Here is a 72,089-nt window from a genome sequence, read left to right as displayed (position 1 = left end):
GCCCGTTTAATTACAAGGTCTACTACCCATGACCTTGTTTGTGCTCAATTTTAAACGAGTTTTGAGCTAAGTTAATATATGGTGGACTAATCTAGTTAAAAATTATGAATTTGATTTTCTTTAGTTGTGTAAATACATTTACATATACTCCTAACAATTATCGAGTCTATTTGGATATTGAATGCTCGAATCAATTAGAGCAAATCATAGTTAGGTTTGGAAAGAGTCAGTTTTTGACAACTCTACCTTCCCTCCCTTTAAAGGACAAGTGTGTATCAATGCCGGAACACAAAGGCGCGTAGCAATACGTGAACACTACCTTGGAAATTGAAATAGCCGGGAATACAATTCATATGAATTTCTCTTTCTTTCTCCACTTTATGTTCTTCCCTACAACATAAACCAAAGTGAAGCATAGCGCAGTCAAATCTTATTATCTGCATGTCATTCATTTCATATACAAACATCAAAATATAAAAACATTGGTTATTTTTATTTCATTTCATTCTTAATCAAATTATTGAATTCAGAGTTCATCAGATTCTCAGAAAAAACTACTTTTCGGCTGCACAAAAACTACTCAGAGTGTGTGTGAGTTGTTGCAGACATTAAACAATGGAAATAAACCCCCCCCCCCCCACCAAAAAAAAAAAAAAAAAAAAATTAAAAACAAAAAATTGACCTCCTCTTCACAAAGGCACATGGCTCCTCTTTAGCTCTGATTTTATAATTACTTATATTTTCTCTCTCTTACTTACAGATTGGACTTAGTACTACTACATACATTCATAATTTATAATATATGTTATTAAAATGTTTTATTATTATTATTATTATTATTATTATTATTATCTTTGTTAATCCTATTATAGTTTTTTCTCTGGTTAATTGACTGATGATTTCAAGACATGTTTATGACAAACTCTCAGATCTAATACACCCCCCCTTATTCATATTCATATTCCTATTAAAAGTCTCTTCCTTTTCTTCTTCTTCTTCTTCCATTATTTCACCTGCCAACAATATTATTAATTCTGTTTTTATTTTATTATTACTCCGTATTATTGTTTTTATTATTGCTCTTCCTAAATTCATAAACTTTCTCAGATTTTATTTTGTGTCATCATTTATCCCAATTCCCAGGTTAGTTTTTTCTTACTTTTTCTCATCTTATTTAATTCCTAAATTTTTGGTCTTAATTTTTATTTTGGGGTGGTTCGGTACTGATCAATGTCCAACATTTTTGGTGGGCAATCTTCATACATATATATACATATATATATATATATATATTTTTTTTTTTGTTTTAAATTATAGGATTATTTCATGATTCTAGATTTATCTTTAAATTTTTGCAATTTTTTAGTATTAATCTTGTAATATTTGTAAAAATTTCAACTTTTTTCCATTGCTCAATCAATTTTCCAATATTTATATCAAATTATTTGATTAAAATTCAAATAATGGTGGGTTTAAGTTATGCAGCATTTATATGGATTAAACAGTCTGTTTCAATTACTTTGTTGTTTCAGTTTAAGTGGGGTACTTTCATCCCAATTTCCCTTTTTCATTCTTTTTCCAAAAAGGGGAGTATATTAAAGCATATAATAAAATTATAAATATTTACCTGAGTTGATGATTATTTTTTTTTCTTAAAGAATGTTTACTATATTGATTGTTATAATACTGCAAGTAGTTTAATTTAATTTGATGAAATTATGTTGTTGTTTGATGTGTTGTGACAGCAGAATTCTGGTTGTTTTGTGCTTATAATTGGATCTTGGTGGATTGAAAAACCCTTTTCTAGGAAAACAATGAAGAAAGACTGTATGTTGTTGTAAGAACAGTAATACATTAAATTGAAACAAGGGTTTATAGAATTGTAAAGTAATAGTAGGGATTATTGTTATTATGGAGGATCAAATAATAGTGGATGACCATATGGATGTTGAGGAGGCCCTTAATCCGATGTGGCCGGATAATGTAAATGAAGCCGGGAGTCAATTCAATGTGGATTGGCCGAAGGAGGATCAAGATATGTTGAAAGAAGTAGCAGTTAACGCGGGGGGGCCTCAAAAAATTGATTTGGAGCTTCTCCATGACATGATAGTAGACACTGATAAGGGTGGCTCTCAACTGGCCAATCTTATGAAGCAATGGGAGTATAAGCAACAGAATGCTGCTCGCCTTCTCAGAGAAGAGCTTGATCGCCTCAGCAAGCAAAGAGAGGAGGTTGAGCTTAAGAGATTGGAGATTTTAGAGGAGCATCGTTTTGAGGAAGAACGAGTTGGGGCCGACAGATATTCTGTTTCTGTATTGGAGGAGCTCTATGGTTCCTACAAGGTTGTTCCTAAGAAGAAATGTGATTCACCTGTTGAAAGTCATAAAGGACTCGAAATAGATGCTGAGTATGACACCATAGTGTATTGGAAACAAAGGGCTGCGATCCTCGAGAATTTGTTGAAGGAAAGCAGGCAGAGGGAGCAGATTCTCTTGGAAAAGCTGGACGAAAGCATCAAGAATATGGAGCAACAATCCACGCCAGTGGAAGAATTGTCACAGATGCTTAAAAGAGCAGATAACTTTATACAAATCATTCTTCAAAATGCACCTATTGTTCTTGGTCATATGGTAAGGCTGGAAATGATATGCTATATCCCATTCATTCACTTCTCTAGGACTGCCCTTTCTATGTCTGGGTGAGCAATTGCATTGATGCTTTCATCATGTGCATTTGTTTCAGGATAAAGAGCTGCGGTACCGTTTTATCTACAATCCCTACCCAAGTTTTAAAGAGGAGGTAAGACTTTGGTGTGCTTGTAAAAATTAGTGCCTTAAAGCTAGCTTCGTCCTCAATAATTCTGCAAACGAGGACTGTGTAATTCTATCTTCCCTTTTTTTCAAAGCATCTTTTCATTGGAAAACGATATGGCATTCCTCAACTTACCTGATTTTTTCAGGATATTATAGGAAAAACGGATACGGAGATCTTTACTGGTGCTGGAGTAAAGGAGTCTCTAGACTTCAAGCGAGAAATCTTAGAACGTGGACTACCCGGAAAGAGAGAAATAACATTTGAAACTGAACTTTTTGGGTCAAAAACCTTTTTGATATATGTGGAGCCTGTGCCTAATAAGGCAGGAGAGACCATTGGTGTCAATTACATTGGAATGGATATTACAGATCAGGTCAGGTCTTATTTCAATATTATGCCTCTAAATTTTGATGGATACAAGGCTCAAAAGGCTATTACAAGTAATGTCTGAATAGCGGTATCCCAAATTGTGCCTTATAGGGTGTCCAATTTTTCAACAGGTCAGAAAAAGAGAGAAGATGGCAAAGCTTCGAGAGACGATAGCTGTACAGATAGCCATGGAGACTGAGCTGAATAAGACGATACATATTACAGGTTTGGTTGGAGTTTAAGTGATTCATGAGTTATAGCTTCTCTTTGGCACATGGAGTTTACTAAAAGATGCTTTCTGTCATTTCTTAGAGGAAACTATGCGGGCAAAGCAAATGCTTGCCACTATGTCTCATGAGATACGGTCACCATTATCTGGCGTTGTTAGCATGGCCGAGGTTCTAGCCACCACTAGACTGGACAAGGAACAACGACAATTGTTAGATGTCATGATTTCTTCAGGGGATTTGGTCCTTCAGCTCATCAATGACATCCTTGATCTCTCCAAGGTTGAGTCAGGTTTGATATTGTTGACCTTGATGTTAATCAGAATTCTACGAGGGCTGGTTTAAGCTTTTAATTTTATTGACTGTTTATCTGAATACCAAAAATTTTCATTCTTCTGATATTTATAATCGGGTTTCAGGTGTTATGAGGTTGGAAGCTACCAAGTTCCGACCAAGAGAAGTTGTAAGGCATGTACTCCAGACAGCTGCAGCCTCTTTGAAGAAAATGCTGACGTTGGAAGGATATATAGCAGAAGATGTTCCTATAGAGGTGAGATCATTTTCTTACCATCGAATAAAAAAATCAGCTTGTATTCTGCACTTGACATGCATTTCAATTCTATGTGCTTATCTAAGTAAAGTTCATCTCAAGAGTGATAGGATTTTCAGTCTTCACACTGATAAACCATCCCTGCAGTTTATGGGTCTGGATCAGATCATTTGTAGATTTGTACCAATCTTCTCCAATAGTTTCCTGGCTTCAACTCAATAATACAATATAGGAAAGATTTTAGATTCATAACTTTGGGCCCTGCAGTGCTTTAATTTTACCATGCTATTTCAGTCCAGGTTTCCTGATGTCAGAGGTTGCATCAATCAATTCAAATATACAACAATAAACACCAAGTGGTGTATATAAGCTGCTTACATAGTTACATATGATGCCCACCAACCCCGTCACCCTTTCCTAAGCTGTTGCCTATGTAGAGGCATCTGGTTAATATTATTGTTAAACCTGCTGATGCGGAAACTTTAGGCTATTGTCAAAACTATAGAAACAACCTCATATATTTGCATGCAAACCATCTGACAATACTTTCTTACTGTATCTCTTTTAGGTGATTGGAGATGTTCTTAGAATTCGACAAATTCTCACTAATCTAGTCAGGTATATAAAGAGCGCACCTTGCACTATCTGTCATTTTTTCTCTGTTCAGCATACAGCTTCTCTGGTAGATTAGGAAATCGTGTCAAGTTTAAAATTTGACCTTTTATGGCTCAAAAGATACATATTTCTAATTTTAATTTGTAATTCTACTGCAGCAATGCCATTAAATTTACGCATGAAGGTAAAGTTGGCATAAGACTTTATATAGTACCAGCGCCTTATTCTGCTGAAGAAGATCACCATCCTGTTGAAAGACTCGAAACCTATACTGCCACCGATGAAAAAGGTGATTCTGATCATCCATATGGAGATGATCCTTCTGAAGCTCATAAAACTTCGGATGAGTCTGGAATGCCATTCAAGAGAGGAGAATCACAATCAAAAGATGAAGATAGGCATCCCATTATATTTCCAACAACAGTATGGATACGCTGTGATGTATATGACACTGGAATAGGAATTCCAGGTTTGATTATTAATTCTTTTCGTAACCACTTAATGTCAATTTTCAGTTCCAGCAGTCATAGCTAAGGGTGTATCATTAATTCATTATATGTAATATTGACTAGAGCTAAAGTTGTATAATAATTTTTTTTCTCATTTGATCTCGTGGTTGACAGAGCACGCTTTGCCCACTTTATTCAAAAAATATATGCAAGCCAGTGCTGATCATGCTCGTAAGTATGGTGGAACTGGACTAGGCTTAGCCATATGCAAACAACTGGTAAATTCTGATTCTACAATACATTATATAATTATCTTTCCTTTTAAAGTAGTATTGATATTTCCCTGAATCAATCTCAAGCTCTTTAATAATTTGGGGAAGCCCTGAAACTGTTACTTTAATCCCACTCCCAGTAGTTATATTACTTAATAACAACTGCAGAACTTCAGTCACGCTATTGGTATCAACTCTGATAATTTGCAGATGCCCAGAAAAATGTTGATTTGCTTTCTGTGCACAGGTTGAGCTAATGGGTGGTCATATGACGGTATCCAGCAAAGAGCATTGTGGATCAACATTCACATTTGTACTCCCATACAGGGTATCTCCTGAATCCGACGACCAGTCTGATGATCCTGATGAGCTTCCAGATGCTTCTACTCATCATGATGCAACAGCCACTAATGATCATACTGATGGATTTTTCCAATTCCAGCCTCGGACATTGAGTTCTTCTATGTTATCTCTCAGTGGAGAAAGCAGAGGCCAAAATATATTACAAAATAATTATGGATATAGTATGATGCCTGACATCAACCCAGTGTCAGAAAATTTAGCTTCATTGTCTCCTACTCATGCTACTCCAAAGGAGTTGAAAACTGAGCAGGGATCACATGAAAGTTCTTCGAGGAACAGTGGTGATAATGCCGCTGCTGAAATAAGTGGTAGAAATGATCAGTATGTTGGAGATGAAAGGAATATTGGTGAAAACCTAAGATCATTGGATATGGAAGCTGGATCTAGTGTAATTGGGGGCCAAGTGGAAAAGACGTTACACGACCCTCAAGATGAACAACGGATGATGCAGAATCGTGATACAAGTCTGCAGAGTACTGCAAGCAGCGTGCCTGACGTAAATAGAGCTGAGGAAAAGCCTAAAATTCTCCTTGTAGAAGACAATAAGATCAATGTGGTGGTGACAACATCCATGATGAAACGATTGGGTCACAGCATAGACGTTGTTAATAATGGAATTGAGGCCATTCGTGCTGTTCAAAATCATACTTATGACCTTGTTTTGATGGTAATGTAACTCTGACTTCTTCTATTTGCGTCTCCTCTTGTAATAGCATTATGAAGATTGCTTTGTCGTACTTTCTTTTTCTTTGTTACCCTAATAAAGTAGGATATGTTACTCTAAGGATAGTTCACATAAAAAAATTGCACTATTCCTGATCGCCAAATGGTAGGTAAGGGAAGAAAAAGAACAAGGGCAGAATAAAGAAGAAAATCCCAAAAGGAAATATGTATTCCCATTCAATCAATAGAAGTATACAAGGAAACATACATCTAACAGTATGTTGATCATATCAAATAGATTTATCTTCAGTATTCTGTTCATTTTAGCATAAGTCATTCTTCTTAAGAAATATATTATTGTAATACAGTTAGAGAGTAAGCCAATAATTGCAAAGCATAAGTTTGGTTTGATTGACACAAGCAATATCTGCAGGATGTGTGCATGCCAGTGATGGATGGACTTCAAGCTACAAGGATCATTCGTTCTTACGAAGAGTCTGGCAGTTGGGATGCTGCTATGGAGGCAGGAATTGATCAACCTATGCATTTTCAGAATTCACCATTAAATTTTCATGATTCATCAAAGAGAATTCCAATTATTGCGGTAAGCATTAGTAATTTCAACTTTTCAAGGTCCTTGAGATTGCAATTTAGTATGTTCTGTAGAGTTTAGACTACATTGCACAATTGCTTGTAGATCATTGTTGTTAAAAATGAACCCTGTATCTTGATTTGCAATAATAGACCAAACTTTTTATTGTAAAGATTTTCTAATGTAAAAAGCTCCTGGTAGGCTCATAGCCTCATACCTTTTCACCAAAAACAAATAGATTGACTTAAATATACTGAGAAATGTCGAGAGTATGCACGATACTTAAAGGGTTTTAATGAGTCTATTCTGTTAAAAAGCTACTCAAGCTCAGGCCATTCAGAATTCAGTCAAAGCTCAGCTCTAAACTCAACTGAATTCATCTGATCGAGCAGAGTTTGAAATGCTAGCATGCAAAGTGCAGGTTTAAATGTATTTGTCAAATGAAAATTAAAAAAGTGACTTGTGAGTAAATAATACTAGGTATATATTATAGGTCAGAAATATGGATGATATCATAGGTGGAATTTTTTCTGAGTCACGAGCCAGCCCAAGTCTGAAGTTTTCTGAACTAAAAAATGGATTTGACTTGGTTTGAGTCGAGCAAGCTACCCAAATCTCTAGCTCAGTTTGGATCATTATCTCTCTTATGCAGGACTTGAACCATGCAGTTTAGAGATGAAATCACATATTAGTGTTTCTTGTTATATTTAGTTGTATTGCAGATAATTATAGCCTGCATACGATATAAATTTTTATTTTTTTATTTTTTTTATTTGATTTGATGAGTGCAGATGACAGCAAATGCATTATCAGAGAGTGCAGATGAGTGCTTTGCGAATGGTATGGATTCGTTTGTGTCAAAGCCTGTTACATTCCAAAAGTTAAAAGAGTGCCTTCAGCAGTATTTGCCGTGATATCTTCTTGTATATTCATTCATCTGTACAGAAGTAAAATGTCTTTCTTTTTAGGAAATTTTTGTAACCAAATGTATCATGTTTTTAGGAATGAGCATCTTCTGTAAATTTTTTTGCCAATTCTTTTACTGGTGGGAAAGAAATAAAAGTTTGCAGCTAAGCTGAATGGGTTGGAAATTGCGTCAAAGCGGTTTTATGAGTTTTAGCTCTGAATAGTCACATACATTATTACATTTAGGACTAATATAAGAACCTTTAGGAATTCCTACAAGCCAAATAATGTTTGTGAGGTAATGAACATCTGATGTAGTGATATTCATTCTAAGCCCTGTTCTCTTAAACTTTAAACTGCTTTACAGTGTTTGGTAAAATTCGATTTAAATTAGTTGTAATATCCAATACTTATCTGTAAACCCTGTGCTCAACTCATCAATTCAGAAAACATCATTTTTAACCAATAAGCATCAGATTTTATTAGTGAAAACCAGTTATAATCTGTGCAAATCAGTTTTGATAAGTTCAATCAGTAGATATGTTTTAGTTTAGTCTTTTAATAATAAAAAGGCAATAAAACACAGAGCCTTAATGGATTAAATGTACGTATTTTAAAGGAAGGACTTACGAATCCAAAGCATTTTGCGTTTTAAATAGGTTGAAGCATTAGATATTTTGAGGAAAATTTTGTAAGGAAAAGCTTCAGATAGGGGGTTTCATCGAAAACAGCAGCGATGCCCCAATTTGTGCTACCATTTGATAAAAGGTTGCCTAAATGCTCTAATTTGTTGTAGGAAACGAGTTTTGATTCATGAAAACCCTTCTGTTTTAAGAGTCCCTGAACTCTTGAAACCCAACATAAGCCCCTTTGCTTATTAGCTTATGTAAGTCTGTAAGACTAGGCTACAACTGTTGAACAGTTAACATAAAAGTCAAAATGGCAGTGTAGCTTTGAGTCAATATAAACACTACAAAGTTCCAAATGATCACAACAAATCTATCCAAGCTAATACATCACTCCTGCTAACAAGAAGGGACAACAACCTTTAACATTAATACTAAATAACTCACATTTTCATTTGTGTAACAATTAAAATTAGAGATGTGAAGTGCATACTAACTTGCATTTACCTTTCTGTAGTACAAGCCTGCAAAAATACAATAATGGACTACTCTTGATCTAGAAGATTAGACAAGGACTAGTGATCAATTTTCGACGACTATGACCTTTTTAGCATATTTACTGAGGTCCTCTTAAGCTGTCCATACAGTCATTAGAACAGAAGTACTAAACCAAGTTGAGACGTAATACTGTTTGACTTTTGATTCAAATGTGTTTACGTTCCAACTATAGGACAATAACTATGGAAGAGGTTTGATTTTTATCTGTTATTAGTCAAATGCTTTGATTCTTCCCTGGTACCAAATCCAACTCATTATAAATCTTTCTTCTCGTTGAAAGCGAAAACTGAAACTATGCAGCTGAAATTGATAGGAATACGCAAACCAAAATACAAACAATATGTAATTCTGTGTGTAACCAAATTGCTACTTTCAAGCAAAAAGAATGGACATAAATTCAAAATTAGCTTAACTGATTAACCCTTCATTTTTTACCCCCTTAGTGCTATCTCAATACTTAAGCATCAAAGATTTTTATTTTTTCTGTGCTTCTGGTCCCATGTTTTTGCTTTTTTTAAAGGGGTAGAATCATTTTAGATTAAATTGGTAAACTCAGCATATTTCGAAAGAAAAAGTTGCATGAATCAGGAAGAAGGCAACTGCACAATTCTTGATAATAGTGTGAGAAGAGTAATCTGTTTGAACTTTGAAGTTCTAATTAGTTAACTTTTACGGTCACATAGGAACAGGAGCAATGGCAGTAAAACATTAAAGAGGACTTTAACAGATAGCGTCCAAACAGAACCATTTTAATCCTTCAATTTAAAATAAAAATAAAAATATAGTGATTAAGTTGCTTATATTATTTCATATAAACCAGCGGAAAGTTGTACAAAATCAATAGCTTACATATATGTTAGACATAATTTTATGTCATATTGCCTAAGCATAAAATCAAGTTTTCGGAGGTCTTTTTCTTCTCAAAGGATAACATGTTTACTGATAAGGCAGGTCATGTACAAAGTCTAAGAATCATATTTACATTAAATCAGTCGGTCGTACTTTACAAGTTTACATGATCTCTCCACACAAACCTGAATGACCTATATCAGTCTATTACCTTCACAAAAGTTTTATTCTGGCAACATGCCTTTATCTATGTTTATAGGTTTGTTTATTTCTAACTCAACTTGAGCATGTTCGTTAGCTGTAACCTTTACATTTTCCGAGTTAATGTCTGTTTTCTCTGACAGGAGTTGGTTGTCCTTCATAATTATCTAAACCTCTTTCTGAATTATTACAATACCTTGATGGACTATTTGATGGTGTACCGAGAAAATTTTGATCTTGTGGTGGAGTTTTTCTGAAAGTATGGGAGCTGAGGTTCTTTTGGTCGTAAACCCTCATCAATGTTTTAACTCTAGTCCAAACTGAGGCACTACTATCAGTCCATACATTTCTATGTTCTTTAAGGAAGCCTGCCAAGGATATGATGAGAGCAAACAACGCTGCAGCCAGTGCGATTGTAAATAAGCCCCAAAAGCTGTCAAGACCAAGGCTAGTTGAAGACAATGATGCACTCAAATCTTGGCAATCTGTATCCTTAAACCACTTCTTCTCCAATGTTGTCATATCTTTTCCCTCTGTTATAGCTAGCACTCCGCGGGAGACATCTGATCCAAGAGGAGAACCTTTGGGAAAAACCTGCAGGCAAGGAGCGAGCATCAAAATTAACGTTCAAGCTAGTGAAAAAGAGACATACAGATCAGACAGAGAAGGCGTGTGCAGGCTTACAAATCCAAAGCCATCGGTCTTATATGTTGGCGGAACCATGGTATATCTAGAGCCATATTCTGCAAGAAAAATCTTTACATATGGAAGTTCATCAAATGCTGCTGCAATGCCTCCTTTATGTTTCCCCTTTTCTAAAAGTTCATGCAACTGCTCTGTCGTATTATAGGGCTTTAGGTTTGAGGGACTAAAGTTCATGTCTTTTAGAGAATCCTTAACAAAGGAACCTTCTTGAAACCCTGCCTTTTCTCCTCCTTTTATCAGCTCCTTAACGTCTGTAATCGTGGGTTGAAGCTGTTCCACTGTCAGCAATGAAGCCAAGTTGGCGGTGTAGCTTTGTATAAGGATGAGCACCACAAAAACCCAAATAATCACCACAAACCTTGTCAGGTTGCTGAACACATTAAAACCTGTAAAATTGCAGAAGAAGCAGACTTCAGTTCCTGAAAACTTATTTAGATGATTTGTAAAGAATATAGATTTGTGATGTGAAACATGGGAAGATATACTGACTGTGTGAGAAAACCAATGTTGAGAAGGAGTAATATAGACTTGTTCCAGCCTGATGCCCTGGTGGTCCTCTGAAATCTTCGTTTATTCGATGTTCAAGCACCCAAACTACAAATGCAATGAAGATAAAGGAACAGAAGGTTACAACCCATAAATCCCTTGTCAGGGGTTTAAGAAAGAGCCAAGCCCGTATTTTGTGATTGCTTTTCATAGGTACTACCATTACGACACCAGAATCAGTATAGGGCAAAGTAAAATCAACTTGCAACGACCTTTTTGCTCGGATTGTTACATCTCCTACCACTGCATCAAAGTTCTGTAAACAGAGAAAATACATCATATATATATTAGCAAATTATGGTTGCATATTACTTTACCAAATGAAAAAAATGATGAGTCCCAATGATGAGTCATATATTTTTCAGAACCATACGAAAGTTGTACATTACCTTAAGGTAGACTTGAGAAACCAGTTTATCATAGCTAGTAGTAGGTATGCCTTCTTTATTTGTGTAAGGGACGTAGTCATATGCTACATAGTATGGCAGTGTTTTCATTACTGCATCAAAAACATCGATGCAGTACCCTGTAACTTTTGTTTCATTGGTGGCAGGATTTTGACTGACATTCACAAATTGAGTGAAGCCAATCTTAATGGGAACACCAATTTTTAACCTTTTGCCATTTGGTGAAACTACCCAACCTTTGGGAGCAGACTTAGAGCCCCCAGGCCATACGATGGACTCAAGATCAGCCTTATTAAGGGCATGTTTACTGCTGCTTTCTGAAGTCCATAAACTAATTTCCTTCTCTCGACTGCCCCCTACATTTATAAGCTGATAAGTTGGACATTTTAGCTGCCCTTTGTCTAGATCAAAACTTCCTACAAGTCCCCTAAACCTCAACCTCAATATCGATTGGAGTAATTCAGGACCAAACAACGAAACTCTTATATCAGAGATATCAGTTGATGAATTGGCAGCATTACTGTCAGCTCTCTGAAATGTAAAGTTAGAAGTACCAACTTCTTCCACAGCTTTTGCAAGGGCAATAGTTGCATCATAAGCCCGAAGTCCATCAATGCTCATTCCTACATTTTTAAGGACAAGATTTTCTTGCTGAAATTTCATTTTCCATCTATTAGTAAAATTTTCCAGCTCTTTTGTTCTAGTTACATAAGTTTTCACTCCCAGTACACCCTGCATTGACTGAATTACTAAAGGGTCTAAAGATTCCAAGACATCGGCCACTACATTTGTGATGATCCATACATAGTCTTTGCTCATCATACCAAGCTTTTCTGCTTTCAAAAACAGCCGAGATGCCAGAGAAGCTTCCATATGAACTACAAAGACGCGAGGAGACATAGATTTCAGCTTGTACAGCTCTAATTCTATTCGATCATCGGTGGCAGAAGATGGAACGACACTCCTATAAGGAATGTTAGTCCCAATCTCTTGCAGTTTATCAGCCAAGAAAGGTATGATCCCACCACCAAATTCATTAGCAACATAGACAGGTACAACTTCTCTCCATCCAAAAGCTTGGATAAGGTCACTAATGGGTTGTACTTGGCAGGAGTCATCCTGTGTTGCTCGAATGAAATACGGGTTTTGCGTGGGAGAAAGTGAAGGGCTCGTAGCTGAGTAGGAAACAATTGGAACTCGAGCTTTCTCCCCAAGATTGACAACAAATTGAGCCTCAGGAGATGTTTCTGGACCTATGATTGCTGCCACTTGGTCATTCTTCAGTAAATCCAAAACTGCATTCTCAAAACAGGACTATTGGTATTAAAACATAAGCTTTGGCATCTAAACAATGGCTAATGTTACTTGTAAGTTCATTCATTCATGCCATATTAACTATGATAGGATATCACATACTTTGTATTATACATACTACACATGTATGTCACACTATCATGTATCACTAAGTTATGTGTTCAAAGAAAAATTACGAGTAGAATAAACTAGCTTTCATAAAATATGAAGTACCCAACTGATGAAGAGGAAATAATACCCATATAATTTTGGAAACAATGGTATGCAATGCAAACAACAAGCTAAGGTTGCAGGAATTCTCGGTACACAAAAGTTAATTAGAGAGCTACTTGTTCGTATGTTTCTACTGTACTAAGGATGACTTTATAAAATTGCTTTAACATATTAAGAGAAAACTTCAGTGCTCTTGAGAGAAAATTATCCTAATTGAGATTTTTTTTTCCTTCAAAAAATGTAAACGAAAAAGAAGCTAGATAGACTATCACTTAATCAACTCTACCAGGTCTTTTTTTTTTTTTTTTTTTTTTTTTTGGCTTTTATTTATCTCTTACGAGTATTATTTTCTTAAATCACGAGTGCTCTATATATCTCTAGATTTACTAAGGTAACGTAGTCTAAGAACTCTTTGTTGAGGGAGCGTGTAATAGACGAGATTAAGCGCCTATACCTATACGACAAGAGTTAAAATTCGGGACAATTTCTTTAATATGTTATATGTTGTAATTGAAAGCTAATAAAAAAAACATATTTTATATGAGACGATCTCACACTTAGCTATCAAAGACTTAAATCTAATTAAATAATCCATATCTTACGCTAGATATAAAATTAGTGTTAAATGGTCTCACCTAGAACTAGCTTGAGAAATTCCACATTTGTTTCAAGTATATATAAAGCTATAGTTGATAGTTTTTCTAGAAGTTGCAAATCACCTTAACTACTAAGATAGGTTATTGTACTGTAAGACTACCAACGCCAAACTTGAATTTTGTACTTGAATTAATTTTGTTTGTTTCGTCAACAAAATTAGACCAAATGGCATGAAATTCTACCTTTAATATGTGGTTCAACACTCATTCAAGACTTTTCTTCTAGTCAATTTCTAAGGTACTACGTATATTGTATGTATCTACACATCAATACATCGAAATGCGTGATTGCTAAATGTCGAAAACACATCCTTTGGCTCTATACACCTCGTCAATTCATAGTATATAATACTCTATCACACATTATTGGAAGTTGGCAAGTATGATATTGTCAACTCTTTCATTTAAAAAAATAAATAAAAATAAAAAAATGGAAAATCGAGTCAACTCTATTAAACATTGTTAGATTGTTCTTCTTCCACCCATTATTGAATGTTAAGTTATTGAAACAAGGAGATAATCCTAGATAGATTTCTTTTTAATTTTTTAATTTTTAATTTTTATTTTTTATTGTGACAAGTGCCTAGATAGATTAATGGAAAAATAAAAAGAAAATGATGTACAAAATCATAATGGCGGTATTTAATAAACTTATAGTTTTTCCATACAATCCTATTTAACGCTAATTTAAAATCTATATCTATATCTATATCTATACTAATAATATTTAAAAACACAAATCATCAAGGCATCAACGACATTTATCTCATCCTCTTTTGATCTTCCACCCCTCTCTTTTTTAAAGCAATCCTGCTATATGTATCAAACTCTTTATATGAAAGTAATGATGTTTAATTTTTTTTTTTATTTTTTATTTTTTATTATTTTTTTTTTTCTATCTCTCTCTTCACATTCTCCATGATTTAGTTTAACATTCATTTCTATTATTCCTCTTTAACTTTTCATTTCCTATTTAATTAATAAAGTATATGAAGAAAAAAATATTCAGTATATAGTTTTTATCCCAATTTTATTTTCAACCGCCGTGCATCGTCTGGATCTAAAGACTAGTTAGTATTAATTGCTCATATATACATAGTCCTGAGAGTTGCGTGTATCATTTCTATAATATATATATAAGATTTATTTATATTATACTTTGTAGATGTGTAATATACCCATATATAATATTACATAGTTAGTTTTGTTAGGATTCTTGAAACTAAGCCAGGAGCTAGATTAGATAGCACTCCCTAGCTTGCTAATCAATTACTTATAAAACACTAATAAAGTATAAATCATGAACTTAAAAGACCAACCACAGAAAGCTAGTTAATTGAATATAGAAATGATGGATTAATTAATTTAATCAACAACAATATAGTATTATTATTGCATACGTACCAGCAGACGCGGCCATAACAATATCATGATCTTTGGAGTCTCTAACATGAAGAACAATCCTGGTCTTGAACTCAGGATGAGCAGCATAGAAATCCGAAATTGCGGTGTTTATGCAGCTCAACCCTATCTTGCCTTCCATGCTTTCGTTATCTAACACAACTCCTACCTTCACTGGCATTGTTTGGGCCGCAGCAAATACTGGCCATTGTGAATTCAAGCTGAGATTGAGTAGATATAAATATGTTATTATTGTAGGTAATACTGTTTGAGTTAACTTAATTACGGTCATGATGATTTGCCAAACTTGGATTTTGAATATTATTTGTTTTAGATTATGTTACGAAATTTGGGATTTGGTTATATTTATAGTGGCTACGTATGTACTGCCAAATGGGTGCAAAGAAATTGTCAAACCAATCATTTATACAAGTATCTTATACTCCGTATTTTTATATTACTAATAATTTTGTGTTAAGTTGTAGTGGTATACACTTACTCTTAACTTGTATATTCCGTTGATATACTAGTCCTATACTCATATGTACTAGAAATTGGAAACTAGCTAGGAATCCTAGGAGTAGCCGTAGAGGTCACAAATTGGTTTCGGAATGGGTTTTATTTTAGTTATGCGTCTTTAGTCTAGTTTGAATCGGTCTAAATTTTTTAAATTTGGGTCATACCACGTATTGTACAATTTATGTCAACTGTTCATCATTTTTGCTACTATTTACATACAAATGTTAGTCAATTTAATTATCAATAATGGTGAATTAGGTTCACGCCTTTTTTTTTTTATTTGGGTTTATTAATCAAGTTTGATAATGATCTTTTTTAAAACAAAAAATCAACTTTGATAATGTATTTTCGAGTACAATTTAGGTTTTGGTTAAGAATTTGTTAAAGCCAATAATATAAGTTGCTATTTTGAGTGCCTAGGCCGCCAAGGTCTAGAGCTTAATGACACTTACTGACAGTTTTTTCGATACCCCGGTACATCAAGCCTTATATGAGGCAACCTCCCTATGAATGTGGGTCTTACTGATGCATGTGTCTTACTCTAATTTATATAGCTTGTTGCGCATATGGGAAAGACTGGCCTAGTTAGAGCCGGCCTTAAGAATTCAAACGTCGCACCGATGACCTACGCTCTTCTCTTCCCATGATATTAAGCTAATTAAGTCCAGGCAAAATACCCGAATACTAGAGCTAAGGCCAAATCGTTCTAGTTATGTTGAGGCCAACTAAGAGGTTAAGTCATTGAGGTAGTGAGAACACTCTAGATTTGCTTGTTTGAGTTTTTGTAACCTAATCTAAATGTTACTCCGCCTTTGGTTGTTGTTTCAGAATGTTATTGCAATAATTAAGACAAGTATTTGTTTTATTATAATGTTAGTGTAAATCCCCATTGATTAATTACAAGTAATTAATTATTTTACTTTAAAAAATAAATACTAGTGTAACGAATCAGGTGAGTAGAGATTTTATCACAAAAGTCAAACAATCATGTCCCAACCATTAACACTAAGTTTTCAAAGAATTTTTTCTTGATCAAAAGACAATAAAAGCAGGTCAGCAGGTTCAACATTGAGGTCATGTGTCAACTCTTTTTCATACTAGTCACTTTACTTTGGGGCGTAAGAATCATGTACATTTGCTAATCATAACTGTGGTATATTATCTCTTTACACACACCTAAATGATTTACTTCAGTCTTAATAAATTCATAATTTCTACAATAGGCGTTCTTTACCTTTTATACACTCGTGTGTACCTTTAACTCTTTAAGCATATGTCCGTTAGCCGTGCTCTATAGAATTTTCTAGCCTACTTGAACTAATTTAATGTCCATTTTCTCCAACGATGGAGTTGATTGTTCTTCATAAATATTGGGTATAGCTAGAGTATCATGATCCATAGTACTCCAGGAATATATATATAATACTAATTCCGACGGTAAAATTACAAGTCTTAAGAGAAAATTATATGTTTTTCTCCTAAAAAAATATCTAAACGAAAAAGAAGGTAAACTATCACTTAATCAACCCTAACATTTTTTTTTTTTTTTTGCTTATATTTATTTCTTGCGATTATTTTTTTGTACGAATTTTCTATCTCTAGATATGCCAAGGTAGTTTAATAATTCTGTGTTACGTTGAGGGAGTGTATAATATGGAGTAGACTAATACTCGTAGAAGACATTAAGCGCCCTATACTATGTCATTTTTTTAAAAAAGGACACCATAACATGCTGACGTGGCATGTTATGATTGGTCAATTTTTCATTTATTTTTAAAAATTAAATTATACTATACATGTATTTTTTTTTACAGAATACAAAATTATTGTATTTAAAAATCTTTTTATTTATTTATTTATTTATTTTTTTATATTTATTTTCGAATCTCCATGAACGCACCTTCATGGTCTTCAATTGGAGCACAATTCAAAGTTATTGAAGCGATTGGAGGCCGGAATTTGTTGTAATTGGGTAGCGAATTGCTGTAATTGATGCATGGTGGATTGGAGTTTCTAATTGTCGCAATTACTGCTGCGTTTTGGAGTTGTTGATGAAGCTTGGATTGAAGGTGGTGGTTATTGTTGCGATTGGAGGCCGGAATTGTTGTCATTGAGTAGCCAATTGTTGTAATTGATGGTGGAATGGAGGTTCTAATTGTCGCAATTGCTGTTGCGTTTTGGTGTTGTTGGTGAAGCGTGGAGTGAAGGTGGCGGTGGTTGTGGGCTGGTGACGGAAAATGGTGCTGCTGCGGGTTTGCGAACACGGCAGTGGTGATAGATTGCAAGGCTTGATAAGTCTATTTTACATATATTTATTCCATGTCCCAATGGTCATAATTGTGTTTATTTGAAATCTACGGAGCTACTTTTGTTACTAATATGCGTTTTCTAGTGTTTTCGTAGATTTGGTATTGTTTTATAGGAAATTGCGGATTTGGAGCATTTTCCCAAATTTATTGGAGACACTACGAGCATTGGAGTAAGGTCGCATTCATATGACCACATTCCGAAGCTCAAGACCGGTTGGAGTCATCAAATCGATGATTAAGGGCTCGGCGAAGAAGAAGAGTCCGGGGCAATGTACCACGTATTCAGAACCCAAAGAGGAAATGCCAATTGGGCTAAGAAACGACCCAATTGAAGAAGTCCAAGTTCGCTCAGAAGCTCGCCCGGTCGGGCAAGCCCTCGCCCGAACTCACTAATGAGCACCGCATCTTCAAAATTGTAACCTTCCTTCACGAGTACGTTCACCTACGCCGAGTACCGTGACCAAAATGAACTCCCGCTTCCATCATCTCTTCCAAATGGCGCGCCCGGCAGGGCGAGGAAGAAGGAAGAGAGTTGCTGCTCGCCCGAAGGCGCGCCCAGCAGGGCGAGATGGCGCCCGACTGGGCTCGTGTTTCTGAGATTGTTTAGCGACTTTTAATCTTCGTTTTAGCTTAGGTTTTCTAGTTAAGTATAAATACACTTTTGTTAAGGAGGTTTAAACTCTCTTGGACGCTCCTCATTAGTTAATTTCTCGATTTTAGTTTTAAGCTTTGGGTGAATATTCTTGTTTTTTCTCTACACTTTTGATTTATACAATTCATCATTTTCGTTTATTTTGGTAACGATTTCTTCCCCTTTTATTTTCAGTAATTTAATTGCTTTGATTAATTATGTCTTGTTTAATTGCTTTGATTAGATTAGATTTAATTATGTGTGAGTAGTTTATTCTAGGGTTTGTGGGGATCCATAAATAATATGAAGGGATAGTTTATTATTGTTGACTGTCAATGCTTGATAGATTTCCTATTGATTGATTTAATGCTATGCAATTAGATTAGGCCTGGTTTAATTGTATGAGTTATGCAATATTGATTCGAGATTCGAGAGAAGAGAATTGATGTTTAGGCTTAGTTTCAATAGGCAGGTTAATTTATAAATGGTTAAGTCAAGATTCGAGAGATGCGATTTAATACCGGTAGATTAATTATGTGATTGTAATACGTAGCGAAAACCCTTTATGATCTGATTAATTAATGCATTGATAGTTGATTGTTATGTTTTACCCTGAAATATTATTTATTGGTGAACCTATACCCTGGGCCTTTTATTATTGTTTTCCTCCCTTATTCAACTTGCTTTAGTTTAATTCTCATTAAAAACAATTTGGTTACTTGATAATTTAGATTATTTTAATTAATTAGGAATAGAAAGACTTGTTTCCCTGTGGATTCGACCCTACTTCCCTATCTACTTTAGTTAGAGGATTTAGGTAATTCTTTTGATTAGGTGATACGACTTTAGCCAGTCAGGGTTGAACTGGACGTTGGTGGTGATAGATTGCGGGGTGTGGGATGCGGCGCTGGTGGTTGTAGCGGTGCGGTGGTTGGAGCGGCGAGAGGGCTACTGGTGGCTGATGTGCTGTCCGACGGTTGGAGGTGGTTGTTCTGCTGCTAGGTGGTGCAACGGTGAGTTGCTAGCTGGGTTGCGCCGTTGCGGGATGGCAGGGGCATAAAGGGATTTTCATAATTTATGATTAAATAAAATACATGTATTAAAAAGAATACGTAATATAAATACAATTTTAATACATTATGGATATTAAAAATAATTCAAAATTAAAATCAAAATACCAAAATACGAGCCAATCAGATTTCGCCACGTCAACATATTGTGGTGCCTTTTTTGAAGAATGACATTGTAGAATTTTTACTATACAAGAGTTAATTAGTGACAATTCTGTAATACTACCTCCGGTTCTTGTTACTTGCAACAAACATAGGAATTGCGGACTCCTAGGCAAAAGTTTTAAGGGGGATTAATGAGTTGTATGAGTATGTAATTAGGAGAGATAAAATGGAGAGAAATCTTGTGGTCCAATATTCACTTTTAGAAAAGCATGTGGGAAAATAGTTTGAGTGGGAAGTTCCCCATACTTTTTTTTTTTTTTTTTCCCCTGACTTTTCAAACAAGTGGGAAATTTAGTCCCACTTACATTCCCTCCTAATTTTTTCACCAAAATTCAAATCTTGAGCCAAAACTCCCCAAATTTTCACTATTCATTTCAATTCAAACAAAAGCCCCCTATAAAAGGAGGACACCCCATAATAACAATCCCATTTTCAGTTTTAGTTTCAATGGGCCGATGATTGGAGAGGGGAGGGGAGGAGGAAACCATAGTTAATGTATACTTACACCACAAGTTTAGCTTTACAAAATCAGGCAGCCACCTACAAATTTCATCATTCTAAACTGCAATCAAAATAATCCTAATTCCTAATTGTTGTGTTAGTATTAGCGGCATCCATAATTACAGAAATTAGGTTCCGTTGAAGACTGTCCAAAAATATACCAGCCGCCACTTCATCACCAAAAGCCAACCTGTAAAAAAAAAAAAAAAAAAAAAAAAAAAGGGACTCATGGCAGAGTTCATAGATGAACTTTTTTTGGATTTACATCAACTGTATGATGAAGAGCAAGCAATGGATGAAGCATACATTGCTGATAAAGTTCCATGGTGGTATGAATCAGATAGGAATGAACAACAAGGAAACCATGCAAATGAAGATGGTTATGATGCAGACGATGATGATGAAAACAATGAGCATCCACACAATTATGGCAGAAACAACAGAGAGATGAATGTTCGTCAAGAGAAAAGGGCAATAGTTGATGAGATTCTGCTGCACATGGAGGGGGACTCATTACCAAGAGGAATTTTATCCAACTTGGCAAAAAAACATTATGTGCACAGATCAACAACAACTAGGTGGTTCCAGGTAATTAAAAAATCCATAGAAGAAGGAAATGCAGTAGATGTTAGGACCAAAAAACTAGGCAGAAAGGACCAAAACCCTGGGAATTCACTGATGAATTCCTAACATTTGTTCCACTATACAAGAGAACCACTGAAAGGGGCTATGCTGCAGCCCTGCACATTTCAAAATCAATTTTGCATAGGCTAAGAAAGAAATGCAGACTTAGAACACACACAAGCACAAATCATCCTGCACGAACTGATAACCATAAAGTAGCAAGACTTAAGTGGGTTCTTAGTCATATCAATCCAATACTAGCAGATGGAGACCCAACATTCATTGATATGTAACACAAGTCATTCACATAGATGAAAAATGGTTTTTCATAAACCCTGAAATTAGAACATTCTACCTTCTCCCTAAAGAAAAAGATCCTTACAGGGCCCAGTAGTCAAGGAGGTTCAAGATCAAGGTAATGTTCATGAAAATGATAGGGAAGCCCTTAATTGTATGACGCAAACAAGAATTTGTTGCATGATGGAAAGTATGATCTATTTCCTTTTGCCAAGTATGAAATGGCCAAAAAGAAAAGTAAAAACAGAGACAAAAGGACCCTTGAGACAAAGGCTGTGCAAAGTGTGACCAAAGATGCAATTAGAGACATGTTACTCACACATGTAATCCCAACAATTCATGACAAGTGGCCTGCACAACTTCCTAAAGACATAATAATTCAATGGGATAATGCTAGGCCACATCAAGTTCCAAAGGATACAGAATTTCAAGCAGTTTGTCAAGCAAATGGTTTCAACATTCAATTCATATTTCAGCCAGCACAATCACCAGACACCAATGTGTTAGACTTAGGATTGTTTAGTGTGATTCAGTCACTTCATTACCAATCTTTTTCAAAGAATCTAGATGATCTGATAAAGGAAGTTGACAGAAATTTTGAAGAATTTGATCCAACATTGAACAAGTATACATGGATAACACTATAATCACGCATGATTAAAATACTAGAGAAGCAAGGTGGGAACAACTTTACACCCCCACATATGAGGAAGAGAAGCCTGGACAAACAAGGCTTCTACCAGAGTTGCTGCAGGTGGGCAGAGGACTCATTGCATCAGTTGTACAATATTTAAACACAATTTCAGTTCAAACAACAGCTCAAGTTGAGGGCCACTTGGAAGTAGATGCAGACTGATGAAGAACAAGGAAGTGAAGAAGTTTTTTTGGGAAACATGGACTGCCACACATAACCAATTAATATTCCACTAACTTTTGAATGTGTTTATGACTTGGTTATGTGTATTTTGGTAAATACTTAGCAAATATTATTAGGCAGTCATGTAATGAAGCCAAGTGATTTTTTGTAAATGGCCAAACACTTTTGAAATTAATTTGAATCTAAACTCTTTTGAACACTATTTCCATCAGATAGGGTTTTTTATTCAGTCAAAGCTTTAGTGGGTGTTGGTCCCTCAACTGAAACTTCTAACAGAAGTTCCTAGAGCATCCACAAAACCCAAGTAGCTATCAGATGAGTCCTATCATCATATGGAAATCAAACAAGGTGATGCAATTAGGAAGAAAGGGACTCTATGCATCTAACAAAAAAACAGGGAAAAGGGACTCATTTTAGGTATCCAAATTTCAAAATAGCAAACATATTTAGTCCATTCAGCTCAAGCATAAGCACAATAGACATGTGTAGTACATACCATTCAAACAACACAACATACTGAATTAGTAAGGCAACATCAAACAGGGAACTCAGTAAACTCAATTGTACAACAACTATCAACCAACATCAAGTAGCAACAACTATCAACAGTAAAGTATCAACCAACAATCATGTAACAACTTTCAACCAACATCAATTGTACAACAAATATCAACCAACAACTATAAACAGTAAAGTAGCAACAGCCGTAGGGTTTGGGACTCAATAAACATAACATCACAGTCACATAATTCAACATAAACATTCTAACCAATGAATCACAAGAAATTAAACGATTGCAAATTCAATTCATGAAAAGATTAGGGTTTTAGAATTTACGCTGCTCAATCAGTTACAAGGAGGGTGGAACTGAGGGTAATAGATCTGCAAGTAAGCCTCATACACATCATCTGGCTCCATACCGTCAGGAAGCCTAGATCTGATGCGTTTGACACCAGAGAAAGGACCAGCAACAACACCATCAGCACTTTCAGGGGACTCAGATGGTTGAACCACCTCTCCAACCACTAGATCTGCTGGGTTGGTCTCCACAGTTTCAGATCTGGCATCACTAACCTCAACGACAGCGTCTGGAGCCCCACCAACAGTCAAAGGGTCCTCCTTCACAGCCACATTGACCACTGTCTTGGCCTTTGGTGTTTCAGCATCAACCTTAGGCTCAGGGACCACTTCCTTAGGCTTCTCCTCCTAATCGCTGATGTATTCAACAAGTTTAGCACCGCGGATCCTCCTCCTCGCAATGAGTGAAGCACGACAAACGGGTTTCATGTTACCGTTCCACGCTGCGGCTTGTACCTAGTGGTTTGGGACCTAGCTTTAGATCTACTAATTCGAGAGATTCATAGCAAAAAAGATCAGGATTTTTGTCATTTGGAGTTGTCATGGCGTCGAACGAACTAGAGTAAGAGAAGAAATGAAGGAGAGAGAGTGGTGGGAACCCAGAAATTGAAGAGAAAGAGAGGGTGAAAACCGCTGAGAAGGGAGAGTGAGAAATGAAGAACTAGGGTTGGGGGGGATATATTCTGGAGAAATCTCCAGAATTAAAGAACTCAACCAAATTCATCAGACGAATTGAATGCAGAAAGCATTCAATTCTGGTGGTTGGGGTGATGAGGAATTTAAAGAGATGGGGTAATTTTGGTGGGAATAGTTATGTTAATTAATCGATAGCTTAGTATAATTAGATTAGGTTAGTAGTGTAAGTGAGTTGTTTTAAAAAAAAGTAAGGGTATAATGGTAAATTTACCCCTAAAAACTTACCAAAAAAGGAAAGAACAAAAATGTTGCAAGTAATGTGAACCATCTAAAAAAGAAAGTTGTTACAAGTAACAAGAACCGAAGGTAGTATGTTACATGTAGTAATTGAAAGGCAATTAAAAAACAAACTTTAGATGAGACATTCTTACACTTAGTTATCATATACTTTCCGTTCAAAAAAAAAAAAAAAGTTATCATATACTTAAAATGTAATTAAAATTGTTGTAAAAAAAAAAAAAATGTAATTAAGTTTTCCATATCTTACAAACGCTAGATAAAATTAGCCTAAAAATATCTCACCTAGAACTTGCTTGAGATTTCACATTTGTTTCTTCTAGAAGTTGAAAACCACTTTAACTACTAAGATAAGTTAAAATTAGACCAAGTGGCATGAAATTCTACCTTGAATATGTGGTTCAACACTCAATACACCTCGTCAATTCATAGTACGGAGTATATAATATCACACATTATTGGAAGTTGGCAATTAACTTGGCAACTATCATATGGTAAAAAAAAAAAAAAAAAAATTAAATAAAAAAAATAATAAATAAATAAAAAGTGGATAATAACTCTATTAAACATTGTTGATTGTTCTTTTGAAAATAGGATATAATTCTAGATTAATAGAAAGAAAAAAAAAATTAAAAAAAGATGTATAAAACCATAACGACAATAAGTCATTAAATGAAAAAAATAATAAATAACATCACCAATCGACTCATAATTTTTCCATACAATTATAAGTTGACGCTAATTTAAAATTAATATTAATTGCTCATATATAATCCTAAGAATTAGGCATATGATTAAATAAGATTTATATATATTATACTTTGCAAAATAGGTGTTCACCTTTTTCTAATGATACGATATTATAAATCACTCTCACTATATTAAAATCATAAATATGTGGCATACTATATCCACCGACTAGCTTGTCTTGAGGTCAAACAAAGACAACATGATTCTCAAAGATGTTCCCGAAACTCCCGAATATCTTAAGAATATGCAAGGAAGGTGTCAAAATATTTTTGATAGAGAAGTTGAGGTTCGTATATTTGACTGATGTAAAACCTTGGCTGGGGCTTCAGTTCAGCTTTTTGTGTTAGAGATTATATGAGATAATTAATGTTATTGAATATATATGTGTAACATATTTTTTATATTGATATTATTAGAAGCTAGATCGATGAATTTGTATTCATTTTTGAATCATCAGAGTTTTTTTTCCGAGCTTTTAGAGCGTCATATAAGATTATAATTTTCTAATACACTTGGATTATAATTGACAAATGGGATAGAGTTTAATTTTATTTTTTTTACGCATGCGAAAGTTTTTTTTATTTTTACTAAAATGTTCATCCCACCGGTGGCCGGTGGGTTTAATTATAAACCCACTTGTAGGGGTAATTTTGCTCCACTTCAAAATCATATGACAGTCTAATAAAGTGTTTAACTCTCTAAACAGACGCTTACCTGTGTTATTTGGTAGTATATACTTAGCTTCAACATTTTATTGATAACAAATTATTTGTTTTGAGTGTATGTAAAGCTCGTAGGTTTTTGTTGTAAGAGACACAATGTCAAACCCGAGTAATTTTGTTTGTTTCATCACAAAAATTAGACCAAATGACATGAAATTCTACCTTGAATATGTGGTTCAATACTCATTCGAAACTTTTCTTCTAGTCAATTTCTAAGGTACTTCGTATATTGTACTCCGTATGTATCTACACATCAATACAGCCACAATTGTTAAGCAATGCGATTGCGAAATGTCAGAAAACACACCATTTGGCTCAATACACATACACCTCGTCAATATATATACGTAGTATAACCACACATTATTAGAAGTTGGCAACTATGATACAGTCAACTCTTTCATTTAAAAAAAATATAAATGGAAAAACAAATCAACTCTATTAAACATTGTTGAATATGTTGATTGTTCTTCCTCCATCCATTATTGAATTTTAAAATTATTGAAAATGATGTATAAAACCTTAACGGCTAAGTCAATAACCATAAATGCTAAATTAAATCAAATACGAAGTATTAATTTCCCCTATCGGCTCATAGCTTTGCCATACAATCCTAAGTTAGGTCTAATTTAAAATTAGTATTAATTGTCAAAAAAAAAAAAAAAAAAATAGTATTAACTGCATACATAGGCCAAAGAGTAATAGCACCAACTATAGGTTGGGTGAAGAAAGTAACACAACCTTGTTTGGGTGCACTCTACATCACAAACTATTAAGTTTGATGCACAAAATGTCATAAATGACATTAGAGGATGGAGATATTGCCGAAAAAGTGTAATTTTTTTTTATATTATTTTTAACCAAATTTCATCCCTTTTTAATCTTCTCTAACTTATTTAATTACTTTATTACACTTAACATGTGCTCTCTAATTACTTTCCTTTAACTTATTTTGTAATGACGTTCATGATAAATTGCAACGAATGGATTATGTTTGGCAAAATGAATCGAAATCCAACGATACAAATTAAAGATTAATCCAAACAACACATCAATTTCAACAAATCATCATAACAATACACCAACTAATATTTTAATTTCATGAAAGTATGAAAAAAAAAAAAAAACTTTAAACCAAATTGTATTTCAAAATTTACCAAAGTACAATTTAAAGAATATATTGTGCCGATTAATTGCCTAGGATTTAAAGATTTGTCTTCGTCTTCTTCCTTGTTTACCTTGGTGTTCTTCATTGAAGTAGTATTAATTAAACTGTTTTGGTGAATAATAATAATGGGGTCATTTACTTAGTACAGTAAGAGAAAATTGAAAAAAAAAAAGGGGTGAAAATTGGTTAAATATATTTGAATAATATAAATAATGTTTTTCTGGCAAAATTTTCTGTCTTCGATGTCTTTTATGACATTTTTTACTCCGAACTTAATAGTTTGTGATTTAGAGCACATCCAATCAAGGTTGTGCTATTCTTTACACCCAACCTATAATTGGTGCTATTGAGGCCAATGTTGCATTAATTATACTTTGTAAATTATTAATATACATATATAATATTACGTACTTTTGTTAAGATTCTTGAAACTATCAATTACTTAAGAAACATTAAAAAAAAGTCTTAATCATTAACTTATATTAAAGGAACCTACCATTGTATACAGAAATGATAAATATGAATAAATTGATCAACAGTAGTAAAATCTTATTATTGCGTACACGTACCAGCAGACGCAGCCATAACAATATCATGATCTTTGGAGTTTCTAACATGAAGAACAATCCTGGTCTTGAACCCAGGATGAGCTGCATAGAAATCCGAAATCGCGGTGTTTATGCAGCTCAATGTCGGAAAAGATGCACACACTATAAACAATCACAACGGAAGCACAACGATCTCATTTTTCCGAATGTGTTGTAGAATGGGAAATTACTATCAATCTTGAGCAAACACAATATGGACAACAACAAGCAATTCTAAACAGTCCAAATGCAATAAAAATAAAGCACACCAAGATATACGTGAAAACCCAAGTCGGGAGAAAACCACGGATACCGTAAGCCGGCACCAAGCCCTTCCACTAATCAATAATAATTAATGGGTACACGAAATTAACCTTCCCTAAACAATGCTAGAGGATCTACAACATCAAACAACAAGTTTGGAATAAACCATTCTCCATATACATCACAAATAAGTGGATAAACTCAAGGAAATTTTGATTTTAACACCAGCAAAAAACCCTAAAATGGTTTTTAACACTCTATAAATAAAATTATTTTAACACCAGACAAATTTTTAAAAAATGGATTTTACCGCCACTTAACGGTCTCCGTCCAAAAATTCCGTTAATTGGGGTCCACAGTGACACGTGTCACCGTTTTGTTTGTTTTAAAAAAATAAAAATTAAAAAAAACCTAACACTACCCAGCCACCCCAGCCCCACCACTGGCACCTTCACCCAACGCTGTCGGCGGGCAGACCGGCGGCGCATCCCTCCCCCCTCCCTCCCCCAACCCACTTGAACCTCCCTCCCTTTCCGCAGCCCTAATCGGCGCCAAAAACCACCAAACCAAACAACAAGTCCCATATGAGACAACCTCCTATACATGTGTGCCTATGTATGTGTTTGTAGTGCAAGTTAGTGTTGTTTCTTCTATTTTATAGCTTATTATTGCGCATATGGGAAAGACTGGCTGTGTCTAACTTCGAGGATTCAGGTGCCGCGTTCGGGTGTTCTGCACTCGTTCCGCAACATTAAGCTAATTTATTTGAGGCAAAATACCCAAATTAAATGCTAGAGCAAAGGCCAAATAGTAGAAGCTGTGATTAAAAATCAAGACAAAATGGTCGAAACCAAGAGGCTACGTTGAGGCCAAAAGTCGAGGCCAGGCTAACGTTATTTATGTTGAGGCCAAAATCCCCGTTGAGTAATTACAAGTAACTAATTAATTTACTACAAGAAAACAAAAAGGAAGAATAAGGTGAGTAGGGATTTAATCACAAAACTAAAGCAATCATGTCCTAAACATTAATACCAAGTTTTCAATGAATTTTTTTTATAATTGTGGTATATTTACTTGATCACTTTACACATACCTAAAGGATTTACACTGCACCAGCTTAATAAACTCACATTTTCTAACTATAAGTGTTCTTTACCTTTTATACACTCGTGTGTACCTTTTTTTACTCAAAGCATGTCCGTTAGCACTTAGCAGTGCTCTATAGAATTTTCTAGCCTACTTGAATTAATATCCATTTTCTCCGAAGATGGAATTGGCTGTTCTTCATAAATATTGAAGCCTCTTTCTGAATTATGCCAAAAGCTCGATGGACTTTGTGGAAATGGACTACTTGATGGTGTACCAAGAAAATTCTGACCTTGTTGTGGACTATTCCTAAAAGTATGAGAGTTAAGATTCTTCTGGTCATAGACCTTCATCAATGTTTTTATTCTAGTCCAAACTGAGACACTACCATCAGACCATACGTTTTGATGCTCTTTAAGGAAGCTTGCCAAAGATATGATGAGAGCAAATAATGCTGCAGCCCCCGCGATTGTAAATAAGCCCCAAAAACTGTCAAGACCAAGACTATTTGAAGACAATGACACACCTGACTCAGGACAATTTGTTTTCTTAAACCATTTGTTTTCGATATCTGTCATTTCTTTTCCCTCAGTTACATTTAGCACTTGACTCGAGACATCTGATCCAAGAGGGGAGCCTTTGGGGAAAACCTGTGGACAAGAAGCATAAAAATTAAGTATATAATTGCGAACAGTACTAATGACAGAGGATGAGATTGAGGACTTACAAATCCAAACCCATCAGTCTTATATGTTGGTGGTATCATGGTATATTTCGAGCAATATTCTGCAAGAAAGATTTTAATAAACGGTAGTTCATCAAATGCTGCTGCAATCCCTCCATTTTTAGGCCCCTTGACAAAAAGTTCATGTAACTGGTCTGTAGTATTATAGGACTTCAGGCTAGGGAGACTAAAGTTCATCTCTAATAGCGATTGCTTAACAAATGAGCCTTCTTGAAACGCAACACTTTCCCCTGTCTTTATCAATTCATTAACGTCTCTGATTGTGGGCTGAAGCTGTTCTATTGTCAGTAAGGACGCCAAGTTGGCTGTATAACTTTGTATAAGGATGAGCACCACGAAAACCCAAACTATGACTACAAATCGCGTTAGGTTGTTGAAAACATTAAAACCTGAATGAATGTAGATGAAAAAAAATAGTCATCATACAAAAAATATTTCATAATACAGTAAGTTCTTCTGGTTAATTGGATTGTTATAACTATAAAATATTGGAGTGTGAGATAGAGGAAGGGAAACTGACTGTGCGAGAAAACTAAAGTTGAGAAGGAGTAATATAGACTTGTTCCTGCTTGATGCCCTGGTGGTCCTCTGAAATCTTCGTTTATTCGATGCTCAAGCACCCAAACCACAAACGCAATGAACATGAAGGAACAAAAGGCTGCAACCCACAAATCCCATGTCAAGGGTTTGACAAAGAGCCAGGCTCGAATTTTCTTATTGCTTTTCACAGGTACAACCATTACAACACCAGATTCTGTAAAGGGAAACGTAAAATCTACTTGCAGAGACCGTTTTGCTCTAATCGTTACATCGCCTACCACTGCATCATACTTCTGCAAACAATATACAACACAATCATCTTTCTAAGCTTTGTACTATTCTACATCAGAAAAAATGAACACAAAGTACTTAGGATGTAATCAATGTTCTTATTCTACTACTTAGTTGTTGAAGCAGCGAGCTTAATTATGAATATTGTGCATTACCTTGAGGTAGACTTGAGAAACCAGTTTGTCATAACTGTTTGTCGGTTGACCTTCTTCCTCCGAGAAAGGGACATAATCGTAAGGTACATAATACGGCAATTTTTGCATTACAGCATCAAAGATGTCAATGCAGAAGCCTGTAGCTTTTATTTTTTTGGTGGAAGGATCTCGAGTGACAGTCACAAATTGTAGGAAACCATTCTTGACTGGAACACCAATCTTCAACCTCCTTCCATTTGGTGAAATAACCCAACCTTTGGGAGCGTTAGTAGAGTTTCCCGGCCATACAATGGACTTAAAATCAGACTTTGCAGAAGTAACTTTACTGTTGAATACTGAAGTCACATTTTTAACAAAACCAGTAGACGACATCCAAAACATAATTTCTTTTCCTGTATTGCCCTGCACATTTATAAGCTCAAAGGCAGAAGATTGTAGCTGTCCACCGTCTAGAACAAAGTTGCCGCCAAGTCCCCTGAATTTTGATCTTAGTATCGACTGCAGTAACTGTTGGCCGAAACGCGACACTCCAATATCAGAAATATCAGTAGAAAAGTTGGAGGCAGCATTGTTAGTTCTCTGAAATGTGAAGTTTGTAATACCAACTTCTTCCACAGCTTTGGCAAGGGCAATAGTTGCATCATAAGCCCGTAGTCCATGAATGTTCATATTCGCATTAAGAAGGGCAGGATTTTCTCTTTGGAATTTCATTTTCCATTTGAAATTAAAAATTTCTAGCTCCCTTGTTCTTCTTACATAAGTCTTCACTCCCAAAACTCCCTGCATCGATTGAATTACTAAAGGATCCAATGACTCCAAGACGTCAGCCATTGCATTCGTGATGATCCATACATACTCTTCGCTCATCATTCCCAACTCTTTTGCTTTTAAAAAAAGCCGCGATCCTAGAGAAGCTTCCATGTGAACTACGAAAACACGAGGAGACATAGATTTCAATTTGTATAGTTCAGCTTCTATTCGATCACTAGTGGCAGCAGGTTGGATTGCACTTCTATAGGGGATTTGAGTCCCAATTTTCTGCATACCATCAGCCAGAAAAGGTACGATCCCACTACCAAATTCATCAGAAACATAGACAGGTACAATTTCTCTCCATCCAAAAGCTTGGATAAGGTCACTAATAGGTTGTACTTGGTAGGAATCATCCTGTGTTGCTCGAATGAAATACGGGCTTTGTAAGGAATAAAGTAAAGGGATTGTATAGGAGTATGAAACAATGGGAACTTGAGCTTTTTTCCCAAGGTTAGCAACAAATTGAGCTTCCTGAGATGTTTGTGGGCCGATTATTGCAACAACTTGTTGGTTCTTTAGTAAATCCAAAACTGCATTAAGCAAAGTGAAAAGAGGGCTAATTACTTATTAGTAGTGATTGCAAATTAATTTTCCAAGTGTCCTACTAGTTAACTACTTGTATATGCTAACGAATATTGGTATATTGCCTTTGATAATGAGCCTCACATTGATACAATAAAAAAAATTAAACTAGGCTTTAGCATCATCAATGTAACCATGGTTACCGGTACTCGTAGCTCGTAAATTCTCTCATTGCAAAGGCTAAGTGGTGTACACATTATATCATATCACTAATAAATAAAGCCGGTCTCGCAGTCAGGTCACGAGACAACGACACTTGACATTTCAGTTTTTCGCCAAGTGTCAAGCCACATAGGCAACAAATAGGAATTATTTTGACACATATGTCGCTAAGTAAGCGGATTTTTGATAGATTTTTATAGATAAAAATGTTGTATAGAGTTTTATTATCAATATACTTCTAATGTCATATATACAAAATTAATCCTAACTTTTATTAAATATCCGGTTCTATTTCCATCATAAAATTCGTTTTAAAAAGCTTTTTATAACAAGATCCATTTATAATATATTTAGTTTATTTAAAAAATAATAGACAATCTGTAAAAAATACTTTTAGTAAAAATAATTTAAGTTCAATAAAAATAATTTCAAGTCAATAATAAAATTAATATCTATTTACAAACAAAATTATATAAATATAAGCGGTATGATATCGTATAAATATCAAGTATCATCAATATGATCGTATTTAACATTCAACCCAAAAAGTTTATCCTACAATTTTATCAATCTTCTGGCATCGCCTGAGAACAAAACTAGTACATATGTATAAACAAGCTTGAGAACAAAACTAGTACATATGTATAAACAAGCTTGCAACATATATCAACTTAAATGCTACAAGTAAAGGACCATGTGGGTTAAACTGCTTGAGTAAATGATATGTACTCATACGAGATATGACTCATATGAATAATATAAGCCAATCTAAATACATAAAACATTGATATGCAAATAAGATTAACAGAAATGTTCCGCAGACAAAATCTAAAGAACAATTACACAATTTATACATATTTTTATAAAATTTAACAATCTTCTATACTACAGTAGTATATTATATTTTTTTGGTGAATTCCGCCGCCTCGCTTTGTCATTGGTCGATAATCATACATATTAAACATAAAAGTTTTTATGTTTAATTTATTAAAGAATTATATTCATCTTGATATATATTTCAATATTAACTTTTATAGTTACAGAATAAAAGATACAAGAGAAGGTATGGGTGCGGCAAGCCGCACCAAATAATTCGTGTGTCAAGTATATATGATATGCAATATTTGATTAGGATATGTATTATTTGCTAGTAGATATGTACAACTTGTTGGAGGATATTATTTAATAGAGGATACGTACAGTTTTGTTGTAAGATATGTATTGTTTGTTATAGGATATATAGTATTTGATAGAGGATATGCACAATTTATCTTTGGCAGAGGATACGACAGTTCGTTAGAGGATAACATCATATCGCCAATAGAGGATATCGTCCAACCTATAGATAATATCATAGACATAATTATAAATGATATCATATAGCCAATAGAAAATATCATCTAGCCTATAGATGATATTATAGACATAATTATAAATGATATCATATAGCCAATAGAGGATATCATCCAGCCAATAAAGAATATCATAGACACAATTATAAATGATATCATATAGCCAATAGAGAATGTCATAGACACAATTATAAATGATATCATGTAGCCAATACTAGAGGATATCATCCAATTTATTAATGATATCATATACACAATAGATGATATCATCTAACTTATATCATAGAACCAATAGAGGATATCATCCAACTTATAGAAGATATATAAAAACAATAGATCGAGGATATCATCCAACTCATAGAAGATACTCGTATCATAAAAACAACAGAGGATATAAAAAAAACAATAGAGGAGATATCATCCATCATATAGATAATATTATAGACACAATACATGATATCATCCAACTTATAGAGGATATCATCCAACTTATAGATGACATCATCCAACTTATTATAGGATATAATCTACACAATAGAATTATTTTATAAAAATAATTAAAAGGTCAACAATGACGGAACGAACCATCATTGAAGGTCCCGTACTAAGCTCATGGATATAACATAACATGCTCATTTCTCAACCAGAATACATGTATTTGTTATCAAAATGCTCACAACTCAACATACAATCAAATAGGACAATCAATTTCAACAATTATACATCACACAAGAAAACCCCAAATCGATTTTTTTGGGCATTTTTCGAAAAATCCGAGAATCTCAAGCAATTATCAAGCCAATTCAAGCATAAATCATGGATAAATATAATCAACAATCTTTATTTTCTCTCTCCTCTCCTTCCTCTTCAATTCAAGCATAAATCATGCACAAATAAAATGGAGGAATTTAGTAGAAAGTTGAGGAGAGAGAAAATAGGGGTAGGTTAAAGGTAAGGGAGGAGAGAGAAAGTGAAGTAAAATTGAGTGGGAATACTGTTGGTGGTGGTGAGTGGAAATGAGGGTGTGAGAAGTTTGTATTGCTGTACAAATAATAGCTGATGAAATGTTTGATCACACTGGACTGACCAAATAATTTGTGAAGATACAATATTGAGACAATTAACTCTATTAAGTATCAATGTTGCACGCGCGTTGGCACATGCCTAGCTAATCAAATTGTATGTAATGAAAATTGGAGCTTCCTCCTTATTGGTACACCACCGAAGAGGGACAGGAAAAAAAAAATGATTTTTTTTTTATTTATTATTATTATTATTTTAGGAATGAAGGCCAGAATTTGAGAAAGAATCAAAATGAAATTAAGAAAGATATGAGGGTTACACTATAAGAAATAGGAAAAAGGAAAGAAAAAAAAAAAAAAAAAGCTTGATTTCAACCCTTCTTGGCGACTTTTCTTGTAGAATTCTAGTCAATAAAGACGAAAATTGTAATAGATTTTCTTAATCAAGATTTTACAAGTTATTACCGCCTTTTTGACGCTAAACATCCAATTAAAGTATCACTTACGGGATTACAGAGCTAACGTGTGTTAGGGAATAAGGACACAGTCAACTATCCCTAAAATATACATGTAGTCAACTCTACTAAACATTGAATATATTTTCTCTTTATACACCGCAAAGTAATTAACTACATTTTTTTTTACTGATGTAATATAATTAATTACATAGTACTCCGTATGATTTTAAGAGTGCAGTTAACTATTGTAATGGACGTTGAACCACAAAAAATTTACTAATTATAAAACTAAGTGTCTTAATTACCACCGAACTAAATCATACTTTATATTATTTTTCTAATGCAACATATTAATATATAGTGTATGACAATATGAATAACAAATTTTTTTTAGAAAAATATGAATAAAAAATTTAATTACAAAAAATTGAATCATAAATTAAAACGTAGTATTTTAATGTCAATCCATAAAATGACCCAGGGCATTTCACAGGCCCAAATACTAGTTTTTGAAATTAAAAGGGAAGCAAAGATTAAAAAGGTACAGTATAAAGTATTACTCTCCATTCATTTCTAATATAATTGATTGCAGAATAATCTAATATTGATAACGAAAAGATTACATTGCATGAATGATTAAGTAGTTTTAAATCTTTTTTCAATAAAAAAAAAAGTAGTTTTAAATCCATGTCTATGAAATCATGTTTGTAGAGGAAGGAAGCAATTAATTAAGCTACATGATCACTTATTATTTTGAGCACACTTTAATTCATATATTTACTAGATTACTCTTTTTGCAACGAAATAAACATATACGAAGTAATTCAAAGCTTATGAAACTATACCACATTGCATGTTCATAATGCCTAAACTATCTAAATATCAAATATACTTTGTATGATATAACAATTAGTATCAATATATTATTCTCAAATTCGAAGTACCAATGTAATCACCTTCAATTAATTTAATTTGTTGATTGATGTTATATATAAAGTTTGCAAAAGAAAATAATTATCACATCGATACACACTTAATTAGCTCGGTAATATTTGCTTCATTTATGCATTATGTAAGCACTACTAATCTTGGATAACTATTTATATCAAATTATCAATAAGCATTCTTTCAATATTAACATGTGAAGCTGCATTCATCTACCGGCAAATTAGTCAAATTTCCGACGAGTTGACTGTTTAAATTTGTACGTAACTTACCCCCTACTTTTCAATGCTCTTCTGTACACATATATATATATATATATAGTCAACTCCCTTTGCCAATAACACTCCCTTATCAATCGAGTATTATTTTTTAATCAAATTAAACATCATGATAAGACCAACTAACAAAACAGCAAGAGAAAGCTACCTAGTTAACAACTTAACAATGAAGGGGAATATCAATAGTTTTTTTTTTTTTTTCATATTTTTCTTTAAATCACAACTTAAGGATAGTATGTCATAAATATACATACAATCTTCGATGAAAGGAGAGAGTTATAAAAAGGAACGCATGTAATGATGATTGACACGAGCACTAAGATAGAGAAGTATCAAATAAAGAACGGAAAAAGTATATAATACATACGTACCAGCTTCTGCAGACATAAGAACATCATGGTGCTTGGAGTCTCTAACATGAGGAACAACCTTGGTTTTAAACTCAGGATGAGCATCATAGAAATCCGAAATCGCCATGTTAATGCAGCTCAATCCTATCTTCCCTTCCATGCTTTCCATGTCTAACACAACTCCTATCTTTACTGGCATAATAACTTGGGCATCAGCAAATACCAACCATTGTGATTTCAAGGAATGATTGTTTTGAAAGAAGTTGATGATCATTAGATAAAACAAAGTTGTTGTTACTATTGATATTGTTTGAGTTGATTTATTATTCTTTGCCATCTTTAATAATACTTTTTCCCAAAATTGGAGTTTTGGATGTTATTTGTTTATTTTCAAAATACGTCCCAAATAATGAGGCGTTAGATGTATTTATAGTGGATACCATGTATTAAGTACAAGAAAATGTCAAACGAGATGTGTATTTTTAATTAATAACTTTTTTTTTTTTTTTGCTCTATAATATAACTCGCCTTGTGATTTGAAGGCTATAGTGACATATGAGAGGTATTGATTCAATATAGTCCCTCACTCCCTCTCCTTTGTCAAAAAAGAATAATAAAATAAAATAAAATCTTCATAATTTATCATTTTTAACTTTTAGTTTTACAAGTATATTGTAAAAATTTGTTACACTTGTGGATTGCATGTTCATTCGATAGATCTTCAGTCTTAAATAAGAGAACTTTCTTAGAAAATACGTTGCTTCATAAATTTGACTAATGTTTATTTTATGTAATTTAATCAAGGTGTGTGTAAGTTATTTATTTACCGTATCTAAAGATGACTCAAATTACATGAATATTGCATAGTGGCCTGTGTAGTATTAATTTTTCTTTGACTTCCATATGAAATTGGGAATTCTGGAAGAATTTTGCTTGTTTCTGCCTACTGAAATTGTATTGTTTTTGTCTAAAAGTGTGAATACTAGATATATTTATCTACTTAAATTAGTTTTAGATGTTTAAAAGAAAAAACAAAAAGAAGGTATGCTCAATATATTTTTCTTATGCTATAATTATTATTATTCATCAAATAAAAATATCATTTATTTGGAAATATAAGTATTTATGGAAAGTATTTCTGAATTGACAAAACAATTACATATATCATTAATCTTTGTTCTTGTTTTTTAAGTTCTATGTCAAAAAAAAAAACTCTTCAATCTTGAAATTGATTAGTACCTTATATCGACTAGCATACTAGATCGACAATAAGGACACCTATGTTTTCCTGGAAGCCATTTGAAGATGCAGTCGCAATGAAATACATGCTTGCAACGAACCAAGATTGTATTATCTTCCAGCTCACTTGTAGACATCTTCTCAAGGTAAATGGAGAATCACCTATATATTTTGTGTGTGTCAACTCCACTGTTTGTTTTTGCTTCATAAACACCGACGATAATATATCTTTGGAAATCTCCGAACATTTTACATTAGCGTGAAGCATAAGTTCCTAGTAAATAAACGCAAGTATCTCAACATCATCTCGTTCAAGAAATTCATGATATTCAGCAGGTGTAAAAGGGATTTTATCGAGACTTATATTGGTCAAGGGTAACAATGATAAATTATTTTCATGGTTTTCATCTAATCCTTCATCAAAATCATGTTTAGTAATATACGAAAACCTAATATTACTATTATGAATGAGGTCATACAAAGACAAACGAGAAGGGCCTTGTTCATCAAGGCGTAGAAGGAGCTCAGACATAGACCGAAGAGAGCCTTGTTCATGATGGCGTAGATCAACTAAAATATCAAGCACAAACACAAGTCCTGGAAAACGAAACCACCCTTGTTTATTCTTGTGATAACGGATGCAACACTTTAAATAGTCTGAAATCTTTAGCGCAATGAGATACTTTGATTTAAGACCAACAACATCTCCAATTTCAAAATCACTTGTTTTGCCAAATCAAAAAAAGCACCGGTATGAAGTGCGTACTCCTTGAAATAAACAAGTTTCTTAAGAGAATAACTCTGTTCATCATATGATTTAAGATTTAGAAGAAACAAACCTTTTTTGTTCAGTAAATGTTGAGGGATCTCGTCGGGAAGGACGACTACTCTACAATTTATTTTAGGTAAATATAGAATATTACGGAGTAAAAGATTCTTTTGTATTCCTTTTTAAAAAAAAAAAAAATAAAAAAATAAAAAAAAAAAAATTTCCGGTTTAAAAAAAATACGTATATAATTTTGCAACTGTTGGCCAAAACGCGACACTCAAATATCAGAAATATTAGTAGAAAAATTGGAAGCTGAATTGTTAGTTCTCTGAAATGTGAAGCTTGTAATACCAATTACCAACTTCAGCAACTGGCATTAACAATGCTCAGATAATATAGGATTGTTTGCGTTGTGAAACAAAGGTTGCAGTACATTGACAAACTTTGATATGATCATTAAAGAAAAAGAGGTTTGATAAAATAACATAAAGGTCAGGAAACAAAGATAGTACAGAAGCATTATAATTTGATGAGAAGCCAAAAAGAGTTAATTGTCACCCACTACAGCATGTAACCAGTTCGTTGATACATGAGAAATTGAGAATACAGTATAAGTTCCAAAAGCAGAAGGCATGTCACGTCTAGTAGATTTGTACAACAGTTCGTCGATTAAAAACTACACTAAGTCATTCATCTTTTGAAGCTGGATCCATCCCTGTTGAGGGGCTGTCAGCAAAATACTCCTGGTGCTTCAGGTTCACCCCATACTGTGAAGATGCATCCAAATTATATTAAATTATATCAGTAATTACATCATCAAGCAGGAGTAATATAATCAAATGATAAACACGTGTTTAACAGACTAAACTAGGGCATGAAGCAAAGGTATTTTATTTCCAAATTCAAACTAAAATTCAGGATAGAAGTCCATAGAACTCTTATCACGTTCAAAAATTGATCCAAACGTGCTGATATGAATCTCAAGACTAATGTTACAGAAGAATCAATGCGAGATTAATAAAAATACAAGGGCATAGGCAGCAAGAATTAATAAAAATGACAGAAAGTACCCCTGACTTAGAGTCAGAGGGGAAAGAGCAAAGAGTGGAGGAAAGCAACATGACATTGGCTGGATATGAGTCATGACATTTTAACTTACTAGAAATAACGCCATATGGCATATATATAAAAATTATTCATACAGACTTTATTGAGAAACCTTTTGTGCAGAATTGATATCTTTTACAAATCAAGTCACACAGAATGTCCTAGTTTATTTTTTATTAAAATAATAATACATACTCCGTATCATAGTAGCAGTTATAGCTCATTTCTACTTGTACACAACCTATGCGTTCCTTTATGTTGAGATTCTCATCCTCACAAGTATCACGACATTGGACCAACCATACAGCCATATGTATTACGTATAAAACAGAAGAAATCCAATACAGGTTGCCCCCTTTTCTCCTGAAGTTGTCGGAATTAGTCCTTTTCTTTACTAAACTACCACTTTCTGCTTGCTTTCCAATCCTTTCTGTCCGTTTAATTGACATAAACTGCCTTTCTAGTTCCATGAGAAAGACATAGAAGGTTGTACCTTGCAAAATTCCCCCAAAGGATCAAGGTTTCATTCTGCGGAAAGCCGTATTCGATGAAAGTTGTATGTACAATTTGGAGGGAGATCTTTCATATCACCAAGAACTCTAATCTTATAATCTTTCTTGACCTCACACCCACATTCATTAATCACTGTAGGGGCAAAGACTGCCAGGTTGCTCCACAGAACACTTTTTTCTTTTTATAGATGTTCTTAAGTAAGTAAATAGTCGACTACTTATTAAGATTCAATTCCAAAGGTCACTTCCCAACCCCTTTGTGAGGGGGCACCCCAAAATGAGGATCCCAAATTGCATGAGCAAGGTCTTAGTAGGAAAATTGAGTATCTAAGGTCATCCAAACTTATGATCCTATGAGACCTAGCTATATATAAAGAGAAACTAAAGAAATAACAAAGAGTTGTCCAAAGCATTCTTTGAGTGAAAGAAAAAAAATAAGAGAGAAGAATGAAATGCCCAACGTCCAAGAAAACTGTATCAAACTCCATGCTACTACTACAACAAATAAAACTTAATATCAATGATGCTGCATAAACGTACAGTGGTCTTCGATAAAGACCCTATACCTCCATTGCCTTAAATCAAATGTTATATGATCATGCAAATCCAAATTTCTTACTATCAATTCTTAACACCATCCATCCAAGTTATCTCCTACACCTCTTGATTACATATAAAACCTCCACAAAATAAAATCTCCACGCTCCTTAGCGCGGCATCTTCCTGTAACTACAGTTTACGCTCAAACAAACATTAATATTCTCCCTTATCCTTACATCCAAAATTCCACCTTTCTTACTATCATCCAATTCTATTCTTTAAGGTGATTCCTCAAATCCATCTCAATACACGCATCTTTTGCAACACCCTTTCTAATATGATCCTTCCTAAATTTCACAATCTTTCCCAAATCTCCATAAACAAAAGGCAATAAGACTGAGACTGCAAAATCTTTATCGGTCATAAATTCCACAATCCAGTCAGATAAGTAAATACAGTTTGTAGGGTAGGGAATTCAGCAGCCGGTAGCTCATTTCGCAACTAGAGTACTACCTCCACATGGGGTTGAACATGTACTTTTAAACTCTTACCCTCAAGGTATTGTCGCCTTGGCAGAACATGATTAACTAAATTCAAAAATAATCCCTATCTTCCCTTTTAGAAAAAAAAAAAAAAAAAAAAAAAAAAAAAAAAAAAAAAAAAAAGGATGTAAATCCAATATTCTTGACAAGCATAGTAAAGCCATGCTTTGAGGGTTCAACAAGAAAGTCAAGTCTTATCGTCTTCAACAAATGCATCGTGAATGCACATGGTAACAACAAATGTCAAGGTTTTTCTTCAAGCTCCAGATCAAATTTTTCTGATAACAGTGGAAAGTGTTCACCAAAGTCACTTGCTCTATACATGGTTTCTTCTCACTCAACAAGTCAGCCACAAACAATAAACTGCTGCCACCACAACATGAAAAAGAATTCCTCCCTACATCTTTTGGTGTTTCCCTAGTATACCTCTTTTGGGATGTCTTGAAGTATTTGGATACTTTCCATGATTATACCATTGAAAAATTTTCTTTTCTATTCAACTCTTCACTTGTGCAGGTAAATTGATTGCATTTGCATCTAAATATGATGGGGGATAAAGTTGGTTTTAGACTCCTAGAGAAGGTAAAGTTTCAAGGAGTAAAGGGAGATGAAAGTTCTTAATTTTAATATCGTAACAATACATTTCATCTTGATGTAGATATTGGAACCTCTATTATCAGTAAGAAAGTAACCAAAAGTGCCATATTGCAAAAGATAAAATAGATCTCATTGACAATCCGTTAAAAGTGCATAGCATGAAATAACATTCAAGAGAGCCTCTAGTCAAAGAACATGAACTACTAATGCCTCAATCAACCAACCATATGTTGTCCACCCTTTTCCACTGTTTAAAATTTGCACAAATCTATGTTCGAATCTAGAAGACCATAAAAAACTCCATCCAAACCCATGTCTAGCAGATGAAGTCCAACTACCTATAATATGCAGTGTACACTCACTTATAGTGTAAAGCACGTCTGCCCAAACCATATCAAACACTGATATTTTCTACACAATTAAACATGCCAGGTAGCCATGATCCATCTGTCTTCACAGTAGCAACAGAAACCTCCGCTATAATACATAGTGAGGCACTGGATATCACTCTTACCATATGGGTACAGAGAAAACCTTAAAGCCAATAACTTCACTATGTCTAGGACAAACACTAAAAAAACTTCTAAGGATAAGAGACTCCCTCAACAAAAGCAATAGAATAGGGCAAGTCTAATGTGCAATTAAGCAAATCAACAAGGGTACAATGTAACTACAAGTTACATAAGAAAGTTCAGCAACAGCAACAACAACAAAGAGCAAAGTATACATACAACAGAATAAATGAAATTATAGTATAGCCATGCAAAATTCGAACAGCTGAACGTTGACTCAACTAGATGTTTAGATAGCTCAAAATTAAATTAGCCAAGACTAAAGCTTTTGCAGAGCGGGAGGTCCTGATCTGTAACCCAGTAAAAGTTAAGCTATTCAAACATTTAGGGATGGAAAAAAAAAGCTGTCTACTTACCAAAAAAGGTCAGCTTGACTTGTCAAAATATATTAAACAACTTAGTTCAAGCTATTTAGAAATTGGGTTGAGCGATGAAGGATGATGCCGCATAGTCAAGATGCAATTAAAGTTTGAAATACAATTGCCCAACTTCTCACTTAGTGGAAACATAACTCTGCAGTTTTGTTTTTTACAAATTGACCTTCACATTGAAAATCCTGCCCCACTCGGAAGATCTAAGGTTGTTCGAGTATTGAGGACTAAGGCGCCTTACAATTCCAAATCTATGGTTAATGGCTCTTCAATTACAGATCAATAAGCGTGATTAAACCTTAACATTATGGTATTATGTATAGCTTTTTTGATTTTCGAAGGCCTATTGAACCCTAAGTGGTGTTGAATATCAAGTAGTACAAGTAATTTAAGATAAAATTCACAATTTGACTTGAGGAAACATTGCATTCACTTTTGAGATAATTTCATTTTTTTTTTAAATCAGTAGAAAAGCAACAAATTATAATTAGGATTCTTTGAGGTATATTTCATTTTTGTTGGATACTTAGGGTTCTATAGGTATATTGACCTTCAATTACTAGATACTGAGATCAATCACATTATTTAAAATCAAGATAGATGTGTTAATTGCAAGATAGCAAGTAAGCAAAGATAATATTTTGTAGAATTTGAGTGATTTATAGCACACGTTTGACTCGAGACCTTATTTACCCTTTTAAAATGCATAAAACTCAAGACCTTTTCAACAAGAAATAAGTGTCAAACATGAAGCTCTACATCCTTATCAGAAGCAATCAATAGGTGCCACTGTGCAATAGCAATTTAAAATGCAATTTCCAATGACTATGAGTTTCATTTCTCTTTTCAGCAAGAATTTGTATGTTCGAGTTACTTTGTCGTTTTCTGTTTACACAGCCTAGGATTGTGAATAGAAATTGAGAATAGTATATAGTACATATTGAATTAAGTTGATTTTATGTATGAAAGTAAAGAGAGATTAGGTTATACATTGAGTTCTGGATTGTAGTCATATCTAATAAACATAATCCTTTGATGAGCATTCTCCTAGGAAACCTAGGTTCTAAGGGCTCATCATCACAGATATTTAGTTTGTTGAGTGAGAAATATTAATAGGTTATATTCACATCACAACTGATTCCTAGCTCTTGTCTGAGATCAATGATTAAAATCATTCAAATCAATCATAATATTTTCACATCTTTTTTCTTTTAATTCTGTTAAAGAAGAGGGGGTGGAAATTCCATAATGCTTACTACAGCTAACATACTGTTTAAAAGTTCATCAGCTGCCGTCTGCCATTAATCCAATTACTCATTAAAAAAGTCTTAACATAAGATGACAGCCTTTTCTCAATACAGAAGTGCCCTACTAATCTCAGATGCAAAACATACCTCTCTTAGAGCTCTTGAAAGGTCCTCCATTGTCAAAACAAGACGCTTTTCCTGTTACAGAATATTAAGATGCAAGAGACAATTGTTAATTTTACTCACTGCTATTCCACCAACCATAACCAGTAACCACCGCTTTGGTTGGGAGGGAGGGCGGAAAAAGGGTATGTTAAGGACACAAGCTCATTAGCAAAGCAAACTTAAACACCAGCATACCTTTTGCTGCTTATCTCTTTTGTCTTTGACCACAGATGACTGCCTGGCTTTGCAGTGCCTGCATTTATGTCAAGGCATAAATATTTGTCATCATGGTAATAGAATCAATAGTCAGCCTTCAATAACTAGAGCTTTAACAAGCAATACAACAGATGCACTGGCACACAGGAATTATTTTGCTTTGTTCTTCAGTTAGGGAACTTCTTTTAATCTTTCAGGATGCTGAGCGCATAAGAAACCCAAAATTGTAAAAAAAGGTTTTGTTACATATGGTCATGCTGCTATCATATCATTTAGTCATCCTAAGACAGCTAGGGACCTCCTTTTAATATTTCAGGATGCTGAGCGCACAAGAAGCCCAAAACTGTAAAAGAGGTGGTTTCATTCGGTCATGCTGCTATTAATCCTATTATATCATCTAGTCATTATAAGCAAACAGGAAGTGTTGTAAACAGGAAGAGGTACACATAAGCAATAAGGGTAATGATTTATACAGTCACATACTATAAGAATATTTTTAATAAATAATTTTTTTTTAAAAAAAAAAAAGCTATAATTGAATGTGTCAACCGCAACATCATCTTTTAGCAATAGGGGTAATGATTTTATATTTATACTAATAAACAAGTTAAGATACAAACAATATAGGCAGAATAAATATAGCAAGAGACATACTGGAAAGCATCGGTAGCAACTTCTGAAATAAACTTTTGAGTAGCAACAGCCACCAGTCTAATCCTGGGGAAAAAAAGGGTCAGAACTGTAAATAAATGAAGGCAGAGTCAGCAATTTATGCAACAAGAACAAGAGGAGGAGGAAGGAATAAAAATAAGAACATCTAACAAAAAAAAATACCCACTTCACCTACTTGAATAAAACAAAACAATTCTCTTACTTTTGCAGGCTTCTCCCTTCTCATATCTCCGTGTATGCTCATGCATCTAAGGCTTTTCTAGGTTTCATACAGCGTAATTTGGTTCCAGTTAGACTCCTAGTCCTTTTAGTTTGTAAATGATATCGCCTTCTTTACAATAAATTTTGCTTCAATATTTAAATCATTCTACAAATTTAGTGCAAACAGAAAATTCACTTTATAGAATCAATGTAATACAGGGGAATGCATGACCCATAGGGTTCGCAAACCTCATGAAAGAAATTGATTGAAGTACATCATAGATCTCATAAACCCTATTGCACATACGAAACTCTCTTGTCTCTCGGGTTGCCAACCCTAAGTTTGCCACCTATATGGGATAATCCCTACACTGTTAGACTAGTTTTTTTTTCCATTGATAAATCCAGCTGAATTCTTAATGTGTAAATGTGGTTATAATCTTGTCTAAAATTATATCTGTCATCAATGCCCATAGAGAAAACAACCATAAGCTCAATTTTCGAGTACCGATCCAAACAGTGAACTTCACACTAAACACCACACAGAAGTCAGAGATTTTCAACAAAACTTAAAAATTCAAGAATTAATCATCTAAAAAGAGGCAATTCATGCTTGCGGCATAAAAAAAAAATCAAAAAAAAAAAAAATTCATCATTTAGCTAAATAAGTTGAATTCATCAGAAACAGGAACAATTGCAATATAATCCAAGCTTTTCTATTTAAAGAACTCAAATTTGTACTTCGTCAATTACATAAGCAATTTAAATCTGACAATTTAGCAATTGTAATCAAAAGATTTGAAGAACAAAAAAAAAAAATTATAAAAAAAAAACAGAAAAGAAATACCTACAATCGAACATCAGGACATTGAAAACCGCTTTTAGCGAGGTAATGCTCAACCAATTCATCAGGAATCTATACAGAATAAACATCAAAGTATCGTCAAAAAATCAATCAGAAATCTTCGAAAAATTTAATTAAAAAATAATAAATAAATAAGGTTAAAATTACGGTAGGAGTGTAATCCATTAGAGATGCGAGAAATTCAGAGAGAGCGGCATCATCGTCGTGTTTGCCTTCGCTAGTTTGAGGGCTCTGACTCTGATTCTGATTCATCTTCTCTCTCTATTGTTCACTGCTACGATTCTGGGTTTCTCAATTTAAGGTAGAGTCGTTAGCGCTTTCTTTAATAATTTCTTCCTTTGCTAATTGTGGTATTTCTATGTTATGGTATATTCTTATTAATACATAAACATAAACGAGGCGTTTGGCAACAGCGATAGGGATAATGAGGGAATAAGTTGAGAAATAAATTGCAATAAGTAGCAGATTTACTTAACTATCCTTACTAACTTTTCTCCTTTCTTCTCTTCCTTCTCTTTCATTAAGGGTAAAGTTGTCTTTCACCTTTTAAGTTTTATCCCCAAACCTTATATTTGCCCTCGATTATAGTAATAGAGGGATAAACCCCTATTTTGTCCTCATCCCTTTTATATGAGATAACTTGTATCCCCTCAAACAAACAAGGGATAATGGGACATGAGGATTTTAAATCCTTATCCCATCAATAATCCCCACAAACAAACATGCTAAAAGAGTAATGGCACGATCCTTCCCGTGAGGCATACATATAATGAATTAATGATATAATAAGTGTTAAAGTGCGTGTCCAAGTCGCAGACCATACCTAAAAGGCTACGGAATAAAACACTTTATATTAACATAGCACAACAAACGTTAAGATAGTTAAATTTATCTTATGTAGTTAAGCACAACATGGTTAGTGGGTTTGATCGTGGGTCAGTCTAGTTAGTGCCAAGGAATGCAGACCCTTTTCATGGCATAACTCATACCATCTTTAAACAAATATACTTTTTCATCATAATCTCCTAATCCGAGAATTAGCAATTATGTTGAGTCATTAGAAATGTAAAGTTGATAAGAATGTACCTAACGAAATGCAAGATAGTCATATGTGAGTTGGGAAAATTTGACTTTACTAATGAATTATAGATAAGATTTGAAGAAAACAAGATCGATGAGATATTAAACTTGTTATCAAAGGGCTAGTATGTTGATTTGAAGAATGCAAAATGGTAAGTAATTATCTAAAGATTTGATTAGAGCAAGTGTTAAGGTCCCACATTTAAAAAAAGGAAAGAAATTGATAACATATAAGTCTTGAGGGCTATTTCACCTATCATTTATTGATCAAAATAATTGGTTCTATTTGACAACATTAACAGTAAAGATTGCTTTAGAAAAAAGATGCATACAAGTGTGAACCTTAATAATTATGAGAATTATGAGAGGAGAGTAAACAAATGAATGACATTTTACAGTGGTTGCATGGTTAAAATAGCTGTAAAGTTAGTAGCGATTATTTACGTATACATAGGAGAGGTCAAAAGAAATTTTTTGTGCATGTATGAATTTCAGATAGGCATTCATTTGTCTTCATCTCATAACAAAAAAGTATTTACTCCCGTATATTGACTTTTTTTTTTTTTTTTTCTTCTAAAAAACCATATATTGACTTTTGGTTATACCTGTAAACAAAAGTGTTTAACATGCATGTTGAAATAAGAGGGGCCAAAGAATAGTAACTAGCTAGTTCCAATCGAACTTTTCTTCAATCTCAAGAGAAGCTTATTATTTTGTCAAAAGGCATATACAGAGTAAGAAATTACTCCTATATTTCGTAATGATGTTCCTGTTTACATAAATCGATACAAATTTTTATTCATCTTTGATAGCAAATATCTTTAATCTCACATTAGCAAAAATTATAAAAATTAGGTAGTAATAATTTACTCACCAAGACAAAAAAAACTAGATCCCACATGACTATATTTGTTCTTATAGATTGAGAGAAATTTAGAAGATTCTCTCTTATTTTTAAAAGTCAAAGATTCCAAACAGGAACATTATTGTAAAACGGGGAGAGTATTATGTATTAAACTACTTGAAGTTTGATCATTTTCATCCAAAAGACTAGATTATTGATTAATTGGCCATAAAAAAAGTCAAAAGAATAAGGAATCATGAATCATTATTCACTTATAAGCACCAGATATTATTACTAATATATACGAAATGACATAAATTGAACCCAAGATATTGATTACTGTAACAAAATTTGTATGAGCATTTATTATGCACCTATACAGATGCAAGGACAAACTACCTAAAGGGACATCACCCAGAGTCCCAGACACGTTACTGCATCTTTCATCGCATTCTACGAATCAATTAGCTCCAGAATTTCCCTCAATGAAGCAAAGACATACTCATAACAATTTTAGCAAGGACTACTCTGACTGGAACACGTTATAAGCAGATGTACAAAGCTATATTCTACTTCTTCTGCCCGCCATAGCGTAATATTCCATGAACATCAACAATGCCAGGAGGAAATACAGGATCAGTAGCAGCTCTGACGGCAACCTTTGCAACTGCTGTGACATTAACAGGAGGAGTGAGCAGAGGCCCAACTAGCGGAACTTGAGTCAGTGGTTTTGCATGTTGAAGAACCTACAACACATACAGAAAGTCAATATCTCAGGAAAATCTTCCACAAAATAGTAGTTAAGAAGGATAAACAATGCTCTAACTAAGTATAGATTTATAAACAGCTTATTACAACGAGAGCAAGCACATGAAAAGGAAAAAGAAAAAAAAAATCCCTAAAAATTAGCAAATAATGGAAGCAGCATACCATTTCCAATGGAGATCCAATAACACCTAGAGGTAACTTCATGCTACCAACTCGGCGTGTCCCATAAATAAAACCAGGTCTCAAAATAACACCTGACAAAACAGTTGAAAATCATTGATCATAAAAAATAACTTGAAAAAAATTGAGGTATGGCAAGCCAGAGGACTATGAAGGTCAAACAAGATTAGTCAGTTTATATAATTCCTTAAATCATGAGTGAAGCTCGATAAAAAAAGTCTCTAGATAAGAACAATACTTGATAAGATTGGAATATATACGATTATTTTAGGGTGAAACAGGCTCCATGTCAAACTATGCAAACTGCATACTCTTTGAGTAACCCATAAGATTTAGGTAACAAGTTTTAAACACCACAGACAGAAAAGCTCTAGTCATATAGAATCCTTTTCTGGCTCAAAGGCTTCTTGATTGCAGATTACTTTTTTCAAGGTTAAAAATGCAGCCAAATATTGTTATGCACATTTTATATGTTCTCTAGTATGTTTAGCGTCTGCAAATACCACCAGGAAGTTATATGAAAGCTCACCACCATAAGGAAATTTGGTAAGTAGCTCCGTTTCAGCTGCTCTCTGAGAGGAAAAAAATCTCTAGTCAGATAACACACTTACTTATGCATTTAAATGCAACTATTAAATCTATGCATGTGCAAACAGAAAGTAGCAAAGTAACCGTGAAATGCAGGACACGTGTCCCAGCTCAATTGGGACGTGTAACAACTCAATGTTAGTAAATTGAATACATCAGTAATATGATCATGAAATCACTTAATACTAGTATCAATTGGTTACAAAGTTAGCAATCTATGGAAGATAATAACTTCTCATTTACTTAAATCTTTGTAAAATCAGTTTCAAACTGAGCTCCATAAATAATAAATGCCACAGAGCATATGCAGCAAAGCACAAGAAGAAAAACATAAGCATTTCACATAAATTCAAGGAAGAGAAAAACAAAAGAATATGAGGAAATGTTCCACAAAAAAGAAAATTTTAGAAAAATAGGGATTGGGCAATGAGCCGAGGACATCTGATATATAATAACAGAAAGCAAGTACCACCAGAGCACCTATAAGTAAGTTGCTGAAGTACGGAAGTAAAAGGTTTGAACCAAAATCATGCTTATGTAAAAGTAAAAACTTCTAGTAAAGAACATAACAGTTGTTTCAGAAAAAAATGCAAAGCAGGGGAAACAGTCTAATGTGAAAAAGAACAGCAGGTAAAATGCACAAGGATTTATTCATGAGAAATATATGTGCGCAAAAGAATGCTCAGACACATGCAGTCATGAAGGGACTATGGCAGAAGTTAATTTGACCTTGACAGAGAGCAATACTAACTTAATGCCAAAGTACCTTTCCTTCATAATACCCTTGCAGCAGGTAATTAACCACGCCAAAATCAGCAGCAGAAATGTAAACAAATCTCTTCACACCTGCAAATTGACTATGCTATCAAATCTAGGTGGGAGATATACTAAAACAAAAGAATAAACTACGCAATCGAACCAAGCACAAAAAAAAATATAACAAAGAAACACAAGATGTAAAAAAGAATATATTTGATGCAACAAAAATAAAGGATTTCACTCTACTAGATGTCCTATAAGGAATTATTGTACTTGCCTTTCCAAATGGCACAAGTTTCAATGACACTAATGATTGAGGAAGTGAGTTGAGCACTTGAGCCTCATAGTATATGTGTGTCCATTCGTTAGTTGTCCAATGTTGGATGAGAAGAGATAATTTACAGCGGGAGTCCACTAGATAGTTGTCCAATGTTGGATGCGAAGTGATAATTAACAGCAATAAGATTGAGGAATTAATCCTCCCAGTGCCATTTATTTCTTTTTTTTTTTAATGGAATTATACTTGAGCTAACAAGTGAGCAATGACCTGCCTTCCTCTCTACATCATAGTCTCAACTCTCAAACATAAGAAAATCTTAAGGTTAAGAAGGCTGATTTATGGCAATTCGTATTCCAGGCCTCCTTATAAAGTGCATTTAGTTCAATTACAATGAAGGGTTTTCAGCTTAATTTCAATAATTGTGCTCAATCGGGTTTACAAAGTGCTTAAATCCCTTCACAATGGGATCTTTATCTCCTTTACACGAAATAACCTCCAGATGTTTACACTGGCTAGGGGGCATAAATCTGGACCTTTCAACACCCGTGCACATACTGAATGATTGTTCTTGTTGCTGTAAGATTAAAGATTTAAAAATCTAATATGGACTTTCTTTTTTTCTAGTCTACTAAGGCCATGGGACACCAACTACAAGAATTAGGAAAGCTATTGCATGGTTTCCATCAGAGATATCCTTTAGGGTCTCATTTATATCCTCTATATGTTTGGTTAATAGATTATGTTCATGGTCAAGGATGCAACAAGTTCTTAAAGTCCAATTACAATCAAATGATATAACCGAAGACTTAAATCCTATGTTGAACCTTAAATCCATTTTTCTAGGTTTAACACTTTAATACTTGTATAATCTACAAGTCTGTAACAATTTGTCAATAACTATAGTTCGTTTCTTAAAAAAGAGGGGAAAAAAAAAGAGCGAACTGTCAACAACTCAGCCATCAACAATCTCTATGATCAATAAGATTGCAGACTATAAACCAATGTAGAACACGCAAATAGGCAGGTAAAAATACAGCATAATTTATATATTTAAAGGCATGAAGTCATAGCCCCTGTAACAAAAAGGCAGATTCTGATGTCTTAGACCTCCATGACACTGAGACATATAAGCTGTTGGAAATTAATACATAAATGTTGCTCGTGATGCACATTTGTTTCTTGTTGTACAAGTTTTACTCGATGTCAAAGAAATTAAGTAAAACAACGTAAAATGAAAGTAAGAAATGCAATTCCAGGTACCCTGTGGCTTTATGAAACTTGAAACAAGCGTTTGAAGGTGTTGCATGGCCACGCAGCGAAGTCAGGAAGCCAGAAACAAAGCAGAAGTGCAACAGGGGGACTTGTAGCTGCACATCAGTGCAGTCTGTCCAGAACTTCAACTATGTTTCTGATCTTCATTGCACGTCTAATGCAATAGTGTGAACCACTACATTATTCCTTATATATTGCTGATTTGTATTCCAGATAGTATCCTTGAAATTCTTAGTATTTAGGGACATCTTTATAAAAGAAAATAATATTTATATGAAGGGATGAGCCTTATCACTCATTATCTATAGAAAAAGTACATAGGTCATTTGTAAAGGATGATAAGAAATCATATTCATTCTATTTTCTTGTAAGTTGTAACAAAAATTTGCAATTGTGCCTAAAGTGTGTCACTTACATGGATAGGTCAACATTGTTTCCCTTTATTGTACCCGATAATTGTATTGTAATAACTCTATTGTTTCTCTAGTGGGTCAATATAAAACTATTAGGAAGACATTTGATCATGTGCCTAGAAGATCAAAACGGAGTTCCAGACTCTGAATTCATTTTCAGAATCCTGATCCTCCAAGTGTTCTAAACTCAGCAAGTTCCAGGGTATGTAACAATTTTGTGCCTAAAGTGTTAAGACTTACATGGATAGGTCAACATTGTTTCCCATTTTTGTATCCAATAGTTATATTGCATTAGCCCTATTGTTTCTCTAATGGGTTGATAATCAATATTAAACTACTAGGAGAACATTTGATCATGTGCCTAGAAAATATATATCCGGAGTTCTGGAGTCTGGACTCTGATTTCATTTTCAGAATACTGATCCTCCAAGTGTTCTAAAACAGGCAAGTTCCCGGGGACTGAGTGGGGAGTAATGAAGCAATGATACAGATAAATATGCAGCACAGTTCTGGAATTCAATGTAAAATCATGGTGAATCCATTAATAAACACTATACCTTTCTCTGCAGCAGCTCTAATAGCATTCATGTTCGCAGTACCATTGATTTTATACATGTGTGAGTTAGACCCAAAGCCACCAACACAGGATATCTGCAAATATCATAGATCTGATTATGGAGTCCAGGCTCTACAGCCAGAGTTGCTAGCAGCTCTTAAAAAAATTTCCTACAAAAGTACAAAAAATAGTTTGCCCTGTGCAGCATGAACAAAGTAAGACACATATAATTAAGAAGTGTCCTCTAAATGGGAAGAGTAGGTACACGAACAGTACCCAAAAAAAAAAAAAAAAAAAAAAAAAAAAAAAAAAAAACCTAGGTATGTGGAAATAACTGCCATTCATGTCATCATGTGGGCAGTGATGTAAGGATCCAATTTACAACCTGCAAGAACCCTATTAAAAAGATGTTATGGTTCAAACAAGAAAAAATTGTTTAGGAGACATACAACAGAAGACACTCCATCCAGTGCATCTTTAATTGTTTCAGGTGAAAAGAGGTCTCCTGCATCAAGGGCAGAAATATAAGACGACATGCATTGAACATTCCCAATAGCACGTAGCCCCAAATACAAAACAAACCTTGATGCCAAGTCACTCTATCTGCCCAAGCTTCATTAATGGATGACCTTCCAGATCTAAAAGAAGAAGGCACAAGTAAGATATCCAAATTATTGATTATGAAGAATCATAAACCAACTTATTCATTTTAATAATGTTGTCAATCAGTAATTGGTTCAAAACTTCAAATACAACCATTCAAGGAGAATAGAAAACAGCTAAAACATGTCATGTTAAGCCTCCAGCAACATGCAAAGTTTGTATTGGACACAAAGTCTCTATATGTTCAACTTTAACTACCTCTTCGCAAGAGCTAAAAGAAATGCTAAAAGAGCATTACAAACTCTAGCAGCTGAATATAAACTGGGACACAAATAAAACCAGTAAATCCACTATCTACAGTTGTGATGGAAATACCTGCTCATGCTAGCAACTGACAAGCCATGTATTAAAGCTTCTTTGCATATGTGAGAACCAACAAATCCATTGCCTCCAAAAACAAGTAGCTTAACCAACACAACACAATGAATAGAGTCAAAATAAAAACTCCGTGCTTACAGGCAAATAGTTGACAACTACTCCGTGCTTATAGGAGTATAACGGATTTTAACTAAAGCACAATAAAAACTAAGTACCAAGTACGTGAAAGTTAAAAGGAGATACCTTTTCAGAAGGGGGAGGAGGAACATTGACTGTTTCGGCTTCCTCAATTCTAGAGCCTCCATTGATCCCTGTAGATTCTGTAGACAGAAATCTACAACTTCTAGACACTGCTAATGTACTGGCAAACCAAAAGATTGAAATAGGGTCAAGATGCAGGTGAATAAATATCCAAATTAGTTATATCCATATGTACAAAAAATATCTTGAAAAAACTACCTACAGCCTAGAAAATCATCAAAAAGAACTCCCTTTTTCTTAAAAATAGCAGCATTAAAGCACATGAGAACAAGTAGATGAGCAGATAATATCTCTTGAGATAAAATAAAAGAAAACTCAACAATGATGTATTTTTCATGCATATTAGACAATTTTATTCTCCTATTTGAGACCAGCAATGTTATTGATAATCTTTCCTCAATCTATATATTAAACTCATCATGTTCACATAAGTTAAATTTTCCCTTAAATTTGATAACTTTAGGCAGCAGTCAAAATTTCCCTTCAATTTGATAACTTTCGACAGCAGTGAGCACAAAAAAGTATATTTTATTGACAAGGTGAGCAATGTGTAATCAAGCTGATATGCAGATAAAATGGAGCAGTACTAGTACATGCCCCACATATTTATGGTAACTTATGTTTCTCCTTTTAATCGTCTCTTTTAGGCAAAAAAAAAAAAAAAAAAAAAAAAAGCAAGTCAAATGCAAATGAGGTAATGAACTTCCAAGTTCTAAGCATAACATATAAGCTATAAACCTAAGAATAGTTACTCCCTCCATTTCTAAGAATGAACCAGTTTAATTTGTCCCTTAGAGTTTTCCCAATATCATAAATGAACATGAGAGGCCACCATTTTACTCTCATGTACACTACTTTTGGTCCCACCAACTTTCTCTCTCGTCAACTCCATTCAACTTAACTTTAAAAAGTAACCATACTCCAATGGGGCAATATTAGAGGGATGAAGGGATGCGGACACTGGCACTATATAAAGCCACAGCTTTAATACAAAAAATCAAATAGGTCACTAGTCCTCAGGTCCTCACTACGTCTATAACAAATACATAGACCATTGTAAACCACCATAAGCAAAATTCACAAAATCTATTCCAGATATTTCCAAAGAAAATAGTTATAGCCTTCTCAATAAAAGTGTTTGTGCCATTTTGTAGAAAACAGGTTCGAAATTGGTGTAACTGAACAAGTTGGAAACCTTGTATATGGAGGTTTCTAAATTTTAAACTAAAAAATCCTCCAAGGTTGAGAAAGATATGAAAATGGCTTTGGATTTCCCAGGAAGGAGGTTTCCAACTTAGGCCACTAAAGCGAGGTTTGATCCTAAAACTAATTACTCAATTAGCACTAAGTAGAGCAACTCTCTAGGCGACTAGGCTTATACATGGTAAGTTCGTTTCCTCTCCTCTAATGTAGGACAACTCACATGTGAACTATTGAAACCCCTTTGTTGTCCACATGTGAGTTGTCCCACATTAGAGGAAAAGAAGAGAAAATACCACCTTATAAGCTAGAGGAACAACTCCGAATTATTATCACCAATTGGTTGGTTTTAGTATAAAACCTCATCTTAGCTTGTAAGTGAATCAAACTCTTCTCTTTCATTTTCTAGTAATAACAGACACTCACACGTATGGGGGAATGTTGAAACCCTTCTGTTGTCCATACGTGAGTTGTTCCTCATTGAAGAAAAAGGAGAGAAAATATCATCTTACAAGCTAGAGGAACTACTATTATCACCAACTGGTTTTATTATGAACCTCTTGTGATCAATCTCTCCTCCTCCTTGTTTAATCACCTAGACTCGTTTCATCTCTTCTAAAAATTTATCATGAACACATATATAGGGTTCGACAACCTCTAGAACCTTCTCCCCACACTCCTATACATATTCATATACCAACTACGGAAAGGCGTGAGGCCTCAGCCTCAAATGAAGATACCATAACTCCTACCTATAAACCACAAGAATGTGAATTCCCTTTAAACAATTATCCTACTCCAAATCAAGAGCTGCATTACAAATTTTTCCCTAGGAAAAAAAGAAGCCAATTTTCACCATTGCCTAATACGATAAACCGCATAATTTAATTCGTACAAAAACAAAATATGTTCATTGAGGAATTTCGTCGAACACTGAGAATGCAATCCAAATCAATAAATTTAATGAGCAAAATATGACTCAAATCATCAATTTAGCCATCAAATATATTAAAATGAAAATATAATCATAATATGATCAAACAAATAAACAATCGCTCAACAATTAAAAGTAAAATTAAGCAACTTATAAAAACACCACATTAAAAATTGATCATTTTGTTTTTGGTTATGTAATCTACAATTTAAAAGAATCAATAATCAGATAAAGAAACAGATGTTCTTATTGCAATTTAGAAAGAGAAGATCGAGCTTGAATTAGGCGAGACATGTTGGTGAAATTTGCAGGAAATTAATCGAAAATTGTCGTAGCAAAAAAAAGGAAATTAATATGATCTTGTTGGTTTTTTTTTTTTTTGGGTTAATTTGCAGGAAAACAGGAGTGAGTGTTTGAACTTTGAAGAGAAGAAGTTGAGATTCGAACACGTGGCGAATGAAGGTGAAGGCAAGTCTCTTACTAACATGTGGCTCAATGTCAGCCTGTGGAAGGGACCCGGTTTTGGTGTACTCCTAACTCCCATGACCTCATGATCGTGAGGGCCAATGCACTGACCAAAATCGGACCGGACCAGAACCAATTTGATCAAAACATTGAAATGGTTCATTGTGGAAATTGAAAATTAGATTGTAATCGGTTTTACAATATAGTTCTCATTTTTATTTGTATTTTGGTCTTTTAGTCATTTTTTTTTACTATCAATATCTTCATTTTACGTATTATAACAAAGTTATAAAAAATTATTATAAAACTACACATGAGACCATGTTTTTGTGTATATAACAATGAGAATCTTTAGTCAAAATTTTCAAAGTTCGACCATAAAATAGAAATGGTAACTTGCACCATAACTCTATAAGTCGTAACTATGTTATGGGACGAAAGAAGTAAATTGAATTGAACAGTTGTAGGTCTTGTTTTGGATCTGATTAGACTTCTTAATATATCATTTTTGCAACTATATTTCACTTATACTATTGATGAACTTAAAAACAATGATGCATGCTAATTTAGACAACATGTAAACTTAAAGACAATAAGAATTTAAACATATTAACGCTCAAAATTGTGCATTGACAAGCATAAAAGTTAACATGGTGCAATGAGGAAGCACATATTCACAATATAATGCATAGACGATTAGTGAATCAGATTCTTCTAACGCCAAATTGCCTTTACAACATTCTTGTCAATATAACCTCATAGTTTTTGTTACACTTTTTTAATCTGATAGAGAAAACTTTATTAAGTTACCATCATTTAAAATTTGTAATAGTGAAGTATTTTACAAGCATGTTAAATAAGGTCAATAGCTACAATTGTGTAATGTTTCTTATCAATTTGGGAACATATGCGCTACTTGTAAAGTTGTAAGAAGTAAGGATAATGACATATATAAAGGAAGCTAGTAAGCTCTAAAAATCAAAATTTATACGTAAAATATGCATGGGTGGTTAATTTTGTTGGTACAATTAAAAAATGGAAGAAACTTCCATTAGAAAATACACAATTAATGAAGATTAAAAATAAAAGGAATTAATTAATATTGTTACTTAACAAAATTGGTAGGTCCAAGAATTAATTGACAAATGGGTGAGCCTAAAAATATTTTCTCCAATAAAAGCATCATATTCTAAAATGAAGCCTCAAGCAAGGAAGATAGAGAAATTGATTGGATTAAGACGGCATCAAATTAGACATACAGCAATGACAATATCTCACATCAAAAGTAAGAAAAAGAGGGCATTTAGCTAGCTAGAGTGCGTAATGGAATAGGTATAAATATAATTTATAAGGCCAGGTATACACCTTTGAATATTGCTATCAACTTTTATCTTCTTTTCTAGTCTTGTTTCCAAATGCTATTACTTGAGTAAAACAAAAGCAAGTGACAAACGTGAATTCAATACTACTAAACTAGATATAATTTAGGGTATATGGATAATTTAAAGATGACTTTTATCATTGCACTAAATTTGCAACTCTACACTCATTTATATTCTACTCTCTGCATGCTCTTGTGAGTATACAAAAAAAGAACGTGAAAACTTAGAAGGTATAATTTACACTCATTTAGATAGAGAGAAAGGGAAAGGGCGAAAGTCGGAATAGTTTTCTTTCATAATCACCATTTTATCAAGAAAATTGAGGTTAGTTTATCGATCTTCTACTTCTTATTTATCTACCCAAACAAATTAAAGTGTCAAAAGATTATAATATTATTTACATAATTAGTTAGTTTAGACTCTTTTTATTACCAAAATCTTATGCTTCAATCAATATTATTATTGAAAAATAACCATGTAGTCCATAATTTTTTTAAGAAAAAAAAGGAGCGGACAATAGCTAGCACATCACATATATTGATATTTATCCTTGAAAAGGATTATTATATTCACAACATAGTTGCAACCATATTGGAGACAAGAGAATCTATGGTTAATAAGTTATTGCATCATAAATTTTTTCATACATCTTCTTGGCCCCCTTTTTTCTATTAATCCACTATCAAATGTCAAACCTAAGCAGATACATATTATATGTAAAATATATGCCATCACTGTTAATAAAAAAAGATACGGTACTTAATCAAATTCCATATGTTATTTTTATTTGTCTTAGGCTTATCCATTATTTATTTATAAGAATATTTCTATATATTCCATATTCATTTCACTTGATCATATGAAATGACTTCATACTAAGCTTCAAGATAATGATGATGGAATAATTGCCAAACCATCTTTTAGGAGTATCCAAATGACATAATTAATCTATGTTGTATAGATTTAAACTCCAAATCGAACCTTTATTGTATTGTCTAATCAAGGATTAAAACTAATAAAGTTATAAATGCTTCATATGTAATCTGATTAAGGTATAGTTATTTTTATATTTATGCTATCCAATTGTATTAGTCAATAAAACTATCAAATGATGGTTGAATTTGGTGCTCACGGCCCCCAGTGCTGATTAATCCTCCAATCAATTATTATAACAATAACTTTAATTTCATATTATACATATGGCCCCAGTAAAATTAAAGTAAAAGAGATATGATTATGTGAAATAGCAAAATTAATCAATATAAAGCTTAGGTCACACATCACTACCTGAAATAAACTAGACGAAAAATATGTAGCACTAGCTAGCTAGCACATCGTTTATTTTATGATGGTATCTTGCTCAAAATATGGAATATACTAGATTTCAACTAATCTGATATCAAGTAGCTAGGCTTAATTCTCAATTCAAGAGTTCAATTCACCTCGCACATGTTAAGTTGCGTTTTCAGATTCAAAACAGCTAATTAAGTCCGAATAACTTTCTTATCAGTTGATCATCATTTATATGATATATGCTAGAAATAACTAATGGGTTATAAATATGTAAAAAGCATATAGTTTTTGTCATGATGTGCATTGAAATTGCACTAAAGGGGGAGAACAAATTGTTGTTGTTACTTTACCCACCATTCTATTCTTTATACATCTTCTTTGCAGGTTAATGAGTATGTATTGGATGATATCATCTTTGTTACTTTGCCCCCCAAAACAGTATTTGAGTGCGTTTCCACTATAACGTTTGAAATGGACTCGTGGGGGGAGATGATCAATCAAAGTTATAATATTGGAATCCGGATAAGATTTGCACCTAGCGTATGCTATACCTTTCATTTTTTTTAAAAGTACTTATGGATAATAGTTTGATTTTTGACATTATTTACAAATTCCATTGCTAATTACTACGTGGTAATTTATACATATAAAGATACATATACATTTGTATATATGAGGCCTGGTTGAATTTTTCTTAGCACTCGTATGCATTTTCTGAATATCAACTTTTTATAACTATAATATACATAAATACGTAATAGAGATAAAAATAATCAAAGTTTTATTTTAACAAGCGCGAAAAGCAAGTGTTAAAAACTTTTACTAGTAGATAGAAATGGAGTTCCTATACTATATATGGAGTAATTAAAAAAAATAATACTTATGTATATAATCTTTTATTCTTTCTCATTAAAGTGTTATTGCTCTTATTGGTACATCTTGTACCTATATACATTATCAACATATTTTATGATGAGGCCCATTGTATATAATTAGTGGCGAATATGAAACTAACTGTCCTTTTAAGTAGTCATTAACAAACAAATATAAAATTAAGGAATTTAAATATAATTATCTTACCATATAAGTGCATATTAGTTGTTAGGTTAGCATTTTTATCGAATTAATAATTATGTGATTACTTCTGTTAAAATTGGCATATACCACTATTCTTTAGAAACTTCTGCAGAATGAAACACGTACTTATTATTTAATTTGCTAAAGATAACAAATCATCTTCTGACATTCATGTAATCACTATTTATGTGGTGAAATGATGAAACAAAAAAAGATATACGAATCAGTTCATGTGGCTAAGTTTCATACATTTAGTAATTAACAGAATAAATTAAAGTTAATAGATAGTAGTACTGTAATTAAAGCATGTTAAGTACACCTTTTGAAGCTTAATCAATTGGTTTGAAAAGTAACTAATAAGATATATCTATTGCTAGAAGTATGTATTGTATACACATTATCTTCACATTGTGGATGTCAATCAATGCATGGAAACTTTAGAATTTTTTAAGAGACATAGTTTTTAATAGTTAAAAAGTCATGTTTATCGGTCGAAGAGAATGAAAAAAGCCCGATTTAGGCTTTTAGTTTATTGGAGGGTTACTAACCAATTTAATCCCGTACATACGAGGGGAAGGGGATTAACTTGGACCTCATGGTTAATTATTACCAACTACGATCCTATTTATATTCTATACGATTAGATCAAATTTGCAATTGTTAATAATCATATGCATCTGAATTGGTATGATCTGATCATTATTTTATGTACTATCAATGTAGCTTGCGACATAATAATTTACTTTAAGCATCCTCATTTATGAATAATTAGTTTGCTAACTTAAGTGTTGAAAATTTAATTATAGGAAATTTTAGTTTAAGTTTTTTTGTAAAATAAAAAAAAAAAAAAAAATTAACCAAAACAAAACAAACTTGACATAGACGTTTGTGAGGAAAGTAAGGATGGTTGATTTAGGTGGTGTGACATTATTGGATACACAATCAAATTAATTACGTTGACATCACTGAGAAACAGAATAAAACATAAATGACGATGATGATCATGGTGATGAATGTATTTATCGGCCATATCATATGGGCTATTCCTCTTTGCAGATAAAAAGTTGTCATCAACGATCACACTGTTAAGTGCTAACTAAATTTGAGATAATTGACATCATAATTCATAAAATTGTTCATATGATGCCCATCCTAAACAAAAACTCTTAAAACAAATACGAACAACGTAGAGGATACGCAATATTTAATTTTACAATAATCTAAGTATAAAAAGTAGTATTTTCTTGTTTTACTACATTATATAGTACGGAATAAACTTTATTCATCTGAAAACATAATATTTGTTAAGAAAATAATTTATAAAAATCTCATAAATTTACAATTGCAAAAATTTAATGTTTGTTACGTAATAAACTCAGGTTTTTGGAGCATTTTTCTAAAAATATCGCCTTAAGTTGCGAAATTACAATATTTTTTTATGTCTAATTAGGAAAAATAACAATCAAATTTTCAATATCAAATGGTGCAAAGGTTTTTTTTTTAATGGAGGGGATATACCACATATGTATGCGTACATATATATTCTATTATTTGAAAATTATTTTGGCAAACAAGGTATTGCTCTCTATACTTTACAACTTTAGCATCGATTCTCTAGTTGTGTTCATCAACATTTCTTTTGAGTTGAGAGGCCTATAATTATATTAAATACAGAACTAACACTGTCTTTATTCTAATTAATTATAAATTTTACAGTCAATTTTATTGATTTCTTTATTTGTAGCTGTATGAAGGTATGGATTTTAGTGAAATCAGATAGTTAACGATTGGTATGGATTTTAGTGAAATCAAATAGTTAACTATCACTCGAGATTGAGTTGATTCGATTCAAAAGCAATTAAAATCATCAAATAATGACTTATAGAGTAGTTAATTAGTAATATAAGTTGAATGAACAAGTCAATACGATTGTTTTAAAAGCTCAACGAGCTAACTTGTATTTATGTGACACACACAGGCACTGAAATCATACACATTAAATGAAAACTCATAAATATACAGTACAAATATATTCACCTAATTGTGTATGTATAATTTCGACTCAAACTTGTCTACTTGTCTTAGTTAATTTGATCGTAGTAGAACACTAGTACGTTAGTGTGCATGCTCTGGTGGGACTTGGAGGTCTCTTCTTATTGTCCATTACTCGCACTCTAGTAGTCGTAGTAGTAGGTTGCCAAGCTTGCATGCAAGTGGTGAGTGAATCCCAATCTATTGCACCACAACTGATAAATCGAGGTATTGTTTGGTTACACAACTGATAGGTCAAGGTATTGTCGACTATAGAAAATTAGAATTCTGATGGAAAGATCTACTAAAGGGATTAATAAGGTAATCAAGTCACTTATGTCGTCTTGTAGGAAGTAGCACTGCCTACAAATTTAGACTTCCTATGCCCTATAATATACATGTCGACCAAAACATACGCCTCGATCATTTTTTTTTTCAACTTCCGAAAAATTTAATTTTTCATGTATTTGGATGTCAACCAAACAACCACCAACCATTATAATAAATAACTATGCTGTTAGTGACCTGTAGTAGGGTGGAGACCACCCGTCGAAATCATTAGCTGAGGTATACAATGGACCTCCTATCATCTTTCACTAAATTGACACCATCTTGGTACATACATAGGTATACAAGATGGAATCAAAACAAAATTAAAAAGTTCCCTCTCAAATTAGTTTTAATTTTAATAATTTAACTTTTTTAGGCTTCTTTTGCACTAGTGCCCATCCTCCTAGGCTAGCTAACTCTTTCCAACAACATAACATCACTCTATCTGTGATCTTTTTAATTACTCCCTCAAATTATCTCTTTCATTTCTACTTTATTTTCTTTTCCTTTCTCCTATAAATACACCCTCACACCCTCATCATCCACACTCACATTCATAACCCACCACCTAACATTTAACCACAACATAACAACAACATCAACAACAACAACCAAAACAAAAAAAATAACACCTTTTCTCTCCTCTGTTATCTCCCAAAACCAATACTTAAAAATGAGGATGACAACTACCTTACACGCCACCCTAACCCCGGAGAAGACCTCATCATTTTCCATTGCCCCGGGAGCGACAACGGTGACTCCAAGATCGCCTTGGCACTCGCCGGTGCCTTACCTATTCGGAGGACTAGCGGCGATGCTCGGCCTCATAGCCTTTGCCCTCCTGATATTGGCTTGCTCTTATTGGAGATTGTCAAGAGATAATGATCCTCAACAACAAAGCAATGAAGGAGGTGATTTGGAGAGTGGTGAGAAAGGTGAAGGTGTTAGTAAGATAAATGGTGCTCCTGTTTTTGAAGAAAAGATTGTTGTTATTATGGCTGGCAATGATAAGCCTACTTTCTTGGCTACCCCTGCTTTAATGCTAATGCCTAAGAGCAATTTTAATGATGATCATCATCTTAATAAGGTTGGTAATAATGTTATTGCTAATGATGAGAATACTAGTGTTGGAAATGATGATGATGATGATGAGAAGCCTAAAGAAGATGAAACCTCTCACCCACATGATTAATAATAATAAGTCCATTACACCAAAAAAAAACGTACCCTTTTTTTTGGTGACACGGGTGAGGATTCTCTCCAGTTACTAGATCGTCGAGTTATTAGATTTAGAGAGTGGAAAAAAAAAAAAGAGAATACGTGTGCCAAATAATTAAGCCTCCTCAGCTCTTAATTACCGATTACTGAAGCATCTGGTAACTTGAGACGAATCCAACCCATCAATTTTGAAGTTAGTTAGATAATGACCCATAATTCCATATAGATATATTCTTGTCCTTTACAATCTTGTTTTCCTTTTATTTTTTTGGTTGCTTTCTACTTCGTACATGGTAGAGTTTTGGTTTAATCTTGCGAGAGATGTATACAAGAGGAGAGACTATCATCGACTCCATTGTGCAATATTTCATGTCTCAGTTGATATATGGAATTATATCTTCATTAATTACTTAAAATGACTTGTTTTGTTCTTGATTTTCTAGCTAGCTCATATAGCCTTGAAAATAATCTTCTCTACTTGGAATTATTATATCAAATTAGAACCACTTCTAAATAAATGAGATTAATTAAAAAGAGTAAATTATTTATACAATAAGTTGGGTCCATGAAATGTATATGTAATCGTTAACATTTATATTGAAAGACGTAGCTTATGTTAAAAAAAATAAATAAAATGAAAAATAAAAACTTTTGTACCCTCTTGTATTAAAAGAAGGAAAAGGACAAATTATCACAAAACTAAATATGTAATTCCAATAATTCATTTCTTGGAAAGTAAGTTTGTTATGTAAAGTCAAAACCTAAGGCCATATATTTTAGCCTTTATATCTACTCATTGTACAAACCCTTAAAAGGGGAGAAGAAAGGAAAAAGGTCACAACAAAAATTACCATTTTTATTATATTTTTAATTATAAAATAATTATGAAACATATCAATAAAATTGAGAATTTCTTTATACTCCATATCCTACATACACGGTACTTAAAATATAAGAGTAGCCCATGTATCCTTAAATAATTTACTCATAAATCAATTGGTGCACAAAATAAACTCATAAATTTTTTAGATATTGGGTAAGTGGAGAATATATGTGTGCATTTATTTGTCTAGTGATTGCTTGAGTGACTGATTAGAAGTGGGGAAAGAAGGAACATATTCTTAACGCAATGAAATGAATAAAAGTAGTGTAAAGAAGCCAATTTGTGTTTAACTTTGCTGGGAAACGGATAACACACTGGGGGCGAAGAATTACGGGCTGGGTGTTGCGGAACCCCGACTGCCGGTAATAATATACGGAGTGCCCATTAGTAAGACTTGTCTAATAGAAAGATTTGCATGTTGAGGTGAGGGTTCTCTTACCCTTCTTCTTAAGCCACTCTCGTCTTTGTTCCTCTAAATTTAGATCAGGTTGACTCGCATAAAATTCCATTTATTTACGAAGTACAATTTGAAATACAGGTTTTACTTTAATTACAAGTTAGCACATCAATAAAAACATAAGCCCAAAGCAATACTAAAATTAAAGCCTTCGTAATACTGCAGTACAGCACTAAATATTTGTCCAGTGTGTTAATATTAAAGTAGGATTGTGGAGCCACGAGTTGAGCTCGTCAAACTTTAGTTAGAAAGCATGCCAAAATAAACTACAATCAACTTGTAAAAATTAAATTTTAAGTAAAAATTAATATTTTTTTTTTTTAGAAGTAAAAATAGTTAGTAATTTCAATTAATGTGTCAAATCTATATTATGGCTAAAACTCATGTTATGTGTTTAATTTTCCCTATTATTTTACAACATAACAAAAAATTAAGGTTCACAAATTTATAAAAGATTCAATACAAACTTTTAACAATCTACATCAAATACGAAATAAAAAAACATAATTAAAAACCTTAATTTATCTCTTAAGTATATATCCTTAGCCAAAGACACGCAAATAAGTCAGAAAGGTGCAATCCAACTAGATATCAAACAATAGGTATTGGTTTTTGTTATGGTACGAAAAGCGTACTACTACTCACTCAAGTACTCAACGAGACCCAACATAATGGAACACGTATGACTCAGCATACTTGCGGTCTTTTCATGGACTCCAAAATAAAACAAATATTAAAATTAAAAAATAACCTAAACTAAATTAAATACAACACACTGTCGGTTTTAATTTTTTTTTTTTCTCCATAATTAGTAGTCGATCACTGCTTCGTACTTGATACGGAATATAAATAAATTGTTCCATGACATAATATAATATGCATAATGTTGACAAAATAGTCCACGCTTTTACTTATTGCTTGGTAGGGATTATGGAAGATATGATTATATGAAGATATGAGAATTTCCCCTATCGTTAATGTATATAATCCTAAAACATCCAGTTGCAAGAACACACAGTATTTCTTCTGTTTCTTGTGCATAGATATAACAATATCTTAAGGCCAGGTTTACTCAAATATTCTAAAGAGGATTATAATAATATAAGAAATGGAATAATAAACTATATGTTGGGCCCGGGTCATCCAACAACTTGTTGAGTCGCATGCTCGTCTTCATCTCATATCATTATGATATTATCCGCTTTGGTATAATCCACAAATTTGTTTTTAGATACCTTTTCAAAAGACCACATATTAATGGAGTAAGTGGACGCTTAAGGTCGTCTGTATGTTCACCTTATTTTTACTATGTTAAGTCTAATAAAATTCAGCTAAATTCATATAAGATAAGTTTAGAAATATATAAGTTATAATAAGGATTACTCACGTTCAAGTTACAGTTAAAATAAGATTTAATAAGTTCAGATAATTAGTTGATATAAGTAAAAATTAGGTGAATAGAACACACGTACTGCACTCTTATAAGGAATGTAACCCATGATATTCTTATTCTTTCCATGTGGGACTTAAATTATATACCCAAAAAATTTAAGAAAAATGGTTTCCACTTATGAGGAAAGTGTTTAGAAAAATGGAAGAAATGAAACCTACATTAACCGGCTATTGTATGTGTTGTCTAAGTGATGTCCCTTGTTATTACTTTTGAATACAATCTTTAAATATACGTGTTTAATAGACGAGTTAGGCCCTTTTTAGTTCACCTTAAAAAATAATATTTAGTAAAAATAATTTCAGTTTAGTAAAAATAAGTTCAATTCAGTAAAATTAATTTCAGTTTAGTAAAAATAATTTCAGTTCAGCAAAAATCAGTAACTCTAAAAAGAAATATAATAGAGAATCAGTAAAAATAATTTCAGTTCAGCAAAATTAATTTCAGTTCAGTAAAAATAATTTAAGTTCAGCAAAAATAATTTCAATGCAGTAAAATTAATTTCAGTTCAGCAAAAATAAGGTGAAGTAAACGGGGCCTTAGTCAGATGATTTTGCAGACTTGAAATCATTTAACTTTGCTTGTGTGTATAGATCGAGTATATATATAGATTGCATAGGTTCATATATACTACAAACCATTTATACGTCCATCATACTATTTGTACGTCGTGGTTGATCGAATTTGAACACCTTATAGCAGATAAGAGATTAAGCTAAGAGTTTAGGCTCCGCCACATATATGAATCCGAGATTTAGAGTTTAGGCTCCTCCGCGTATACAAACCTCCATCCAACCTCCTCAAATTGAAGAAAATCGATCTCAAGCAAGAGATACTCGATCAATCATCAATATTTATTTTGGGGTATAAGATTCAATTCAATTATTCGTTGCATTTGCATATATGCATGATGGTTATGATGGGTAGGGCTTTGAATCTTTGATGTGTACAATAACTTATTAAAGAACATGTAATTTTGCAAGTAACATATGAATTGTAACTATCCATGTACCTTGATAAATAATATTTCCCCAAAACTTTGGACACTCTTTTCTAGTGGCTTATAGTGGTGGATAATGACGTGCACTTTCCTAGTATCCTGGCAAGACTGCTTTGAAAGATATGGGCAAACCTTTGAGAGATTAAGCATATATATAATTAACTTTGAGAGATGCATGTTTTTATTCCACTTCTTATATTATTATATAATCCTTCTCAGAATATTTGAGCAGACCTTAAGATCTTGTAATATCTACACACTAGAAACAGAAAATATATTGTGTTTTTTGCAACTGGCTGTTTTAGGATTATATGCATTACAATAGGAGAAATTCTCATATCTTCATATAATTTACCAACCAACATATAAAAGCGAGGACTATTTTGTCAAATATGCATACTTTCATTATTATTATCAAATATTATCACCTCTTTGGCCTCTCTTGCCCCACATATTTGATAAAAAGAAAACATAATGTGAAGGTTTGGTAGTTTTTGAATTGGCAGCTATGTTTCAACGCTAAAAGTGGTAAATTAAATGAGTTATTCAGAAGTATATATATATATATATATATATATATATATATATATATATATATATATATATATATAAACTTATTGGCCTAGCTTGATCAACCACCACTTTATCATAGGGGTTCTACGCAACTCAATAATAATAAAATAGAGTTGGGGTTTTGATTTATGATCCAAATCAAAAGTAGAAACTGGACTTCCATTATTATCTTAAGGGGTGCATGAGAGGAAAGGAAAAAAAAATCGAAGATTATAAAATCACATGACACTTAAACACCATAATGCGACCAATTACCATTGTGTCTGAAATTTTTAAGTTAATTTACATACGGTCATTTATGTTGTAATTACTAATAATAATCGTCTTTATTTCTTATTATATTTTAGGAACCTTATTATTATGTGTAATTCATCTATTAAAGTCGGCAATGGAGTTGTCAAATCAACTAAATGATCCATTTATTCCATTTTCGGTGGCATCACACAATCCATGACTTTAATCAAGGAGGAAAAAAAATGCAAGAACAACTTGATAGCTGACAAATTCTATGTTCTAATAGTAATATAATCTAAGTTATCAAGTTATGTATACCTTTATACTAACGAGTAACCAAAAAGTCAACTCTATCCATGCTGATGAATCTAAATCCTGGAGTTGGAAATATTGGAATCAATACATGTTAGTAGATGCGACCTTTCATGTGTATCTTGAAACATAATACGATACTACAAGTTTACGTATTGCACTTTCAGTTACATTTCCACACTTTGAACAGGCATGTTAGCTCTTTTTAGTGCATGGCAACGATAATTGATTGTAGATTTTTTTTTTGGGGTTATCATGTTTTCAAGATAAAGATTCTCTTATGATGAGTAGTTATGATTCTCTAGCATGCTCACTCTTTAAGAGCTTAACTGGTATATAGTTGTAAATCATTGTAAGGAGCGTGTATGAAAAAAGTTTAGGAAAGATATACAAAAAGAATAGAAAGCTAATTAACCCCTTAATTAGATTTACGTGATTGAATTGGTTTAACCATATTGGCCCCTTCTTTACAACCACCACCACCACTACCACCACCCTTCCCCTCAATCAAACCTGCCTCCAATCCCCTTATTAAATTCAACAATAACAACTTATTGTGAATTTAAATTACACATTTAATAAAAAGGACGACATATCACGTATGTTTGGATTCTAACTAGTAATTTTGATTTAAGTTAAACTTATACAAATTGTTGAAATTTATTTAGTATCACTTGTGAATGCCCCATATTAGAGTAAGAAGAGAGAAATTTTAAAAATTTGATAAATCACAACTTATGTGATTTATCAAATTTTTAAAAATTTCCATTGGAAACGACATATTACATATTTGGTTATCAAAATTTTAAAATAATTTATTTGAAAAGGACAGTACATATCACAGATTTTGGATACTAGCAACTACTTTGTATGATTTAAGTTGAAAGTCATATAAAATTAATTTTAGTATTAACAATATTTATAATCAAAAGATGTTAACTGTTTTAAGGCCCCGTTCACTTTACCTTATTTTTACTGAACTAAAATTAATTTTACTGAACTTTAATTATTTTTGCTGAACTTAAATTATTTTTACTGAATTGAAATTGTTTTTACAGAACTGAAATTAATTTTGCTGAACTAAAATTATTTTTTACTGATTCTCTATTATATTTCTTCTTTAGAGTTACTAATTTTTTGCTGAACTAAAATTATTTTTATTAAACTGAAATTAATTTTACTGAACTAAACTTATTTTTTGCTGAACTTAAATTATTTTTACTATTTTTTTTTAAGGTAAATTGAAAGAGGCCTAACTTCTAAAACATGGTCTCGTGAAAAAAATGTGTTAAGACTATTGCAAATTTGCAACAAAAGGGAGTAACTTATTTATTCAACAAATTTATTTGGTTTATTAATAGATTATCCACCTACTAGTATAGGGGACCAATGTCATGTATGCAATGACTTTTGTAAGCCCAATGTATCGAAGTCCATAAAACCTCAACCTAAACACTTTTTCCCTTTGAAGGACTATGGTAATAAATGAGGCTCACCCTCTTTCTCCTCTTCTCACTCTTATTCGACCTAACATGATATCATTCAAAAACGAACAAGATTATATTTATGGATTTATAGTTGATTAAATAAACTACTAATACATGATGAACATATATGAAATATATTATTTTTTATATCATTTAAAATTTAGAATACTATACTCTGATTACTTGATTTCAACTTCTCAACATAAATAAATACTCTTTCCGTTTTTTTTTTATCCTACCCACTTTTTTATTTTAGGTTGTTTCTTTTAAATCCTACTGACTTTGTTTTAATCTATTTATGCCATTTTTTTTAGCATCTTACCCTCCAACCTCACAATAATTACACCTTTTTATACTATAGCTCTTATTTTATTCATTTTTTTCTTATACAAACCCACCTTTTTACATTCATTCTCTTTTCAGATTCTTTAATTTTTAAATTTTGTGTTTATGGTAAGTGAGTAGAATATAAAAAAACGAAGGTAGTATCTATTTCCATTTTTTTTTTTTAAAAAAAAAAAAAATAGAACAATAGCACAAAGAGATGGAAAGTTGAAGTACAATAATAAACAAAAACAAAAGAATGTAAATTCTAATGAACATAAACTAGCTCCAATGAACATAAAATTATTTTAGTTATAGTTCTTATGTTTAATTAAAGTTTTATATTCATTGGAATAAATGTTTATGTTATCTTGATGTTCACTATGTACATAGTGAATATATATTGTGCATACGCCAACACTATCATACTTGCGGTTGACGAATTTGGTTTGATATGCGAAGTTAATGAATACCTGTATTCTCTTCAATTCAGCATAATTTTAAGGGACTTGTTATTCATCGCCCGCAAATCTCTACATAAAGCCCACATTTTATAATTTTTTTTGACAAATTTGCCCTTTTTTATAATTTTAACGGAAGATAAATTTTTCGCACTAAAAAAATGTGGAGCAGCACCGGATCGCCGAGGATCACCGGAGAATCGCCGTCGTCATCGGAAAACGAGGTTCGTAACGCATCGTAAGGACGAAATGGTGGCTGGCGCCTAGCCAAAGGCCATGCCGTGGTTGTGGCGCCTAGCCAGGACGCCGCCACCGTGGTCACGGCGCCTGGTGGAGAAGCCTCGACCATAGTAGTGGCGCGTGGCCAGGACGCCGCAGCCACGGCCAAGGCGCCTGGCCAGGACGCGCCACCATGGCGGCGGCGTCCTGACCAGGCGCCCCGGCCGTGGCTCCGGCGTCCTGGCCAGGCGCCAGTAAGGGAATATTTTTTTTTTTTTTTTTTTTTAATTTAATCCCTTTTTTTTTTTTTGTTTGTTTTTGTTAATTTAATCTTGATGTAATTATATTTATACGTTATATGTTATTGTTACAGGATTATGGTGGAGACGGAAAATGATTACAGTGGGATTTTTTGTACATGATGGCCTGTTCGAAGATGCTCAACAAGCGATTGATTGGGCAAAACAGGTTGCAATTAGATCAGGCTTTTGTTTAGTAGTAGCAACTCATAAATCTCAAACGGGATGGTAGAATGGATCGCATTTTGAGATGCGACCGTTATCGCAAAAGAGAAGAACGAGATTTCAGTAAAGCGATTCGGTTTGACTCAAAGCGGAAAGGTTGTGGGTGTCAGTTCCGAGTTAAGGTTCGACAACATCAAAGGCGTGACGGTTGGGAAGTGAAGGGTTTACGGCAAAATGGGGATATCACAACCATGAGCTGATAGCATACAAAGTGGGGCATCGGCAGTTAAGCGGCCTAAGTCCAGCTGCGAAACTAGTTGTAAAAGAAATGAGTGATGCTCAAGTG

At 33.4% G+C, this 72,089-nt stretch overlaps 6 protein-coding genes across 7 annotated transcripts; 2 read left to right on the top strand and 4 right to left on the bottom strand.

Annotated features, from left to right (window-relative positions):
- Window positions 1-102: 102 nt before the first annotated feature.
- LOC110726897 (histidine kinase 5-like) lies at window positions 103-8,006 on the top strand. 2 transcript variants are annotated; one of them, XM_021906419.1, is made up of 13 exons: window positions 103-1,143; window positions 1,746-2,631; window positions 2,744-2,800; window positions 2,961-3,188; window positions 3,316-3,409; window positions 3,497-3,703; window positions 3,831-3,961; window positions 4,530-4,579; window positions 4,735-5,045; window positions 5,200-5,303; window positions 5,545-6,327; window positions 6,757-6,927; window positions 7,707-7,999. In XM_021906419.1, the coding sequence occupies exons 2-13, from the start codon at window positions 1,912-1,914 to the stop codon at window positions 7,827-7,829; spliced, it is 2,979 nt and encodes a 992-aa protein (XP_021762111.1). In that variant the 5' UTR covers window positions 103-1,143; window positions 1,746-1,911; the 3' UTR covers window positions 7,830-7,999. The 2 variants fall into 2 exon arrangements, with proteins under 2 accessions (XP_021762111.1, XP_021762110.1); XM_021906418.1 differs by having other exon boundaries at window positions 105-1,143; window positions 1,749-2,631; window positions 7,707-8,006.
- A 1,936-nt stretch (window positions 8,007-9,942) lies between these two features.
- On the bottom strand, window positions 9,943-15,589 carry LOC110726950 (glutamate receptor 2.7-like). The gene is made up of 5 exons (XM_021906493.1): window positions 15,301-15,589; window positions 11,696-13,008; window positions 11,250-11,562; window positions 10,740-11,146; window positions 9,943-10,649 (listed from the first exon to the last, which is right to left on the bottom strand). Exons 1-5 carry the CDS (start codon window positions 15,587-15,589, stop codon window positions 10,176-10,178), a joined length of 2,796 nt encoding a protein of 931 aa, XP_021762185.1. The 3' UTR covers window positions 9,943-10,175.
- A 12,907-nt stretch (window positions 15,590-28,496) lies between these two features.
- On the bottom strand, window positions 28,497-37,018 carry LOC110726866 (glutamate receptor 2.7-like). Its single transcript, XM_021906385.1, has 5 exons — window positions 36,373-37,018; window positions 30,390-31,732; window positions 29,924-30,236; window positions 29,386-29,792; window positions 28,497-29,308 (listed from the first exon to the last, which is right to left on the bottom strand). The coding sequence occupies exons 1-5, from the start codon at window positions 36,686-36,688 to the stop codon at window positions 28,781-28,783; spliced, it is 2,907 nt and encodes a 968-aa protein (XP_021762077.1). The 5' UTR covers window positions 36,689-37,018; the 3' UTR covers window positions 28,497-28,780.
- A 1,776-nt stretch (window positions 37,019-38,794) lies between these two features.
- Window positions 38,795-46,319, bottom strand: LOC110726896 (transcription initiation factor TFIID subunit 10-like). Its single transcript, XM_021906417.1, has 6 exons — window positions 46,115-46,319; window positions 45,954-46,018; window positions 44,884-44,946; window positions 44,209-44,266; window positions 43,996-44,046; window positions 38,795-39,127 (listed from the first exon to the last, which is right to left on the bottom strand). Exons 1-6 carry the CDS (start codon window positions 46,217-46,219, stop codon window positions 39,047-39,049), a joined length of 423 nt encoding a protein of 140 aa, XP_021762109.1. The 5' UTR covers window positions 46,220-46,319; the 3' UTR covers window positions 38,795-39,046.
- A 1,881-nt stretch (window positions 46,320-48,200) lies between these two features.
- Window positions 48,201-56,636, bottom strand: LOC110726895 (uncharacterized protein At1g32220, chloroplastic-like). Its single transcript, XM_021906416.1, has 10 exons — window positions 56,334-56,636; window positions 53,932-54,049; window positions 53,686-53,774; window positions 53,290-53,345; window positions 53,157-53,212; window positions 52,709-52,802; window positions 50,194-50,273; window positions 49,369-49,411; window positions 48,822-48,913; window positions 48,201-48,637 (listed from the first exon to the last, which is right to left on the bottom strand). The coding sequence occupies exons 1-10, from the start codon at window positions 56,375-56,377 to the stop codon at window positions 48,461-48,463; spliced, it is 849 nt and encodes a 282-aa protein (XP_021762108.1). The 5' UTR covers window positions 56,378-56,636; the 3' UTR covers window positions 48,201-48,460.
- Window positions 56,637-63,149: 6,513 nt separating this feature from the next.
- LOC110726894 (protein GLUTAMINE DUMPER 2-like) lies at window positions 63,150-64,309 on the top strand. Its single transcript, XM_021906415.1, has one exon. The coding sequence runs from the start codon at window positions 63,335-63,337 to the stop codon at window positions 63,851-63,853; it is 519 nt and encodes a 172-aa protein (XP_021762107.1). The 5' UTR covers window positions 63,150-63,334; the 3' UTR covers window positions 63,854-64,309.
- The last annotated feature ends 7,780 nt before the right edge of the window (window positions 64,310-72,089 follow it).

This window comes from Chenopodium quinoa, unplaced genomic scaffold (assembly GCF_001683475.1).
Source record: "Chenopodium quinoa cultivar QQ74 unplaced genomic scaffold, ASM168347v1, whole genome shotgun sequence".
NCBI classification, from domain to species: domain Eukaryota; kingdom Viridiplantae; phylum Streptophyta; class Magnoliopsida; order Caryophyllales; family Amaranthaceae; genus Chenopodium; species Chenopodium quinoa.
The sequence above is the reverse complement of the archived record's forward strand: the minus strand, read 5'-3'. Positions and strand labels throughout refer to the sequence as shown.

What these genes read in the sequence shown, in the direction of transcription:
- LOC110726894 (XM_021906415.1), top strand. Translation starts at nt 63,335, where the DNA reads ATGAGGATGACAACTACCTTACACGCCACCCTAACCCCGGAGAAGACC.
- LOC110726866 (XM_021906385.1), bottom strand. Translation starts at nt 36,688, where the DNA reads ATGGCAAAGAATAATAAATCAACTCAAACAATATCAATAGTAACAACA. An exon ending in TTTCTCAAGTCTACCTCAAG is followed by an intron (nt 30,237 to 30,389) that starts GTAATGCACAAT and finishes TATTGTTTGCAG; the next exon opens with AAGTATGATGCAGTGGTAGG. An exon ending in AACTTTAGTTTTCTCGCACA is followed by an intron (nt 29,793 to 29,923) that starts GTCAGTTTCCCT and finishes ACATTCATTCAG; the next exon opens with GTTTTAATGTTTTCAACAAC.
- LOC110726896 (XM_021906417.1), bottom strand. Translation starts at nt 46,219, where the DNA reads ATGAATCAGAATCAGAGTCAGAGCCCTCAAACTAGCGAAGGCAAACAC. An exon ending in TAATGGATTACACTCCTACC is followed by an intron (nt 46,019 to 46,114) that starts GTAATTTTAACC and finishes TATTCTGTATAG; the next exon opens with ATTCCTGATGAATTGGTTGA. An exon ending in CAATGTCCTGATGTTCGATT is followed by an intron (nt 44,947 to 45,953) that starts GTAGGTATTTCT and finishes TTTTTTCCCCAG; the next exon opens with GATTAGACTGGTGGCTGTTG.
- LOC110726895 (XM_021906416.1), bottom strand. Translation starts at nt 56,377, where the DNA reads ATGTCTCGCCTAATTCAAGCTCGATCTTCTCTTTCTAAATTGCA. An exon ending in TGGATGGAGTGTCTTCTGTT is followed by an intron (nt 52,803 to 53,156) that starts GTATGTCTCCTA and finishes TGATATTTGCAG; the next exon opens with ATATCCTGTGTTGGTGGCTT. An exon ending in AAGGGTATTATGAAGGAAAG is followed by an intron (nt 49,412 to 50,193) that starts GTACTTTGGCAT and finishes TTTTCCTCTCAG; the next exon opens with AGAGCAGCTGAAACGGAGCT.
- LOC110726897 (XM_021906418.1), top strand. Translation starts at nt 1,912, where the DNA reads ATGGAGGATCAAATAATAGTGGATGACCATATGGATGTTGAGGAGGCC. An exon ending in ATTCTCACTAATCTAGTCAG is followed by an intron (nt 4,580 to 4,734) that starts GTATATAAAGAG and finishes ATTCTACTGCAG; the next exon opens with CAATGCCATTAAATTTACGC. An exon ending in CACTGGAATAGGAATTCCAG is followed by an intron (nt 5,046 to 5,199) that starts GTTTGATTATTA and finishes CGTGGTTGACAG; the next exon opens with AGCACGCTTTGCCCACTTTA.
- LOC110726950 (XM_021906493.1), bottom strand. Translation starts at nt 15,589, where the DNA reads ATGACCGTAATTAAGTTAACTCAAACAGTATTACCTACAATAATAACA. An exon ending in TTTCTCAAGTCTACCTTAAG is followed by an intron (nt 11,563 to 11,695) that starts GTAATGTACAAC and finishes CTCTGTTTACAG; the next exon opens with AACTTTGATGCAGTGGTAGG. An exon ending in AGACCGATGGCTTTGGATTT is followed by an intron (nt 10,650 to 10,739) that starts GTAAGCCTGCAC and finishes CCTTGCCTGCAG; the next exon opens with GTTTTTCCCAAAGGTTCTCC.